This window comes from Panthera tigris, chromosome B1 (genome assembly GCF_018350195.1).
Source record: "Panthera tigris isolate Pti1 chromosome B1, P.tigris_Pti1_mat1.1, whole genome shotgun sequence".
In the NCBI taxonomy this organism is placed as follows: domain Eukaryota; kingdom Metazoa; phylum Chordata; class Mammalia; order Carnivora; family Felidae; genus Panthera; species Panthera tigris.
In genome coordinates this window covers 184,065,790-184,137,132 of record NC_056663.1, presented here as the reverse complement: position 1 = coordinate 184,137,132, position 71,343 = coordinate 184,065,790, and the positions used below count along the sequence as shown (strand labels likewise).

The 71,343-nt window shown below is 48.8% G+C and overlaps 1 protein-coding gene and 2 long non-coding RNA genes across 4 annotated transcripts in view; 2 read left to right on the top strand and 1 right to left on the bottom strand.

Annotated features, from left to right (window-relative positions):
* The window catches only part of LOC122237762, a 10,661-nt gene extending 10,452 nt beyond the window's left edge, over window positions 1-209 (top strand). The window contains exon 3 of the long non-coding RNA XR_006216396.1: window positions 1-209. This exon is cut by the window's left edge and continues 24 nt beyond it. This is a non-coding gene — a long non-coding RNA (uncharacterized LOC122237762).
* A 26,699-nt stretch (window positions 210-26,908) lies between these two features.
* LOC122238106 lies at window positions 26,909-43,851 on the top strand. 2 transcript variants are annotated; one of them, XR_006217064.1, is made up of 3 exons: window positions 26,909-27,006; window positions 28,474-29,028; window positions 43,796-43,851. It is a non-coding gene; the product is annotated as an uncharacterized LOC122238106 (long non-coding RNA). The 2 variants fall into 2 exon arrangements; XR_006217065.1 differs by lacking the exon at window positions 43,796-43,851 and adding an exon at window positions 30,395-30,712.
* LGI2 (leucine rich repeat LGI family member 2) lies at window positions 34,875-64,620 on the bottom strand. Its single transcript, XM_042984841.1, has 8 exons — window positions 64,415-64,620; window positions 62,454-62,525; window positions 60,821-60,892; window positions 58,381-58,452; window positions 53,412-53,483; window positions 52,287-52,456; window positions 45,710-45,874; window positions 34,875-38,835 (listed from the first exon to the last, which is right to left on the bottom strand). The coding sequence occupies exons 1-8, from the start codon at window positions 64,618-64,620 to the stop codon at window positions 38,018-38,020; spliced, it is 1,647 nt and encodes a 548-aa protein (XP_042840775.1). The 3' UTR covers window positions 34,875-38,017.
* Window positions 64,621-71,343: the final 6,723 nt, after the last annotated feature.

Here is a 71,343-nt window from a genome sequence, read left to right as displayed (position 1 = left end):
CTTTGGGAGGTGAGAACGTCGTGAGGGTTGAACCCGCAGGAATGGGGTCAGCATCCTGATAAAGAAACCCTTGTTCCTCTCCTACGACGTGAGGACACAGTGAGAAGATGGCCATCTGAGAGCCAAGAATCGAGCTGTCACCAGATACCGAATCTGCCAGCCCCCCTGATCTTGGACTCACCAGCCTCCCGAACTACGAACAATAAATATTTGCCGTTTAAGCCACCTGTCTGTAGATATTTTTGTTTAGCAGCCTGTATGGATTACAACGCCAGCCTTCCTCACCCTGCCCTGAGCTCCAGGAGGCTGAGGAGACCCGCTTGCTTCCACTGGGGTTCAGCCAGTAGGAGGAGCCACCCCCGGGGCTGCTGGTAGGGAAAAGGAATCCAAGTGTTTATTTCCCCGGATTATTTCCCTCACTGCTGGGCTGCAGGACAGCGGTGGCTGTACTCTTGCCTGGTGTCCCTCCCTTTTAACTGCCTCTCCCTTCCTCTCCCTCTGGGTTCCAGAAACATCCTCTGACCTTACGCTTTCCGATGTGGGTCGCAACCGCTGTTGTTCAAGTCAAGTCCTTAATCATCCCTCACGGGCGGGCTTCCTTTAACCCCCACCCACACTTTTGTAAATCATCTCTTGATTAAATTCTCCTCAATTGTCCGTGGGAACGTGGCATCTCTGTCCTGCCGGGGCGATGCTGGCATGGCCCTGACACTCCTCAGACCCACCAGGCGTCAGAGGGAAAAGACAAGAATATTCAGGAACACGTGCCCCTCTATCGCAATCAACAGCACAAAGCTCGTGAGCATGAACTCAGGAACCAAAGTGTCCAGCCTGGAATCTAGTCTTTCCCACTTGCAGGCATGGATATATCTGTCTTCGTTGTCCTTGCGTGTAAAGGCAGGTTCTCACCTTACTTCATAGGAGGGTTGTGAAGATTTAATTAATTAATACACACAAAGCGCTTAGAACGGTGCCTGGCGGGGAGTAAGTGCTATGTAAGCGTTAAGTTATTATTATCTACGTCATTTGACTATTTTCATACACTGGCGGCCAAGCCGTAAAAAACCTTCAAGATGGTCCCCAAACCAAGTGGACTTAGAGGCGGGAATTCGGCTGACGGGCATGAGCACAAAGTCAGAGGGGGAGAAGAATCTCAGGCTCTGGAATAAGACAACGATTCGAATCTTAGCTCTGTCACGAGCCAGCTCCGCGATCTTGGCAAGGGCTTACCTTCTCTGATCCTTAGTTTTCTCATCTACAGGATGGGGATAATGATAGTGTCTACCTCTTAGGGTTGTGCTGGGGCTTAACACGAATCATCTCTCTATCCTTCATTTACTCGTTCATTCATTTACTCAGTAAACAGCTTTTGTTCCACCAAGCAAGCTGAGTGCATTAAGGTAGCAAACTTGTTTCCTGGCTTGGAGCGGGGGGGGGGGGGGGGGGGGGTGCTCTAAGTCACACGCACTGGTCCTTCAAGGCCTCTGAAGACAGGACCAGGCCCAACAGAGGTGAGCTGACGTAAGTCTCACTTCTAAGTTGGATGCTGACCAGGCTCGTCAAATTCAGCCTTCAGATTCCCTCGACACCCCGGCTCAGCATCTGTGTACCCTTGGGGAACCGCTTCTGGAGGAAAAGCGGCTGTTCCCCTGCTGGGGAGGTGGGAGGGGGCCGAGGGTAGGAGTGTGCGGGAAAACGGCTGCCCTCGGTGGGTGCCCCCGCACGTGTGGGGACCGCTTGCACCTGGGCTGTTCCCAGGACTGTGGACAGCAAGTGGCAGAAGAGACACAGGCCTGCTCATTTCGATGCGCCCCATGCTCCAGATGTGCCTGTTCCCACAGAGGTTTCGGGGCAAGCTGTCCCGGACGTTTCCATTCAGAAGGACGCAGCCCCACTCATTTTTGGAAGCTTTTAAACTTCAGGGTAGACAGCGTGGCCCTTGGGGATGTGCTTTCATGCATTAGGAGTTGATTTTAAACAGCAAATATGCCACCGTCAGTCATAGAGGGAAATAATAATACCACTTCAAAAGAGCAGAGCCCAAAAGAAAGGGTATTATTAATGGGAAAAAATTTTAAAGTCATATTAAAGAGCCTCAAGTCTAGTGGAAAAAGCCAGGAAATGGGAACAAAATTAGCATTATTATAGCTTTTCATGGTAACTTACTCTGGGTTTTTATGGTGGCTTAAAAAGGGAGAAAACTAGGGAAAGCCTAGCTGATAACAATTTATCCGACCAAATACATTTCCCATCCAAAATGCACCTGCGATAGTGACTGTAGTTAAAATGTTTTCTTTTTATATCGGTTTTGTGGCCATTTATCCCTCACAGTGTTACTGGAGAAAGCAGCATTTTGTGTGGAACAGTAAATAGTAAAGCTCTTTGAGACCTTTCAGGAAGAGGTGCCGTTAAAGGGCCCAGGAATTATGATTATTAATTTGCATCTTAATAATCCACATCTTCACAAAAGCCCACACTGCAGATGCGTCCTCCAAAACTGCACAGAGGGTCAGCGCTATACGTGAATGTGGCTCCTCTGCTCCTAGAGGACAAGAAGCTTCCATGAAGGGCAAGGCCTCTCCTCTGTCCCTTTGCAGTCGGCTTCTGGTGGGTTCTCATTTCCCTCTGTTCCAGTCGCCCCAGCTCAACTAGAGCTCACCCTCCCCTCTCTCAGGGCCTCCGCCTTCCTTTTTGTTTTTAAATGTTTATTTTTGAGAGACAGAGAGAGAGAGAGAGAGAGCAGGGGAGGTACAGAGGATCTGAAGCCGGCCCTGTGCTGACAGCGGAGAGCTGTGGGGCTCGAACTCACCAACCGTGAGATCATGACCTGAGCCGAAGTCGGACATTCAACCGACTGAGCCACTTAGGAGCTCCAGGGCCTCCTTCTTCTCTCTTGGACATAGGAGCACAGATTTCCGGTGCCCCAAACAATTTTTCTCCATTTGGCTTTGGGACGCTCAGAACACCCCTCTCCTGAAAGTATTACGCAGCCTGAGTATACACATTCATGTGTGGAGCGTGTAAACGGACATGCCTTGAACACCCGGCCTTGTTTATACCTATGCGTGTTCTATTGTTAACCCTTTGGGGCCACCTGGGTTTGCAGTAGGTGAGGATTCAATGACTTCTAAAGATATCTTTTATTCTGTAGAAAACCATATTCACTGACACCTGTCAGTCCACATCTGTCCAGAAGCACAGAGTGCACACCACCAATTGTGAACGTGATGTGATCCGTGCCCTTGGGGCGATCATGATGTGTCCGGGGAAGTTCATCGGTCGTAACCAAGGTACCACTCTGCTGGGGGTGGGGACAGTGCGGGGAGGCTGTGCGTGGAAAAACACATAACTTAAAAGTTACCGTCCTGGGGCACCCGGGGGGCTCAGTTGGTTAAGCATCTGACTCTTAGGTTTCAGCTCGGGTCATAATCTCACGGTCACGAGATCGAGCCCACCAGGAGGCTCTGGGCTGACAGCATGGAACCTGCTTGGGATCCCCTCTCTCCCTCTCTCTCTGCCCCTCTCCCACGTGTGCTCCCTCTTTCTCAAAATAAATAAATAAACTGAAAAGAAACCTTTCACTGTGACCATTCAAACTTAAAACTTTTACCATCTTAACGAGAGGGAGACACAGAATCTGAAACAGGCTCCAGGCTCTGAGCTGTCAGCACGGAGCCCGACGCGGGGCTCGAACCCACGGACCGCGAGATCATGACCTGAGCCGAAGTCAGCCGCTTAACCGACTCAGCCACCCAGGCGCCCCAAGACTTTATTTTTTAAAGCACTTTCAGGTTCACAATAAAAGTCAGGGGATGACACAGAGATTTCCACGTACCCCCGCCCTTGCACACGCACACCTCCCCCGCTCATCCACACCCCCCAGCAGAGTGGTACCTTGGTTACAACTGACCAACCTCCCCTGACACATCATAATGGCCCCCAAAGGCACAGATCACACCGTGTTCACAATTGGTGGTGCGCACTCCGTGGGTCTGGACAGACGTAGAATGACGTGTATCCATTAAGGTGGTTTTCTGCAGAATGTTCTCACTGCCCCCCAATCCCTGTTTGTTTCACCTCTTCATTCCCCACCCCCCCCCCCGACCCCACCCCCTCCAGCGCTGTTCATCTTGTAAAACTGAAACTCTACATCCCTCCCCACCTCCCCTCCCCCCAACCCCAGCAACCACCGTTGTTCTTTCTTTCTATGAATCTGACTTTTTTGGATCCCTCCTATAAGTGGAATCATGGAGTGTTTGTCTTTCTGGAAATGACTTTTTATCAGAAGTTTGGATTTGAGAATTTCTGCTGTGCTGCTCTGTGAGAACCACCTGCCCCTCCGGGAAAAGGCTCAGTGACAGAAGTCATGCCCTTTCCCATCGTCGCCCACTGTCCACCGTCTGTTTGGTCTGGAGGGGACTGGCCAGTGGGCGATGGCTGGGGAAGGGACAAAGAGCCCTTCATAGGGTCTGGTGGGGAGCACAGCGGGTGCCGTGGGGCACAGCTCACTCCAGCGTCCTCTCCCGCTGTCTGGATTCCTAAAGGCGGACCCAGTTATCAGCAGCCCTGGAAGGCCCCAGGGCTCCGCGGTGGCCAGGGCAACTCCCTCCAGGCCCGAGAGGCCATGAGACCGACTTCCTCGGGTGGGAAAAGGAGTGGCATACCTAGGTTTCATTTGAAAGCAACTTTTTGAAGAAACAAAGATAAAATTATTCTTGAACTTCAAACACCCCCCCGCCACACACACACACAGCTTCCCTCCACCCTCCCCACAAAACAGAGGAAAACAATCTTTGCTTTAATCTTCCCCCAAGAAGGTGGCAGGAAGCTTAATATACACTCCAGAGGTGGTTCTGAAAAGATTTTAGCACAACTGTCAGACTATTAAGAGGCAAAAACACAAACCTCAGGGTTTTCATGTAGCTCCCAGCAAATTAATTGGATGTACGCTGAGTCATTTCTCCCTTTGCTGAGGTAGAAGCTGAAATAGTTCTGGGGAGATGACGGAAAACCTAGTTAACCCAACTCGACCCCATAACAAGGATTTCTCTGAACTTGCCCCAGGCCTGATGGTCCCAACGCACCCTCTTGGTGACCCTCTATTAACATATGTAAAGACTTTCAAAGTGACTTCTAAAGCTGTCCTGTTTTGTTTAAAGTCTGCAGACAGCCTCCTGACTCCATTCTCCAGCCCGAACTTGCGGATTTACAAGCACTGCCAGCCTGTGAGGACTGAGTCAGATCTAGGCAATCGCAGGCTATTAGTGTGAATTATTTGAGCGACCCGTTACCTCAGTTACGCCAGGCCTTCACCTCCACTGTTTGGCCCACAGAACATCGTGTTTCTAGGGGCGAGATGGATGGACAGCCAAGAAGGGGGTTGTTTAGTATGTGTGATCAAGAGATCCAGGATGGATACAGAAAAGACCAAGGTCAGCTGCCTTGGTGGAAAGTCATGATCCTTTGCCCAGTTTCCGGACCAGAGCCGCATCTCAGACCCAGAACCTCACTGACTGAACGAGCAGCCAAGTCCTCGTGAAGACAGAGCTTACAATCACAGAATAGATGCCAGTCCTTCCTGAAAGCATCTACGTCCGTTAATGCAGGTAACTTGGGGAAAGGAGAACCCAGAGATTTCAAGGGCTTTTGGGCACAAGGTCTAAATTGACCCTGATACCCAGAGTCATAAATCAACACTATTAGAGAAGACATATGACGTCGGTAATAAACGGAATCTTGGGGTAGGTCTGTTCCACAGTGGGTCCACTGGGCAATTTCTCTGGTCAAATGTATATAATGTGAATGGATGTATTTAGCAATTGTCAGAGACTTCACATTGGCTTCTTGATCTATAAACACCAAGTGGAAGCTCCTGAAATTTCAGCAACCCCTCACCCCTGCCACGACATGATGGTAAAGAATATATACATATTTGACATAAATTTTTATAAACATAAATATCAACCTATTTGCCTGTCTGTCTGTCTAATCCTGTGAGAGGGGAATGGCTAAGATTAGTGCCATCTTCAAAGGCCTAGGTGTAGGTGATGTAGGTGATGGTCCCTATCATCCCTCGGTTCACTTCCCCAGTCTAGCCCCTGCAACAGACGGATCTAGGTGGATGAAAAGGGACCATCACAAACTTGACAAGGCAATAGCCTCAATTTCAGCTAATATACCATATATGATATATTTACTAGAGCAAACTTACATGACCTTGGGAATATGGTAGGTGGCTGTTATTACGGTGGATGTGGTTTTTTCCACACCCATCAAGATGGACGGTCAGAAGCAGTGTGCTTTTGCACAAGATGGACGATGGCATAATCACAATTTTGCTCTGGAATTATACTCACGGTTTGCCCCCAGACTATCCTGCTTTCTGTCCTCATATAGTCCGAAGGGACCTGGGCTATGTGGACGACCTCAAGAACAACCCATTGGTTTGTTGCCTCAGTGATATCATACAAATTGGGCCCAATGAACAAGAAGAATGCTACCGGAAATGGGAGATAAGACCCATAAAGGATCTGGGGTCTGTCACATTGGCGAACTTTACAGATGTTCAGTGGTTCGAGGCAGGATGGGACCTCCCACCGCTAAGAAGGAAACGCAAACTTGTTAGGTGTTTGGGTCCCGGAGGCAGCGCGTTTCACACTTGAGAAAAGTGATGCGATCCAATTCATCAGGTGCGCTGGAAAGCTTCTAGCTTTGAGCGGGGCCCAGAGCACAGAAGGGTTCTGAAGAAGGACTACGCCGTAGCCTGAGCATCCTTGTTGTTCATGCTATGTGACCAAGAAGTCCCATGTCACTAGAGGTATTTGTGCAAGAGAAAGATCTTTGTGGAATCGCTCGTCCTGATGGTAGGGACACGACACAAACCCCTAGAGTTTAGGAAGGAGGCCATGAAGGCAACCACAGAGAACTATAGGCCATTCAAAACACAGCCGCTGGCATATAACTGGGCTTTGGTGGAAACTGAGTTGTGACCACGGGACATCAAGGGACTATATGACTGGAACTGCCTGTCCTAACTGGGAGGTGTCAACCAAGCAATAAAATGAGCAGACCTAGTGACCATCCACGGCAAGACAGCAACGGACCTTGGGGATCAGACACAAGTGAGGTCAGAGGGTACACGCTTCACAAACGAGTAGCCCAGATCTCATCTCACCTACCAGTGTTTCACCGATTCTTCTCCCGCAGCGCCCAGCTCGAACCTCGTGGGAAGTTACCTACAACTCTCTGAAAGAGGAGGAATTAGCCCAAGCCCAGGCCACTGCTTCTCTGACTTGATATGTACACGTGGGCCTAAAACGGACCCCTGCTGCAAGACAGCTCCACTTGGCAGTGGCCCTGAAAATGGCGAGAGGAAATCTTCCTTTGGGCAACGTAGCCACTCATCCATTTTTGCACGGAACAGTTAAGAGAGGGAGTCCAGGGAATGCATCTTTTCTTTCCTTTTTTTTTTTTTTTAATTTTTTTTAATGTGTATTTCTGAGACAGAAAGAGACAGAGCATGAGCGGGGGAGGGGCAGAGAGAGAGGGAGACACAGAATCTGGAGGGGCTCCAGGCTCCGAGCTGTCAGCACAGAGACCGACGTGGGGCTCGAACTCACGAACCACAAGATCATGACCCGAGCCGAAGTCAGTCGCTCAACCGACTGAGCCACTCAGGCGCCCCAAAGAGGGAGTCAAGGGAATGCATCCTTTCATGGGCAATGGTGAGTGCTTTAGATCACGGCTGGCCAACTCTGGCACGGGTTGGGGCGGGGGGGGACCAAACCCAGCCCCGTGCCTGTTTTATAACAAAGTTTTATTGGAACACGGCCACACCCATTCATTTTCATGTTGTTTGTTAGCACCTCTGTACTACAAGGGTAGAGTTGAGTGCAACAGAGACCATATGTATGGTCTGCAAAGTCTAAAATACATACTATCTGGCCCTTTAGAGAAAAGGTCGGCTGACTCCCGACTTAGGCAGTTGAGAAGAGGATTGGAAGGAGCAGGATTGGAAGGCAGGGAACAGGAGGGTCTGGGGAGGAAGCATGTGAATGGAGCCCGGAGAGCGGACATAAAGTGCAGTATCTTCGAACAGTTCCTTAAATGTACGGTGGACATTAAACAACCCCGGGGACCAATGGCTCAGCCATCAGACTGCCAAACTCTGTCCTTGGTCAGACATCTAGGGATATTGTAATACCTTCAACAGCCCCTTAAAAAAATCCTATAAGAAGATTCAAGTCGAATCAACTACGTGCTCTGACCACAGTGGAGACAATTTGAAATCAATAGCAGAAATATCTCTGGAAAATTCCCAAACGTTTGAAACTAAATTACACACTTCTAAATAGCATGGGTCAGAGAAGAAATTAACAATTACGTCAGAGAAGATTCTGAAGGGAAGGGAACTGAAAACACAACATAGGATTTGTGACACGTGACTAAAGCAGCTCTCGGGAAGAGACTTCTAGCACTAAGCACAGACGTCAGACAGAAGACAGGTCTCAGATCAACGGTATCAGCTTCTATCTTAGGGAACTTGAGAAACAAGAGCCGATTAAACTCAGAGTAACCCAGGACTCCTCCTTCCCCGAAGGGATACATACTGTGTGATTCCATTTACAGAAAACTCTAGAATAGGCAAACTCATCTGAAGTGACAAAAAGCAGATCAGTAGTGACTTGGGGGTGGGGAAAAAGGAAGACTAAGGGGAAATCGTGAAGGGACACAAGGAAACTTTTGGGGGCCGTAGATCTGCTTGCTACCTTGATTGTGGTGCTTGGTTTCATGGGTGTGCATACCTGTGAAAATTTATCAAATTGTGCACTGTACATACACACAGTTTATGCATATGAACTATGCCTCAACAAAACTGTTGAAAAAATTATCAGAGAAAAAAAGCCCTCTTTTGGTTGAGCTTGGAGCTGTGAATATGTAAGCCTGAGGCTCCTGGCAGCCAGAGGAGAAATCTTGCTTGAGAGTGAAGCCAACCCCAAAGAGAGTAGAACCGAAAGAAGGCCAGAGAAAGATGGATTCTGGCGATCTGTTGAGCACCTGGATCCAGCTGCACCTGAAGCTACCCCTGGAATCTTTGTTCATTGAGACAGTACGTGTGTGTGTGTGCATGTGTGTGTGTGTGTGAGACTAACTCAGTCTGAGCTGAATTTACTCTGTTGCAACTGACAAGTCCACACAAAACCGTCCACGGTCAGCCAGAGAGGCCCTTCCTAATGGACTCACATCTTAGGAGGGATTTGTCTGGGGTTTGGGAGTGACTAGTGCTGCCTGTCTTAAGGCTGGAAGGCCTCACCCGTCCTCCTGCGGTCCCTGAACCCAGAGGCCCCGGGAGAGGCTTCCGTGCCTGTTCGCTGGGCTGTTTCACGGAGAGTCACGGTCAGTTGTGCCTCTGCTTCGGAGGAGTATTTTTAGCGACAAATAGAGTGGTTTGCAAATAAACAAACGCCTGGAACAAATCCTGAAGAGGACAGCGACTGCGTGCAGCCCACTGCCAAACTAGGTCAGCCTCAGGCACAACTACTTCTGACAGTCTGTTCCCGAAGGTGACCCCCAGGTGCCGGCTCTTTGGCCCGCCAGTCAGCCATCTGTGGTTTGCGACTCGGACCTGGGAGACGCCTGGGACGCCGTCCACGGCGGGGGGTGTACTCCCAGCCACCCCAGAACCCAGGGGGATGAAAATCCCTTGAATTCCACCAAGGGTCCCCACGCTGCTTTGCTCTGTCAACAATTCCAGCAGGTGTCATGTGTTTTTAAGTGGCAGATGTGTGGGGTCCAGAGGGCCGAGCGACCACTTTGGAGCCAGGCAGACCCGAGAAGACCTCCCCGCTCCTCGGCTACACCGGGAGATGAGTGGCGTCTCTACCTCTTCCTGGCTGACTCATCCTAAGGACTCAGTGCCGTAATTCCCCAGGACTTAGGACGCGCTTGAGCACTGTGACTTTCCCTTTCCTCCTCACTAGATTCTGAGCGTCTCTTGTGTGTGTGTGAGGGGGGATCATGTCCAGCTCGTTGTAGGCCACCACACCGATGCCTGCACACAGCAAGTGCTCAATAAATGCGTGCTGAATGAGTGTATGACTGAATCACATCTCGTATCGGCCGCATGGCCTCCAGCGGTGCAGTTCTGTGGGGCTCAGGGCCTCCCTGATCCTGAGGGTGTCTACGTCAGCGGTTCCACCCAAAGCTGCCGTGAAGCTTCTCTGAGTCTATGGGGACCTCCATTTGTGCTCCCCCCACCAAGGCCTCCTTGGGGTCAGAGCTGATACCTCAAAACAGAGACATCGGGGAGTACCTCGGGAGGTAGGTGTACTCTGATCACAGCACTCCCCTGCTTGGAACCTTCCAGTAGCTTTCCCTGGCACTTAGAAGAAACTTCAGACTCCTCAGCAGGATCTTCAGAGCCCTCGTGATCGGACCTCATCTTGCAAATGCCGTCGCCTTCAGCTCTGCCTGCTTCAGCGTTTCTCAGATGCAGTTCTGTCTCCTGCTCTTTCCTCAGTCTAGAATGTTCTGCCGCTGGCTTTGTGTGAAGCTGGCTCCTGCTCTCACTCAGGGCTCAGCTCAGCTACCGCCTCCTCAGAGAGGCCTCCCTGGTGCCCACTGCCCAAGGGGGACCCTCCCTCCATCTCTGACCTCATTAAATATGCCACCCTCTGAAATTATCTGGTTCCCTTTTGTGCACTTCTTCTTTTTTTAATGTTTATTTATTTTTGAGAGAGAGAGAGACAGAGAGAGACAGAGCGTGAGTGGGGGAGGGTCAGAGAGAGAGGGAGACACAGAATCCGAGGCAGGCTCCAGGCTCTGAGCCATCAGCACAGAGCCCGATGCGGGGCTCCAACACAGGAACCGTGAGATCATGACCTGAGCCAAAGTCGCACCCTTAACCGTGGGCCACCCGGGCGCCCCTCCTTTTGTGCCCTTCTTTCCTGTCCCTCTCTCCCAAACACAAATGCTTGTCCATTTTACGAGGGGAGGGAAGAGATCCAGTGACAATCCCCCAAGCCCTCTCTGTTCAGCCTGGGCTTCCCTTGGGCTTTTCGTATAACGCTTGGGTTATACGAGCAATAAATTACCTTTTCCCTAAAGTCATTTTAGGGTTTTGCAACAGTACCTGGTACGCGAAGGGATCCTGACGGACATGTCTGGGCCCCTCGGGGTCATGCCAGGGCTCACTGAGCCATCAAAGCAACAGGGGGAGTGGGGTGCAGCCGCCTGGCTGGGGCGGTCTGCTGGGCCTGTGTGGAGAGACCTGCGTGTGGAAGGTGTGAGTCTAAGAAGGGGGGGGGGGGAAGGCTGGGGGAGGGGTGTCATCAGGACACAGTTACCCAAACTGTGCCATCATCTGGCCCACACTGGTCCTGTGTCCCGCCCAAAAGGATGTCACCGGAAGCATCGCCAACCGTGTTACGCGATTCCCATGGGCGCTGGGCCGTGGGGGGATTGGGAAGTGATGCCTCATTGTGGGGACATCTGGCCTCCGAAGAAATATCCTCGGATCACCCCCGAGCAGAGGCCCTGTGCTTCCCGTGACTCCTCTGCAGGCTTCAGTTGACTGAGGACCTTGACCAGAAAAATCTCATTCTTGATCATAGAAACCTCAAGACAGGCACGCAAGATCCACGGGACAGATATCTGTGCCTTCTGCCTGCAGAGCATTCATTATTTCCTTGGTCTTTGGGGGAACTCTTGTGCTCCTGTCTTGCTCTCATGACGCCAGGGGGTAGACACGTGACTTAGTGCCTGTACGTAGATACCGGGTCAACGATGTGCATCGGCCCACACCAGACTGAGGCGATCCCTCTGCACAAGACTTTTGCCATAACTACCAGGGAAGAGGTAGACCTTCTTCTTCCACCGAGAAGGTCCAGCTGGCAGGACAGTGATCCTCTTTGCCATCTTGTGGGGAGATCCTGCCTGCGAATGATACCGAGGGTAGTCAAAAGCAGAGTGATGAGACGGAAAACATCAGTTTTTACACTCTGATCCAACCATTCCTGAAACCACACGCGTTCATTTCGTAAACCAAAACTCTCTCCCCTCCCCCACTCACTCTCTCTCTCTCTCTCTCTCTCTCTCTCTGCATTTAAGCCCATTTGCATTGAGTTTCTGCCATTTGTGGCCAAATAAATTCTGAACGATATCATCTATTAATCAAAAAACATCTAGGGGCGCTTGGGTGGCTCAGTCGGTTGAGCGTCCGACTTCAGCTCAGGTCACTATCTCGCGGTCCGTGAGTTCAAGCCCCGCGTCGGGCTCTGGGCTGATGGCTCAGAGCCTGGAGCCTGCTTCCGATTCTGTGTCTCCCTCTCTCTCTGCCCCTCCCCCATTCATGCTCTGTCTCTGTCTCAAAAATAAACATTAAAAAAAAAAATTTTTTTTAAATAAAAAAAAACCATCTGTAGCAACTACTTGATATTGAAGAAGATAAAAAAAGATGATATGAACCCAGATGAAATACTTGTGTGTGTTGAAAGGGCACACAACACTGGAGTGTGGCTCATGTGCCAGTCTCATCATCCCCAAGGGGTAGAAAATAGCTGAACCACTCCTGATAATACCTGTCCTTAAGGTATCATCGACCTGGGGATGACTCTTAGGGAGGGTCTGCCTCTCAGCAATATTGACCAAGTGGTAATATGCATACGAAAGCCTTTTGGAATGCTAAAGCCCAATGCAAACACAGCAACAAATTATGTTCTAAATCGGTTCTGTCCAACACAGTAGCCACTAGCCACATGAAGCTATCACGCGCTCAAAAGAGGGCGAGTTTAGATTGAAATGTGGCGGAAGTGTAAAATGCACACCAGCTTTCAAAGGCTCAGTATTTTTTTAAATAACGTGGCTCTCACATCAGCAATTTCTGTAATGATTTCCTGCTGAAAGGATGATATTTGTGATATATTGGGTTAAATATAATACATTACCAAAATTAATTTTACCTATTATTTTCCCCTTATTTCAAGTCGATACTAGAAAAATTTGAATCGCACATACGACTCGAATTTGGGCTCATGCCATACATTCATTGGACACCACTAGTCTGCATGGTGAGGGATGGCGTGTTGGTGTGGGAGGTCAGTGAGGTCGAGAGCAGTCAGGAAAATCAGACAAACCTCACATCAGGCAATTGGGTTGGGGGTGGGATGCCATTTCGAAATGACCTCTTTTGGTTGCTTCGAATTTGCCCTGTGAATAAAATGGACTGTCTCCTCGTTTCCCATCACACATGCCCCCCACTCTCCACCCACTGCCCTCCACTGGCTTAAATGGGTTCAGCCTTCTATGCGCTGTTCACCATGGAAATACCGGCAATCTTTCTGTAAGGTTCTGTTCTCACTGGTTTCCTTCCCTGAAATGCCCCACATCCTGAAGGGAGGTCCCCTGGTTTCTCCGATGTAGGCCTGTCTTCAGGATTTCTCGATAGGGTGACTTTTGTGGTCTCCTGGCCCAACATCCATGCTCGTCCTTCCGAAAATCATGAGTTTTGTCCTTAGCCTGGGTTACCCCCCCAGAAAATATCCTGAGACAAGGATTTGGGTGCAGGTGATTTGGGGGAAAAGGGATGCCAAAAAGCACCGTGTGGAAGTAGGGGAGGAGACAAGGAAAAGATGGGTGCCCCTAAAGGATAGATTGATAAGACCACTTTAGGCAACAGGGCTCAGTCCCTTGGGGGACACTTAGAGAAAGGGTGTGGAGCACATCTCAATAGTCCCACTGGGGGTGAGTGAGCTGGGATATTTGGTCATTAACTTTTATTTCTTGAAGATGAGCATCAGTCTTGAGAAACTAACTCTCTGGTATGTCCAGCTTGTTGATTACACTACTGAGGACGGAGAATACCCTCAGGCAGAAAGCTACAAGGCAGCTTAAGGAGAGTATACAGGAAACGTCTGCCAGTGACCTTCAGGAAAGGCTGAAACGAGCAAAATGGGCAGAGCACAGAAGATGGGTGCTACAAAGAAGACAGAGATGAGAGATGGAGGGAAGGGAGGTCTTAGGTGATATTTCTGATCTGCTGGATCAAGACTTACCTGAAGCCTATCTCTAGACTTCTTATTTACCTGTACCTAGAAATTTCACATACCGTTTAATCTGGTTTGAGTTTTCTGTTATTTATAACATAATTACTCCTAACTCATTTCTTTCCTAGCTTTGTTCCTATAACTGGGAATGCTGCCTGTGGCTTCAAAACCAGGAAACAGTGCTGACGGGTAAGTCACGCTATCTCGTCCTTCCTGACACAAGAATGCAATGGTAAGAGAATGGGAGCTACGTGAGTTGGTGGCCAAGTTCTTTTTGTGATCCAGTGGCCGTTCCAGTGAAGGGGATCTTACAAGGGAACACGTTCAGCTCTCTCTAAACACAGCCCCTGTTCCAAACCAAGTTCTATGTCCAATGCACTGATGTTTATTCCAGAAAACTAAATTCGTACCGAAAATCTTCCCGTGGAAACACAAAGGTTTACATTTTTCTTTGACACGCCACAGATGCCTACAGAGCAATAAATAAAAAATAAGGACGTTATTTTTCTATGCAATATAAGATAATTATTTCCACAAATAATTTATGAAAAACAACCAAGGAGGAACGCAAGCGGGAAAGGAAAGGAAGACATTTCTCCTGACATTCACATCATTTCACAAAGCTTCATGGATTCGGGAGGACACCCAGGCTCCAGGTAGATTCAGTGTAATATCTGACACTCCCCCAAAGCCTGCCTCTCTAGTATCCACTTCCAGACCCACCAGCTTGGGTCATTTGGGACGGCTCTGTTTTGCATTTGGCGGTGAGAGGGGAGGCGGGCAGAGATACGTACACTTCCGTACCTGACATGGCCACAAGAGGGAGCTCCCAATGGTTGGCTGTACCTGAAAAGGAATTGTAGTCCAGGCCGCGGAAACGGACCAAGAAAACTTGATTTAAAAGGTGTCTTGTGATAAGCCTCAGCATTTTCTTGCTAACATGCCAAGAACAATCACTGAACACTTTCAGTCTGTTCTATGCATCCTCCCGGGATCTGAGCGGCACTGTCCTATTAAATCTAGGTCATTTGATTTCGGGCATCCTTTTTATCTTGGGAGCTGCTCCTACATTTTACAAGGTGAATTTTGGAGCAACAATATTAAAGATTCAGAAAGTGGGTAAGGTTAACACGGAGCCCTTGGGCCCGGTAAATTGACAATCGAGCCAGAATAACTGTTTACCATTCTAAAGCTCTGATCTTCACTTCACAATTGTTTCTGAAGAATGACACTATCACCTCCCTTCCCCACGCTCGTCTGCGTCTTTTCAACTCCTATCTGAATTGATTCTCTCGCTTTCTCTCGTTCTCTCTCTCTTTTTTATTATTACCATTTTGCCAGGGACTTTGGATCATTACAAGATTGCGGGTAATGACAGAGTATAATTAAGCTTAAAACAGATTTTTCTTTTAGGAGGAGAGAAGAATCCGCTCGAGCTGAGACTCCAGATTGCCTCGGCTGTAATTTGCGTTGCTGTCACAAAGGGGTCCTTTTTCCGCGTGGTGCGCCAGCCGTGATGATGAGCGAGGAGCCCAAGTTGAGGGGTGGGTGCCTCTCCCGGCACTCTCTCTGGAGCCGGCAGAATGGACGCCTAAATAGCTGAGTATAGCTCCGGGCTGATTACAGGCCACATCCTGCTATTGTGCCTCATCAGTTGTCATTGTGGAGGCTGCACTTGCGCTGGGATGTTTCTCTTTGTCGCCTGCTCCACGCGCATTTCTAGGACAGGAGTGAGCCCGAGGCCCAAGGTGGGGAGAATGGGGAGAATTGTTCTTCCCCGGGTGTCAGTGCCTTGCCCCGGGTAGGGCCGGGCAGATCCTTGGAAATGGAAAACGCACTGGCCCTGGCCACATGCCTGGAGTCTTGGCATCGGTACGACTCCCAGGCTAACGGATAACCTTGAATGAAGAAGGCTGAAGTCACACTCACTGGCTGTGCAAACTTAAGCAACCAGCTTAACTTCTCTGACCTCAGTTTTCTCATCTGTACAATGGGACTAATAACGCTTACCTATTCCCAAGGCCGAGTTGAGGACCAATGAAATGAAATACGAAGAGCCTGGAGATAGTTACACATATACACATACATGTATATTGACACACATATGTATACACACATCTATATATACATACACATGTGTAATACAGTAGCTTATGTGTGTGTATAGTTTCTCATAAGCCAGGAGATAACATCTGGACTTGACCGTTACTAAATAACAATAAACTTGCATCCAGTGCTCACTATGGGCCAGGCACTGTTCTGAGCACGTTGTGGGTGTTAAAGCAGTGACGGTCCATAGTGGCCCTACCAGCATTCGGCAGAACAGCTCTTCACCCTCTTTGGGACTGTCCCGACCTCGAATGATCGTCAAGGGACTTGCAGGGCCCCCAGCATCTCTACTCACGGAGCACAGCCAGTGCACCCTCACTTAGGACTTTGGACTCTCCTGCACTTTTAAAAACGCCCAGCTGGGAACCAGGTGGGTGGTGTGGACAGAAGCTGGCCACATTGTGGCCGTGGAGTGCTTGGAACGAAGCTCGTCCAAACTGAGACGTGCCTCTCTGGACGGTGCTGGTGGACAGTGGGGTATTGTCGGAGAGTTTGAAGCCTACTGGTGTTGGAGCTGCTGTGGCCAACACAGCTAGACCCGCCCCGCTGATACCTACGTCTGTTCCTTCCGTACTAACAAAACCCTGACTTGTGTTTTGGACGGCCTTGTGTCAGAACGCCTTTTCCTTGGCTTCCCACGGAAGCCAGTTCTTGCCAAAAGGGTACACGTGGGAGTCTACTCGATGGGCCCTCTGGGAAAGCCATCGTTAATGTGAGAAAAAATGGGGACTTGGCTGGCATGCGCCTATTGGCCGTGGCTCTTCCCCCGCTTTTCCTACCTGGAATGCAGACGCAATGTCTGGAGATAGAGCAACCTCCTTGGGACCAGAAGGGTTTACAGCCACACTCTCCAGATGGCTGGGTGGAGGAAAGAGACTGTTGCTTGAGCAGTGTCACCAGCCCACCCTGCCCACCCGCCGACTCCCCATGAGTGAGCAGAAGGAACACCCCTTTGGGCTCAGGCCCCCGCGGTTGGGTTTCTGTTTCGCGAGTTGAATATGGGCCCGACTGGTCATCATCATTACATTTTGGAGTCAGTGCAGTGGATATTTAGTGCCCTTTCAGTCTGTCCCAGACACGGGAGCATCCTTGCTGTGTTGGGGGAAATGCCAACAGTGAGAGTTGGGCCTCCCCAGTGCAGAACTCAGAAAACACCAATGCCGGGGCCCTCCCAGCACGAGGCTCTGCCGATCCGACTGACGGAAGGGAGAGTTCACTTCGGAGAAACCCGAGAAGGGGATCATGTGGGGCACCCAACAGCCTTTTAATGCGCACCTCGTCTCTTTGGCCAGCCCACGTCGGCGGTGTCCACGGCCTTTGACCCAGAGGACTGAAGCGTGAGCCTGCGACTTGGTGACCGTCCCGTGACTCCACCGTCTCCTGTTAAATTCCAGTCCCCAAGGAAAGACCCTGGGCCCGTAGCTCCTCAGCAGGAGGGGCCCATCTGAGATTAGGCACATCCTTACATTAAGCCCCCGTGACCCGGGCAAAATGCAAGAGAGCCCCTGTGCTCTCCACCCATCTCATTTTCAGAGGCCACCCCGGGGCTGGGCTTTGGGGGTTGAAATTACCGATGAGGAAAGTAGACAGAGACCAGACCTCTGCAGGGAAACATAACGAGTGAGGGGTTGCTCAAATAGGAGTTTCCCGACTCAGACGAAGTATGCTTTCCAGCTCAGGCGTCGGCCTCAGCCTGAGGCCATGTACATAGAGTCAGAGAGCCCGGATTCAAATCACTGTACCAACACTTCCTCGCTTAGGCAGGTCACCTAACCTCTGAGACCTTTTGGTTTCCTCCTCAGGGCTGGCTTCGTGCTCATGAGACCGGTGTGGTCACACTCTGACTTAGAGGGTCCTGGGACTTAGTTTCATGCTTTGCTCTTGCCATTTTGAAATTCTCAACTTCTGACCAAGGGGCCCTGCACGTGCCCCTTGAAAACTCATTCTGCCCCCGGGCCTCGCACTTTATGTAGCCAGTCCCGCTCCTCTATAAAATGGGAATAATATTTACCCCAGGGGTTTGTGGCGAGAATTAACTGAGAAAACAGCTCTTACGAGCTCAGCCCAGTGTCTGGAAATAGTATGTTCCCAGCAAATGACAGCTGTTATCTGTCAGTGCAGGTGCATTTTCTGGCGCATCTTCCCCGGCAGGCTAAGCTCCCTCTGCCTCACTCACCTCCACATATTCGGAGCCCGTGTGGGGGCAAATCTGACACCCACTGCGGCATCGAGGTGGTTGGAAATCTTAGGCACCAAGAACTCCCAGAAGTGGGATTTTGTTTCCACTCTTTCCAAATATAAAGGCACACTGAACTTCTCTATGACTTTGACGCTGCAGACGGAATTTCCTAGAGGACTTGATGGTGACGAATCCAGGCCATGTGATCAGCCAGAAATACCACAGGCTCACAGAAGCCCTGGGCTGCCTGCCCCTGCTGAGTGACTGACACCTGTCTGCACCGGACAGCACTGAGGTTTGGAGATCAGACAGAGCTCTCCTGAACGCCCCTTAAAGGCCCCAGGGCCTCACCTCTTAGCCCAGCTGCTTCCTTGCAGACCCTGAACAGCTTTACACGTGTGCGACCGGGCATGTTGTATGGGATCCGCCCCGCACCTCCGTCCTCCTGTGTTGGGGGGGGGGGGCCAGACATCCTGATGCCATCCTACAGGATGCCCCCCAGAGGCTATGCAACCCAGACGTGGGCAGCAGTGAATGCCTGCAAGGCCACCCTTGGCTAATGAGGCATGAGAGTCAAAGCATAAATGCTTGCCTTTCATCCCCTTGACGGGCGGCTCTGAAATACACTTCATGGGGCCACTTGGAAGGACCTAGTGGGACGGGGCACAGCCCCCTGCACATCAGCAAACTTGTTTCTTCCCCCTGTTCCTCACTCCTGCCCCCCCCCCCGCCCCGATAGCAACCCCATGCAAGGAAGGTTTTGTCTGAGGCCCTGGGAAGCCAGGGGAGCCCAGACTGAGACAGTATCCCCCTGACCCTCCTGAAATTCATTTATTCATAACAACCTACCTCTACATGTAGTTAGAGCAATCTAATGCTCTAACTGTATTAAAAAAATTTTTTTTTAATGTTTATTCATTTTGAGAGAGAGAGAGAGACAGAGAGAGAGCATGAGCAGGGGAGGAGCAGAGAGAGAGAGGGAGACACAGAATCCAAAGCAGGCTCCAGGCTCTGAGCTGTCAGCACAGAGCCCGATGTGGGGCTCGAACCCACCAACCATGAGATCATAACCTGAGACAAAGTCGGACGCTTAACCAGCCGTGCCACCCAGGCGCCCCTGCCCTAATTGTATTTTAACGGCGAAATTAAAGGAAGTGATCTATATAAAAAATTAAGTATCTTTCACTTTGTATACGTTCAGGCAAAGTCTTACCAGAAGACCCAAGGGGCAGTGTAGATACGGCACCTTTATGTAGATTTACCATGACTGAAAACCCGTAGAAGCAGGGTCAGGGGACTCGGCTGAGTCAGCCCTGCCATTAACCTCCCGTGTCACTCAGGTCCTTTTCTCTGGGCGGCTGTTGTCTCAAGGATAAAATGTGTCATTGAACTGTAGGCTCACTAAGGACCCGTCCTGCTCTATTTCTCTACGGTTTTCTGATCTGACCTTTTCTGGACACTTGTCTTCTTGTTCTGGCCGCTCCCCCCCACCCCCTTCCCAGCTGTTAGACCGGCCATCGGCAGCTGAAATGGTAAACTTGGCATTGAGCATCCGTTCCTGCCAGGCACTGACGGAAAGGACAAGGTCTTGTCATCATGGAGTGGGTATCCGGGGAGGAGGTGGGGGAGGGGAAGAGACAGCAAGGAGACAACTGAACGTAGCGTGTGCCAGACCAGTAAGAGCAACGGAGAGGTGTGGGACAGGCACGGGGTTGAGAAATATGGGTGGTAGGAAGCTGGGGAGGGTTGCAAAATAAACACATCCCTTCTGACCTGCATCGGGTAGCGTCATCTATAAAGGGCAGCGGTTTCTGAACTGGCTCCCGCTTTGAATGCCTGCTGCTTCCGTTACTCAACCGCTCGTGGCCGGAAACAATTAGTTATTTTATCATCCTGCATTGTTTCTGCCGGCCAGGAGTTCGGGGAAGGGCTCCGCCAGGTGGTTTTGAACCGCAGGAGTTGGAGGCTGGGGGCCGCGGGGCATCTCTCTCGACTGTAGGCTCAGGGCTTCTCCGGGGAGTTTCTGTCCATGGGAGACTCTGAGATCCCTCACGGCACAGAGGCCTCAGTGCGGTCAGACCGCTAACACAATGACACCGAGCTGCAGGTGAGTGTCCCCAAGCAAACCAGACCGAAGTGGAGACACCTTTTGTTTTGTTTTTAATCTTTATTTATTTTTGAGACAGAGACAGAGACAGAGAGCGAGTGGGGGAGGAACAGAGAGAGAGGGAGACCCAGAATCCGAAGCAGGCTCCAGGCTCCGAGCTGTCAGCACAGAGCAGGACGTGGGGCCCGAACTCAGGAACCGTGAGATCACGACCTGAGCCAAAGTCGGAAGTTCAACTGACTGAGCCGCCCAGGCTCCCCATGGAGACACCTTTTGTGATGCTCATTCCCTAGGGAGGCCCCACAATTCTTGTCTCCTAACGTTTACACCCTGAGGAATCCCCCCCCCAACCCCCCACTCGAGGTTGGCAAAAGCTGTGATCAGATTCCAACCAACAGAATATGACAAGGCAAGGGGCTGTCATTCCCATGATTATGTTAACACTGTATGGTAGAGTGTAGGACATTTTCAGATGCAGTGAAGGTCCTTAATCAGTTGCCTTTGAGTTAATCCAAAGGGAGGTGATCCTGAACGGCCCTGACCAAACCATGTGAATCACTTAAGAGAAGGCCTAGACCTTCCCTGATGTGAGAGGCCCTGAGACACAGAGACGCTCTGTCCATTGCTTGCCGTTACGGGCTGAGCTGTGTCCCCTACTCATACAAATTCATGTGTTGGAGTCCTAACCCCTAATACCTCAGAATGTCACTGTTTGGACACAGGGCCTTTAAAGAGGCGACTTATGATAAAAGGAGACCATCAGAGTGGTCCCTAAATCGATTTAACCGTTGGTCTTATAAAAAGAGGAAATAAGGACACCCAGCGAGACGCCAGGAGCACCTGTGCAGCGAGAGGACTGTGGGGGGACACAAGGCAAGGGAAAGAGAATGGCCAAACCTCAGAAGAAACCAAAGCTATCAACACCTCGATCTCAGCTTCCCAGCTTTTAAAACTGTGAGAAAATGCATTTCTGTCAGATACGCTACCTGGTGTGTGGTGTTCTGTTACGGCAGCCTTAGCAGATGCAAATACTTGCCTTGGAGAAGCCGGCTGCCGTAAACGCTACCGGCACAAGGAGATGAATTCTGCCAAGAACCTGAGGAGGCGTGGAAGTGCCTCCTTCCCTAGCTGAGCCTCCGGATGAGACCGCCACCCAGCCGTCACCCTGATTCCATTCCGGAGAGACCCTGAGCCGAGAATTCTGCCGGGCCGTGCGCCCGGACTTCTGATCCACAAAACCTGTGAGGTAGTAATAAGTGTTGTGGGAAGCCACTAAGTTTGTGGTCATCCATTACGCAACATGGAATCCAAACCCACCTTTTATGATCCAGCCTTGAAAGTCACAGCACACTTTCTGTTGTCTTTTATTTGGGTGCCAGGGAGCCATAAGCCCACCCGGGTTCAAATACTGGGACTGGAGGTATGGCTTGCTGTGGCCAAGTTTGGAAAATACACCCTGTGGCACCTGCGTAATTGAATTTTAGTTCGTGGCTCATGCGTTGAAACCGTGGCTTGCTTTCCGCACCTCTGCCATCTTACTTTACACTACACGTCTTCTCCAGAGGGTCCTCACAGGGGCTTCTACTGAGGCTGCTTGAGCCCCGCTGAATGATGTCTGTCTGTCCCTTCAAGGAGACACGACACCAACTGGTATCGGAATTCCTGTGTATATCGTACAACAGGCTTTTCCAAACACGCTGCCCGCGCTTGATGACTTGATGACATTTTCTCGTGATGCTTGATAGATAGAAACAGTTTCTCATCGGTGTAGATTTTCCTTCACTCCACCTTGGCTGCTCCTAGCGGCTGGATCCATTGGCACAGCCCGGGAAAGCTCGAGCAGAGCGAGCTGACTGGAAGGGGGCGCCCTGGCACCGAGTGCGGTGGTCTCCAGAGTAGGCTTTCCATGAGCTAGCCCCCCCCGTCTCAGGTGCTCCCGGTGAGAAAGGGCCTTGGAGGACATTCAGGCCAACCAGACATCTGGGGCTCAGTTCCCTTCTACAACATCCCCACCTAGTGGACCTGCCAGGGTGCTTCTCCAGTGGGGATAATAATAACTTCCAGTTGCCCCAGGGAAGGAAAGGGCAGGTTCTAGCCCCAAGAAAGAGGCCATTCATCAGCTTGAGTCTCTAAGCTGCTTTCCTTGACCTCTTTAGCAAGACAATAGCCTGGACAACCAGACACGGTCAGAAGAAAAGGATTTTCTAAATTCCTCCGGTGTCATTATGATGTTAGAGTTTGGCTGACTAGATCCTAGAGTGTCATCTAGAGACAGAGGAGAAAGAAGCCATGGTCTGAGTCCCGGGCAATGAGAAATCCATTCCTTGTACTTTGGGAGATTATGGGAGGAAGAGGAGAGAGGCAGGGGAAGTGGAGGAGCTGGCCAAGGTCCTGGGGGCTGGGGTGTGCTGCGGAGGTCAAAGGGAGGGCCAGGGACTCCGCAGAGCCATGACACATTGCCCCATGCATCCAAGCAGAGGCTGACAGGATCTAGGAGAAGCCCACCCACTGGCCTCTTCCAAAATGGCGCCAGGTGCCAGACAGTGAGTCTGACAGAGCAGTACTTCCAGCCCCAGGAGATCTCAGTGTTTATGTGCCCTAGTGAGGAGACCAGGGAACACTGAGAGGGCTGGCAGAGTGGCCTGCGGGGGGTGGGGTGGGGGGAAGAGGCCACTGCAGGTAGGCACCCGGGACTGGGGCAAATGGCCAAGACCCAGTGACGGGCCTGGCAACACCATCTGATGTATACCGACCACTCAGTGAATGTGAGGCTTTACTCTGAGCCCTGTTTGTTATCTCATTTAATCTTTGAATTCGTCTTGTGAGGTAGGTACTCTTGTGATCTGAATTTTGCTGATGAGGAAACCACTCAGTAAGATTAGATAGACTCGGTCAGAACTTAGTAGTCCCAAGGCCAGGGAGCAAACCAGGGCAGGGCAGAAGCTGGGGAGTATCTAGAAAATTCTGCATGCATGTGAGGACCCTTCCTGAACCCAACTCCCACTGTCACAAAGACCCTGAAAGTTTTCCTGAAGGGGAAGCCAAGAGGGAAGAAATCTGGAACACTGCATTTTACTTGCCACAGCCTGAGTGATCTAACGAGACTATTTGAATTGTTGGATTACATCGAAGTTACGGGATTGGCCTACATTTAGTTTACTCATTACCCACCCAGTGGGGTGCGGTCCATAAAAAAATATTAGGTCAATTAGAGACAAACTGCAGAAGCTGAATGTTTTGCATGTTTGAGTGGAATGCAAGTGAATGTATGACTTGAATTCATTTCTTAGCCTGGATTATATCTAAGGACCTATTTAGTCCGAACTTAAGGGTCAGAAAGTCCTGGGTTTAAATTCCAGCTGAGCTACTCACTTGCCGTTCGACTCTGAACAACCTAACCCTCTAGGGCTTCATCTTCACAGGTAAAATGATGACCACAAACATATATGGTTTAAAGCAAAGACCAGGAAACATTTTCTATTAAGAGGCCAGAGGATGACTTTGCAGGTCATAGAATGTCTATGGCAACTATTCACTTCTGCTCCTAATGCACAAAAGCAGCCACAGACAACACATAACATGGCTGTGTTCTAATAAAACTGTATTTACAAAAACAGAGTGCCAGATTTGATCCAAGAGGCTTAGTGCACTGACCCCTGGGTTAGAGTATAGGCTGCACGATAGCAAGCAGATCCCCAAATACAGTGTCTTCGTTGAGACAAAAGCTTTTTTCTCACCTCCGTTAGCCGTCTGGAGGTGAGCCACCTTCGGGATCCGGGTGCTTTCCATCCTTTGCTCCTCCCATACCTAAGTGTGGCAAGGACCAGGAGTGGCAAGGACAAGGCTGGAGGGGCTGGAGCTGAGCAAGCAAGGGGAATAGGGTAGGCGACGAAGTCGGTGAGGTTGTGTGTGTAGGTGTGTGAGAGAGAGACACAGACAGACAGGGGCAGCGAGAGTAGCTTAGGGTCTTGTTGGCTGCTATTGGGGCGTGATGATGGCATCCCGGACTTTTCTTGGAGCCACCTGATCTGAACTACATTTTAACAGGATCCCTTCAGCACTTTGTGGAGAACAGACTGGGGGTAGTCAAGGAGGCAGTAGGAGACCAGTGAGGTCGTTGAATTATTGAGGCAAGAGACCATGGTGACAACGAATGGTTACATTCTGAACATATTTTTTTTTCATGTTTATTTTATTTTTAAGAGAGAGAGAGAGAGAGTGTGCAAGCAGGGGAGGGGCAGAGAGAGGGGGAGACACAGAATTGAAGCAGGCTCCAGCCTCTGAGCTGTCAGCACAGAGTCCAACGTGGGGCTCGAACTCACGAAGGGTGAGATCATGACCTGAGCCGAAGTCGGACGCTTAACCGACTGAGCCACCTGGGCGCCCTCTGAACATATTTTTTAAATGGAAATGTGCTTCTTTTTTCCCTCTGGGAAGATTCATGAGTTTATTCAGCTTATCCAAAAGTGACCCTCCCAAAACTTACAAATCACTGGGTAGACCTGACACGTTTGGGATCTGGCCACAGGCCTCAGGGGACCATTTAGTTTCCTCGCCTCCTGTAGCACACGGGTCCACGTGAGCAAGCACTGCATCTGTTTTGTTAGACTCCGAGTCCCTAGTGCTTACTTAGCACAATGCCTGACACATAGTGGGCTCTTAACAAATATCTGTCGAATGAATGAATGAATGAGTGAATGAATGAATTTCCCCTAACAAAATGCACACAAATGCAAGAAAGCACATTGTGTGCCAACGAAGCAAGTATTTGTGTCACCTTCCGTGCTGATGCGCGGCTTTGCTTCGGGAGCCACCTCCGTGGGGGACAGAGGGAGCAACAGGGCCAAGATGGCAGTGTTCGCACAGCTGGCTCAGGCCGAGTTCAAGGGGCCACAGCTTCACAGGCCTTCCGGTTGTGCTTTAATAAATCACAAAGCCATAGGCTTTTACAGTCCTTCGGTACTTGGGACCAAGATGGTCAACGCTGCAAATTCCAAGGGGCTACCAGGTTCAAAATCTTCTACTTCAAAGACCCAGCGGAAGCAGGACATTGCCAGGTCTACAACTCTTGGGCAAGACATGCTGCGACGGTTAATTTTATGTGTCACAGGGAACCCAGATGTATGGTTAGACATTATTTCTGGGTGGGTCTGCGAGGGTGCTTCTGAATGACATTTGCATGTGAATCAGTAGACTGAGCAAGGCACTTGCCCTCCCCCATGTTGAGGGGCGCTCATCGCATTCATTAAGGGCCTAAATAGAACAAAAGAGAGAGCAAGGGAGAAGTCACTCTCTCTGCCTGATGGTCTTGGAGCTGGGACTCTCATCTTCCGTAGCCTTCAGACTCAGACTAGAATTTGGACCACTGGCTTTCCTGATTCTCCCCAGATCTTTGCATTACGGACCTGGGGAGTCCTCAGCCTCCAGAATTGCATGAACCAATTTCCTATAATAAATCTATCATCTCTCTCTCTCTTTTGCCAATTGCTTCCGTTTCTCTGGAGAACCATGGCTAATACATATGCCATTTCTGGAATGTGGCTTCCCACCTAAAACACAGTGATGTTAGAAGAGGCCTCTAAAGGACTTCGGGCCCACAGGCACCATGTGTCTGGACCCGGGCCTGGTCTCGTGTGTCCTGGACAGAAAGTGAGTAGCTGGCTGGTGGGGGGGGACAAGGGGTCCCGATCGGCGGCTACTGATGGATAAGCAACATAGAGAACATGGAGGCCAAGAAACCCACCAGGTCTGGGGAGCCCTCACTGCAGTGAATCACGGAGGACCTGTCCAGCCTCTCATAGTACCCGCCCAGCAAAACAGACGGCCTCGCCCCTCTTGTGTTTGCACCCCTCTACTACATACATATGCTTCACCTTGAATGGTCTTACGGAAAAAACATGGGCTTGGGAGTCAAACGCGTCTGGATCAGCACCTGGCACCCACAAAGCTGTGTTGTGCTGTGTTGTTTTGTTTTGTTTTTGCGTTTGTGAATTAGAGAGGGAGGGCAGCGCAGCGGGTGAGCATACACTCTCCAGTGCCGGATTGTCCCAGGTTTGAAGCCAGGCTCTTCCACCTACTGGCTGTGTGACTCCCGACGAGTTCCTTAACCTCTCTGTGCCTCTGTTGCTTCATCTGTGAAAGAGGGATAACGATCGGACCTACCCTGCAGAATCGGAGAGGATAAGATGAAAACAAACCAAATAGGCATAAAGCCCTCAGAAAGTACCTGGCACTCAGCATAGTGCCGCCTGAAGGTTAGATATGATTAGTATTTTCGGTGTAACCTTGGCCAAGTCACATGAGCTGAGTCCCAGCTTCTTCATCTGTAAGAGGATGATAACATTGGCCCTGCCCATTGGTCATGAGGGTTAGATGTAACAATGCATAAGTGATGTAACCTATGCAGGCATAGAAACTAAAGTGACAATGGGGGTCATTCTCCCCAACCGCACTTTGTGCGGACAGTACAGTTCAGTGGTTAAAAGTGTGGGTTCCGGGTTGGGGTGGCCAGATTTGGCCAATAACAATACAGGATGCTCTGTTAAATTTGAATTTCAGGAAAACAAAGGGTAAGTTTTTTTAGCATATGTTCCAAGCAATATTTGAAACATTCTTCTTTTTTAATTTTTTTTTAACTTTTATTTATTTTTGAGATAGAGAGAGACAGAGCATGAACAGGGGAGGAGCAGAGAGAGAGGGAGACACAGAATCTGAAACAGACTCCAGGCTCTGAGCTGTCAGCACAGAGCCTGACGCGGGGCTCGAACTCACGGACCGTGAGATCATGACCTGAGCTGAAGTCGGACGCTTAACCGACCGAGCCACCCAGGCGCCCCAATATTTGAAACATTCTTATACTTAAAAAAAATGCTTGTTGTTTATCTGAAATTCTAATTTAACTGGGCAGCCTGCATTTGGAACCCCATTCTGAAGGCAAACTTCATTGTGTTCCTATCCCAAGTCTTATTTGCTGTGTAAAGTTGAGCAAGTGCCCTACCCGCTCTCGACCATAGTTTCCTGACTTTGCCGGACTTTAGCTGTGCATCCCAGAGAAGCCCTCAGCCTCTCTGTGCCTCCATTTTTTCATCTGTAAAATGGGGAGATGAATGTGCCTGCCTCATAGAAGAATAACGAGAGGAGGGAGTTAAGCCACATGACACTGCCCAGCATGCAACAGATGCTGGCCATCACGCCATCAGTATTATTTCAGTGAAAACGAATTGAGAACTCTTTTAGGGTAGGCGACACGCTGGGTGTTGGGGAAATAGTGGTGACCCACACAGACCCAGTCTCTAAATTGAAGCCTTTCTCCTGCCATGGCCTCCACGACTTTAACGGTTATAGAAATTTCCTATTTTGGGGTGCCTGGGTGGCTCAGTCGGTTAAGCCGCTGACTTCGGCTCATGTCGTGATCTCGCACTCCGTGAGTTCGAGCCCTACATCGGGCTCTGTGCTGACAGCTTGGAGCCTGAAGCCTGCTTCGGATTCTGTGTCTCCTTCTCTCTCTGCCCCTCTGCCTCTCATGCTCTCTCTCTGTCTCTCTCAAAAATAAATAAACATTCAAAAAAATCTAAAAAATAATTTCCTATCTTTAATTTCCTAATAGCCACCAAGCGTTGGTTTGAATTCACTTATGATTCCCTTGCAAATGTCCACTTTTCCGTTCCCCTGGGCCATCATGACTATAAATCATTGTCTTGTGATTCCATGCTTAGAAAGAGCCAGGGCTAGAACCTGCTCATTGGAGGGTTTTACTGGGTTATTTATTGTGACAGAAAATGCAAATGGGTTGGCAGTAAACATAAGGGGAAAAAAGCCACCTCAGCAGTACAGGCAGAACGTAAATGCAGATGGAAACGGTGGGGAGACAGTGGCATTTTTAGTAAGTAGAGCAGATACTCCACTTTGCTGAAGATATGAAATGCCAGAAAATTCTCCTGACTGCCTACGTTACTGAAAGACACTTCAAGTTGACCTGCTTCTTCTTTCGGGACCCCAGAATGACATTACGTTTCGCTGTATTTGGTGCAAAACAGGCTGATGGCAAAAAGGCCGATGGAGTGGCAAATCACACTAGAAGGGGATCGTAGGGGAGAATAGAGCTTTGTTGAACTCCATCAACTTCCAGCACCCGCAGTCAGGATCCTCTCTTGGGGCTGACAAGTTTCCCTTCTCTACTGGTCTATCTCCTACCAGAAAGATCTTTTCCAAGTGGCTGAAAATACATTCCCCTGGTCTCTATGGACGACTTACAAAGAGAGTAAGAAAACAGGGAGCCCTTGTCACCCAGCTCTGCTCATGAATACAGACACATCGCCACGTCCCGAGTTGTCGATGTTAGCAGGGAGAAGACTTCTTTCCTACTCCGGATGTTTCCTGCCACGGAGAGGGAGCCCCAGGAACACAATCATTCTGGCACCAACTCGCACGTTTCCTTCTCTCCGCCTGAGACCAGGCGGGATGTCCTAATGGGACTGGTGAGCCAGAAGGAGAGACCAGCGTGCTGAAGTGACCCTCATCCTCTCCCTCCTGCTCAGCCTGCAAGGAGCAGACGTGTCCCTTGCTCCTCCATTCCACGCACCTGTGGCCAGGTATGTGTGTCTGTTTCAGGGTTCAGTGTTAGCAAATCCACCTGCCTGCGCAGAACGAGCCCCAGTCTCCGATGTAAACCTCATCGACAGTAAAGGCGCTATTCTGGCATTTTACGATTTTTCAATGGGGACAGTTTCCAGACAGAGAAGAGGTCTATTCGAGCTGATGTAACAGAATACCAGAGACTGGGTGGCTTAACAATATTTATTGCTCATGGTTCTGGAGGCTGGGAGTCCAAGATCAAGGTGTTGGCAGGTTCGGTGTCTGGTGGGACCCTCGTCCTAGCTCGCAGGTGGCCAACCTTCTCCTACATCCTCACATGGCTGAGAACCAAGGAGGAGGCCCTATGTCTCCCCCTCTTTTACAGGGGCTCCTAATCTCATTCACGAGGGCTTCGGCCTCATAACCTAATCACCTCCCAAAGGCTCCACCTCCAGATACCCTCACGCTGGGGATTAGGCTGCAACATAGGAATTCTGGGAGAAACAAACATTCAGCCCACAGCAGCTAGGGACAGAGTCATGTCCGGTCCTGGGAGTTCACAAAGCTATCTCTGAGGTATCGTGAATGGTCTTCAGTCATCAACATCCTCCTCTAGGTCGGCCACGACCCACAAAACACAGGCCAAAGCCTCACTGTCACTAAGAAAACTTCCTGGGAGTGGTTAAGGAGGTGAAGGCAATTACATTCTTCTTCCGTATTCCATTCCTAGTCAAGACTCTGCTCAGATGCCTTCCACCTAGAAGGCCGTAGAAATGGCACCTGCCCCTTAAACAGTGTGTGAAGGGGGAGAAAGGGTGTTGTGTGTGTGTGGTAGGGGGGTACGGTGGGGATGTGTGTGGGAGGTGTGGGGGGGAAGAGAGTGCACTGGGGTACGGTGTAGTGTGGGGTATGTGTTTATAGCAAGGGGTGCACTGGGGGGTGCGTTGTGTGGGGGGTACGGGGGGAGTGTGTGGTGTGTGTATACGTGTATGTGTAGCTTGTGCTTATGATGTGAGTCATGGGGGGCGGTGGTATATATGTATGTTGGTTCCTAAACTTTCTCAGATCAAGGGTTCATCAGCACTCGCGTTGCTACAAGCCATTAAAAATGGGGTACGGGTCATCAACCACCCAACAAATGATTCCCAAACTAAGCAGCTTAAAGCAACAAACACTCGTGATCTCAGCCTCCAAGGGTCGGGAATCCATGAGGGCCTTCACGGCACAGGGTTTCTCATGAAGATGTAGTCAGGACGGTGGCCGGGTCTGTAGTCATCTGAAGGCCTGACTGGGGTTGACGTATCTACCTCCACGGTGGTTCGCTCACGTGGTGCTGGCTGTTGGCAAGGGGCCTCAGGTCCTTCCGTGTGGGCCTCTTAACAGGCTTCTTGAACGTCCTCACAACATGATGCTGGCCTCCCACGGGGAGCTAAGAGAGAGCGAGAAGGAAGCTTCACTGCCTTCTAAGACCTATTCTTGGAAGTTACACACTGACACTTCTGCCACATTCTATTCCTTGGAAATAAGTCCGTAAGTACGGCGTGCATTCACGGGAGGGAAGTCAGTCTCCACCTCCCAAAGGGGGGTGCACCAAAGAATTTGTGAACCTGGGTAACACGGTGCAGAAAAAGAGAAGCAAAGGCAGAAGAATCTTAAAATCTATTGGATGCACTATGGCCAGAATAAAATATATTAATGTTTGAGCATTTAGACCTTTTTTCCCTCCACCCTCTTCCCGGGAAAACCCATGTGGAGAGATGGGACGGAGGCCAGGCAGCGGATGGAGTGGTGGCATATGGGAGGGGTTTTGGAAGACTGGAGAATCAGGGGGGGGGCGCCATGGAATGTGAGCTGCTAGAAAACATCTCCACTGGGGGGAGACCGGCCTGAAGCAGCAGCATGGGGAGGGTGATGACCAGGCTTTCCTCTTCGTTCAGGGAAACGAGGAGAGACCAGAACTACTTGTAATTACTCCCTGGTTTGGGGGTTGCTTCATTAAATTCTACATTGCGGTGAGACTGGACCACCTGGGTCTTCTTACTTTCTCAAGCTACATTCACATTCCCCGAGCATTTCCACCGCTACTGTAAAAGGGTGAGGAAGCACGATGTTTAAAGCTGCTTAAGTGCTTCTGCATCTTTCTTAAGACGTTTGTATTCTCGGGACCTAGCACAGCACTGTTCACATAGTGTCACGACTCCAATTTTCTCCTGAGGCCCCAACCTTCCTTTCACATGCCCTTCAGCACACAGCACCCTTGAAAGCAAACAGGGAGATGACAGAACTAACTGGGTTGGCGACACAAACTGGGATCTGTCACCCCTACCATTGGCGATGCCAATCGGGGCTCTGGGTCACTTCTGGGGATGACGCACGGGCTGGGGTGGGGCATGGAGAACTGGGCCGGCTTCTTGCAAGATGAAAGAACTTGGCTGTATTTTTTCTCTTGGTTTCTAGTAGACATCTGGGGACATACGCAGGAGAATGCTCTCCAGGGCTCGCCTATAGATTTCCGAAAGTGCTGGGAATTTCGGGGTAGCACTTAAATTACTGTACGCCTCTTCCTGTGTTGCCTTGGCTTGTCGTCTGGCTGGAGGCAGAAGCTGAGATTTAGCAAGAGGCCGCCTGGAGCAGAGGCCAAGAGGTGGGGCTCACCTAAGGCCCTTAGTCTCAGCTCTGCTACCCAATTTGCTGGAAAAAGTCATTTGTGCCAATTAGGCCCTGGTTAGTAAGGGGTTGTCCTGTCTGGGAGGCAGGTAGAGAAGCCAATTGTAAGAACAGGTGATCAATGAAAGTGACACATTGCTCACGCCTCCAATTCTTCTTAGACAGTTAGTCCTCAATTAGCTCTCTGAGAAACAGAGAAAGTGAGTGTACTTGCCTTGCTAATGACCACATGGTCAGGACTGAGCAATTTACACAGCATTTTCGTTCCAAGATTAAATGCACCGAAATATTGGGATTAATGAGCTTCTGACTTGCAGGTTTGGAAAAGTTCAGTTCTTTTCTGTACTTCTCCACAAACACAAAACAATGATTCAGTGGTCAAGCAATAGTGAAAAGGCCATTCTCCTCTCTATCCTGGTCAGGGGTACTTGCTCCGGCCTGAAGCAGCCCTTCCTCCTATGAATTTATTATCTGTATTCACAGTACACATTTCACTGGAATGCACTGGGCCTAGGTCAATGGCTTTTTATGGTTAGATACCTATCAGGTAGATATCTGATCACCTGGGTATCCATTTTCTTTGGTTGGTGCTTGTGATGGACACACTCTAAGGTGACCCCCAACCCCATGAGTCCTTTACAATCTCCTTCCTTTGAGGAGTGACTGCAGGACCTATGAACTGCTTCCACCTAATAGAATAGGGCAAAGGTGATGGGATCTCACACCTATTGCTCCTGATGACCTTACAGAAGCTCACAGTTATGTCATGAGAGGATCTATGGGGAAGACCACTGGCATGGAGCTGCGTGTGACTCCCTAGGAGTTGAAAGAGGTCCCCAAGTCGAGAGCCTGAAAAAATATGGGGTCCAGAGACCCGAATGAGCCTGAAAGGAGATGCTTCCCCGGTTGAGCCTCCAGATGAGAACACAGTCTGGCTGACACCTTGAGGGCAGCCTCCTGAGACCTGAGCAGGGGATCGAGTTCAGCTGTGCCAGGACTCCTGACCCATGGGGACTGTAAGCTAATGACCATGTTCTGTTTTCAGCCACTATATTTGTGGTCATTTGTTGCATAGCAATAGAAAATTAATGCAACCCACATGCCATACCAGTAGTTAAATAATTGGTAATCACTACTGTTTCTTTCATTGCACAATTAGCCACACACTGCTTTGTGATGCAGAAACACTAGCCCCGGTGTTGTCACTATAGCTTCCCGTGATGAAGCTATAACTAGCTTTCCTCTTAACTAGCTTTAAGTTCCCTAAGGGCAAGAACTCTGCCCTTGTACTTTTTAAAAAGCCCCACAGTGTATCAAAGTAATTGACCCACAATAAGTACACAGTCATATGTGATTTGAGGTTTTGACCCTTCATTTGTCCAATGAAACCAAATGGGACTAAAGACATAGACACATGGGGCAAACTTTCACTGCTCACTTGCTGTGTACTGGGTTAGAGCCCAGACATGCAGAGAACAAGACAAAAGTCTTGCCCCCAATTTGTTCATGGTTCCACCCAATCAATGGGATCCCATCTTGTCACCATGCAGAATCAGAGGATGCCCAAAGATCCCCAGAGTTCTTTGTCAATCCGTCAAGATTATGATCGTGCAGATCAGGTAGAGGTGTAGCTGTGAAGTCCTTCAGTGACTTTTTAGTGACTTTTTAGTTTGCAAGTAGAAGCAAAAGTCCCCCTGCAGTACCCATCTTCCATTTAAACGGGGAGTAAGCCACAAAGATAAATGGGCATACTCCACCCTTCCACAATAGCCCATCATGCCCTCAAATCTGTGACTCAAGTGGGCATATCCATATTCAAGCAGACCAGAGATCAAAGCCATATTAGGCATGAGCTACTTTTTATTCATAGACTTACAGAATATATCGACTTAGGAGGCATGTTGTTTGTTAACTGTATTTACCAAAAAGAGTTAAATATATATTTAGCCTTAAAATGCATCCATTGTAGCTTGCATACTGCAAAATATGCTTTCATATACATATAAACTATTCTTATTTTACCTAAGTTATGCATCTAAGATACATAAAAATGGTACCGAATGGCATATTGGCTTATTTTATCACAGTTCTTATACATTCCTGATAGTCAAAGGGATTGATTGGGAATGCATAGTCTCCTACCGGAAAAAAAAAGGTAGATTCTGAAACAAGTAATGGAATAATGTAAGGATAAGAGTGCCTCGCTAGGTTTAGATCTCAGTAGCTTTACAATTCAATTCTTATTTCGATTAGCATTACAACTGGCTCTCTTCATTAAAAATTGGCTGTTAATTTGCCTGGTAGTCCCACCCTCTACTTGCCTGGCTGAGGCAAAGAAAATCGTGATGACCTTTTTCCTTCCATCTTATTTCTACTTTCCCCAAAGAGTTTCCTCCACAGCCATCTGCCCTGCTTTTCTGCCCATTCCCTTTGGATTGTCCCAAGTCGGGACCACCTTACTCACTGTGTCAACAATTAGACTTCTGCACTCCACTCCAGGGCTCTCTCTTTAACAGAATCTTTGGCCAGTGCCTAATGAAAGAACTCTCTTCCAAAACTACGAGTGAGAGGCTGATACCTCTGTAGAAGAATCAGGAAGCCTGCTAAAGGCATATGCAAATAGACTCCCCTCCTGCAGACCTTCATCTCTCTTTCATTCTACCCCCGGTCAGAGAAATTTCCATCGTGAGTGTTCCTGGCAACCAAACCTCCAGCATCCCACGCTGATTTCTTTCCTAAAAATACACAGCCTCTCACTCCACGGGGAAGAAAAATGCAACACCGGCATTTCCAGCATGCTCCCCGAAGGCTGATTATGACCCGGAGCAATTCATCATCACTTGTGCCTTTGAGTTTTTAGTTTTTCCCTCATAGAATTCTTCTTGTGTATCTTGTGGACATTGTGACAAGAACCAAATGCGTCTCGACCTCAACATCCCCACCGGAGCTGTGGAGGGAGGGGAAGAGAGGGTAGAGAAGCAGCCGTGCCAGCTAGAAACCCTCTTTAGAAGGGACAATTATCGGAAACTTCTGGAAGACTTTCAAGAGTGGGGCCTTGCATGTAATAGCAGTTCCGTAGCGTTGAATTGTTAAATGGACCAGTTGATTAAATGGTGTCTATTCAGCATTATTCTCCTTCTGGCTATGCATATTTTGCTATATTTTTAAAATGTTATCTCAAGGTGCTGCTATATTCTGAATCACGATAAAAAGTCTTTATTTGGAAGGCATTGACAGACTATCACAAAGAAAACACAAAGCCTGCTGTTGAGGGGGAAATCTCCGCCTCGGCCACTCACTACTGGATAACCTTGAGCAGGCAACGGACTTCGATTTTTGCACCTACTTCCTTCCCTCTGAAATGAGCATCCTGCCCGCCAATGAGCTGAAGAACTGTTTATTAAACAAATGAGCTGGACACAGATGTACACTGAAAACATATAAAGCTTTGCTGAAATGCAGGGTGGTCTTATTATCCGCTGCCCGAGGACACAGAGCCATTCGCACCTAAGGCTTGGTTTTAGTCTTCATGAGAGATCTGTTCCTGATCCCAGGCTTTAAGGCTGTGTGGCGTGGCCACTTGGCCACCTGGAGGGACTCAGCCTAGCCACAGAGACTGTAAAGAAGAAACAAGCTGACAAGATGGGAACCAATGGGGGATGGGAAGGCATGGACAAGAACAGCCCCGCCTAGAACGATCTTCACAGGGGATGGTCCCACGTATCTCTCTGCTTTGGGTTTCTGGTGTTGTTGGTTTGTTTTTCTCGTCTTACGTTATTACTGGGGGGAAAAAAAAGCTTCTTGCAGAAATTGTTTAAAACTCAAGGGATGCCTGGGAGGGAGCAGTGGGATTAATGAAGCAAAGCTTCCACCGACTTGCGCCAAGAACATCTATGCTCCTTCAGCAAGTCGGCCAGAACAAATAGCTACTCCCTCAGCACGGAGACTCTTGTAGGCTGCAGACTCTGATCTGGTCTCATTTTGTCAGAAGGAAAAGAAAAGAGAAGCTGGTTGTGGCTGCGGGGATTGCCCACCCTCTCGCCTTCACCCAGGCCCCACTTCCCTCAACCTGCCTTCCACCCGCCAGCGTCTCACCTGGACTCAGCAAGAGCCCCTCTCCCCGGCCCCGTGGCTGGGAAGCTGGTGCCCTGCTCGGGAGAGGCAGCCCTGGGAAGAGGTGTCCCGACTGCCTTCTCCACAAGCGGCGGCAATCGGGAGCGTCATCTCGACCTGGCACAAACGCGGGGACTGTCTGAATGTCCCCTACGTTGTTTGCCAAGTGCCTGTGTTTCCGCCCGGGCTTGTCGGAAGGTTCCATGTGCCAGAAAGAATTGTTTGCCCCTCCTCACCGCCGGAGAAATGCCAGAGCTGCCCCACTTTCGGCCTCCGATGTGGGGATGGGGGCATCTGTAGTCAATTCGAGTAAACCAGGAAGGCAAAAGAACGCATGCGGAAGAGTGACTTCGCACTTAAAAAGAAATGAAAACAAACCACTTTTCTCCTGTGGGGTTGGTGCTTAGTAGGAAAGTTTCAAGCAGCAATCTACCGTGTGCGGCTGACCTCCTTCGTTAAAACCCCCGGTGTCCTAGGCTGAAAGCCCTCAGCCTGCAGTCCCAGAATGGACCCAGGAGTGCTGTTGCAACACCGATGCTATTTACTGCCTTCATCTGCATTGCTTAAACACCAGAAACAACAACGCATTCGCATTTGTGGCAAAACATCTACCTACTCGTGACTTGGCAAACGATCGTGAAAAAATAACACTGCAGTACAGTATGATTGTGCTGATTTCAGGGCGACAAGAGACGTGGTCGAGTTGCTCTTTCAGAGCCACTCCCCAAATCCACTTCACATCCTCTGAAGAGAACCAAGCTAATCGGGCAGCGCATGCTCTGGGAACCTTCCACAAAACCAGAGCCCATGGGCTTCCCAGTAATCCACACCAGAGAAGCCCATTTTGACATAGGTGCTCTGGCCCCCTGGGCGCAGACCTGGTGTGTGGGGCTCCGTGTGTCTGGCTGCAAAGCCGGTCCCTGCTGATCGGCCTGAGACCCTCAGCCTACTGGGGATGAGCCCCTGCCAGTACATGGCCCCACGTCAACGTCTGAGCCCCAGGGGGCTTTCCTGTGCTACGCTCCCGGGACAGGAAGGGGCATTAGCGTCATGAGCACCCTGGGTGCTGCCATCTGGTGCCTCAGCCCCTCTGGGAGGGCTGTACTTGCAGCAGCAACATTAGCAAATCAACAAAGCGGGACATCGTATGAGTAGGGAGGTAGGCAGGTGGGCAGCTGGTAGGTTGGTACTCAATGACTTCTAAGAGTAAGTTGCCCAGAGGGCAAAGCCATGCACAGATCAAAGGGCCACCTCTAGGTTTTCAAAGTCCATCGAGACTTGCGAAAAGTCCTCTTTTGATTCCATAAAATCTTGCTTCAGAAATTCTACCAAATGCTCATCAGGCGGAAATACCTGTTCTATTGCTTTGAAGGATGGGATGAAAAGCACCATTCAGTCTTTGGCCTGTCTGCTGGTTACCCACAAACTCAAAAGAATGGGTTCAGGGAAGCAGCTGGGTCAGGGAGAGCATCTAACAAGCGGTATTGCTCTGGCCGCCCCGGGGGCTGGCTTTGAACCACAAGGAAGAGGGGAAATGCCTTTGTCTCACTCATGGGCCTACAGCCCGCGCTGGGCCTAGATATGCATCAGCAGAGTATTCTCTTTGTGGTAAAGGAAGCAACGTCCAACATTATTTTGTTAACACACCCATGATGTGCGTCTACGTGAGCCAATGAAATAGCCAACGTTCTGCTATTAAGGGGGATTCAGGAAACTGAAATGGCTCAAAATAGCATTGCTGAGTGTTACCAGATTTTTAAAGGAATCATCAGCAAATCTTTTCAGCTGACTTTGGCTTTAAGAGTTCTTACCAAAAGGTTTGCTAAAATGGAATGAGAAGGGCCCATAGTTTGGTCTTTGTTTGTTTGTTTATTTCATTATAAGAGCTATCCCATCTTATCCAACTTTCTCCTTCCTCATTAAAAAAAAAAAAAAAAAAGCACATTACTGTCCTAGATGGTTAAGAGCTAATGCTGTACTCTTTTCTCAGTGACAACAGGCTTTAAGATGTCTTTTTAAATGGGAGAACGGACACGTCATGCAATTAGCCAATAAATGCAATCCCTGATTAAAATGTGAGTTCTAAAATTTTGAAAACTTCTAACTATTCCCCCAGTGCGGTTTTAACTTCAGAGCTCTGAACTTGGCTTCTTTTTGTATTTGCTTCTTGGTCGCTCTCCTGTGAGAGCCAGGGCTACATGTCTTTTAAATTCACCAATCACACCTTCACAAACTTAAGTCAACGACTATATGTTCAAAAATCTTTGTTTTCCCTTTGAAACTGGATGCAAAAAAGAAATCTCTCCTGTCGGTGGAGACAGCCGTGAAGGAACGAGGCGCTTGCACATAAATCTCCTTAAATTTTGTGAACAGCTGCTTTTCCTTATCCCACTGGTATATCTGGGAGAACGTATAGTCACTCCCCAGGGCCAGGTAGTGGTTATCTTTAAAAGAAAAGGGCTGCAGGGTCATGGCCCCCCGGGATGGAAGAGCCTGGATCTCCACGAACCGCTTACTATTCCACTTCATGACCCTGGAGTCCCCGATGAAGCGGGTGAGGGAAAGGTAGAGGGCATTCTGCATTCTAAAGCTTTTCACGGCCAGTACGTCCTCCATGTTGGGGATATCACTGTGGGGGACAAACTTCTTAGAGCTTTTATTCCACTGGAGGATGATGGGGACCTGGGAGCGGCTGGACAGAATCAGATGCGATTTCCCGTCTATGTCCACAAACTCCGCATCCGTGTCCCTGAACCACTCGTGCAGAGACTGGTAGGAGTAGAATCCTTTGCTGTTCCATTTATACACTGTGGACAGCCCAGCTTTCGAGCTGTCTGCGATGACGAAGAACGTCTCGTCCTCGATCTGAAACAACTCGATGTCGTTGGGCTTGGAAATGCGGGAGACTTCGATGTCTTGGAATTTGACAAACTTGGTCCAGCTCTCGTCGTATTTGTAAATGTGGGAGCCGCCGAAGAGCTGGGCCACCACCACGAAAACCTGGTCGTCAATGAGGATGGCCTTGCAGCCCACAATGGACTGACCTGTGCCCCGAGAGAAACGAGAGGGGATTAGGGCACCGCGGTTAAAAACGCTCCTCCACAGCGAAAATGGGACCCTTGTGAACTGTAAAATGGGGAGAGATGTAAAGAAATGGCAGGAATGGAAAACCGGACAGCCGATGTGGAGAACGGTGTGGCGGTTTCTCAAAAAACTGAACACAGAATTACCATGTGACCCAGCAATTTCGCTTCCGGGTCCAGAGCGAGGTCTCTAAGAGATTTGCACAACCGTGTTCATAGCCGCGTTATTCACAACAGCCAAAAGCCAGAAGCAACCCAAGCATCCACTGATGGATGAATGGATAACCAAATTGTAATACATACACACAATAGAACATTGTTCCACCTTAAAAAGGAAGGAAATTCTGACACATGACACATGACAATATGGATGAACGTTGAGGGCATTATCCTAAGTGAAATAAAGACAGGCACAAAAAGATAAATAACCTATGATTCTACTTATATGAGATCCCTAAAGTAGTCAGACTCATAGAGACAGAAAATAGGACGGTGGTGGCCAGGGGCTGAGAAAGAGGGGAGAGAGGGGAGTTAGTGTTTAATGGACACAGAGTTTTAGTTTTTTCAAGATGGAAAGAGTTCCAGAGATTGTCTAACCAGCATGGTGAACGGCACTTAATGCTACTGAACGGTACACATAAAAGTGGTTAAGACGATAAGTTTTATGTTAATGCATATTTTCCCACAGTTAAAAATGTTTTTAAATTTTTTTTAACGTTTATTAATTTTTGAGACAGAGAGAGACAGAGCATGAACGGGGGAGGGTCACAGAGAGAGGGAGACACAGAATCTGAAACAGACTCCAGGCTCTGAGCTGGCAGCACAGAGCCTGACGCGGGGCTCGAACTCACGACCGCAAAATCATGACCTGAGCCGAAGTCACCGACTGAGCCACCCAGGCGCTTCCAGGTAAAAAAATTTTTTAAACTTAAAAAAATATATATGTGTCTCCACAGAAATAAGTGCTGATCACCTGGTGTCTTTCGAGGCAAGAGCACAATTCAGGAAAACCACAAACACCAAATGAACTGTCTTCGTGCTATTCAAAAACGTATTCCCCAACTCCACAGAGCAGGATGAAACAAATGGGGAGTTGGGGAGGGAGGATAAAAAGGTAGGAGTCAGGTCTCAGAGACACGAGGAAAGGACTGTCACGAGGGCTCTTTGAAGACACTTGGCCTCTTCTGATTTCTAGAGCCAAAGGAAGCTGAATGCTGGCGGAACAGTGTTAAACCCTGCGGCTCTAAGCAGGTGGCCCAGGATGTGAAATGCAGCACGTGTAAGCTTTCTGACCTTGTGCCCGTTGACTCTCTGTGCTCAGGCTCCTCGTCTGTAAAATGAGGATGCTATTACCCCTGACCTGACGGGGTTAGTAAAGACTAAATGAGAAATTCATGGTTGGTGTTGTTAGAACAGAGCACCCATAAACAGGAAGTGGTCAATGATTAGTAGCTATCGTTACTGGGTTATTGAATCAATGGTCTTGATAATCCAAAGATGTGACCCCTTTAAAGTCGCCCATAGCAGGCACTGCAAAAACACCTGTAGAATGATCACTGGCCTGTAGAATGATCTAGCTCAGGCAGCACAAAGCCAGAACTTTGCTGCAAAAGGGGACCTCTCCTGTCCGGACCACCTCCTACCACCTTCTCCTCCCCCCAGACCCCTGAGCCTTCTCCCAAGCTCCTCCCTCCAGCCAGCAAGCAATAGGACCACTCACACCCATCTAGGTCATCTGATTAAAAGTCATTTCTTTCCCCTAATTTTCTAGGCAATTTGGGCCAAAGTGAATTTGGTCTGTAAATTACAAGGATAGTTATCCAATTTCTGTCCTTAGTATCAACTTTGGGGGCAGACGGTGGGTGGGTTTTTGAGTGATATTTACTTTTCCTGGTCCCTTTCCTTCGTTTCAAACTAATTATTCCTTTTTCCCCCTGAGTATAAAAGTTTTCAATGTTCATCAAAGCAAATCTTGAAAATAACAGGTAACCATTAAAAAGTGTGTACTATTGAGCAGGCACTATACTAAGTATTTTACATGTATTTATTCATCTCATGCTTACAACAACCTTAAGAGATCAGTATTATCATCATCATCATCCCCATTTTATAAGGGGAAAAGTGAGGCACAGAGAACTTAAGTAACTTATACCAGGCCACACAGCGAGTATGTGACAGAGCCGGGGACCTAAATCCAGGTGGTCTGGCTCGAGTCTACACTCAACTACCAACATACCAAAAAGCACAAAGAGGAAAACCAACATTACTCGTACCGCAAATGCTGAAATAACACTTCGTATCTTGATAAATTTCTTTAATCGTTAATCTATGCACACACCCAAATTCAAAATTTAAAAATAAATTTCGGCTCCGGGGCACCTCGGTGGCTGAGTCGGTTGAGCAATTGACTCTTGATTTCAGCTCAGGTCATGACCTCACAGTTGATGGGTTTGAGTCCCGCGTCAGGCTCTGCACTTGCAGGGCAGAACCTGCTTGGATTCTCTCTCTCCCTCTCTCTCTGCCCCTCCCCAACTCGCACTCCCTCTCTCTCTCACTCAAAATACATAAATAAACTTAAAAACATAAATGTGGGTTCAAACATTTTTTTTAATTAAAACTAAAGATAAATTTGGGCTTATAGGATACGTGGGCTTTTTATAGTCAACTTTTTTTTCACTCGACCGCTATGATGTAAACGTTCTCCCCTGTTATTGTTATTGCACCTTCTAGAACTTGAAGCTTTAGTATTATACGGTATTCCATCGCATGGGTGTATCCTATTTTTAACAAATCCCCTATTGTTGGACATTGCAGTTATTTCTAGTTTTTCATCATTGTACGTAACATGCTTCCTTGTAGTCTTTTTTGAAAACCATCTGGCGGTATTCTTAAACGCAGGCATTGCCGTGCTAAATGTTGGGCACACTTTTAAGGCTTCTGGATTTAAACTACTGAACTGCTCTCCGGAAGCCGCCTGACTCCACCCTGACAACACCAACAGAGTGCATACTCCTGCTCTCCTTCCTGAGTGGCCTTCCTATGGAGGTCCCTGCGACCCAGAAGTGTCCCACAGGCCTGCCAGTCTGTCTCAGCTGAGGGGCGCTGTGAGAGAGACAGAAAGAATTCCTTTCTTGGAGATGTTCCGGAACACCTCTGTCCAGGCGAACACTTTTAGCCTATAGTACTGTGAGTAGAGGCAGAAATCACCGTGCGTGCATGTGTGTGTGTGTGTGTGTGTGTGCGTGTGTTAGCGTAGGGGAGAGAGTACAGCCTAGAAATCAAAAGGCGAACAAAATAAACCAAAGACAGGAGAGCTGAGAAGAGATGTAGAGAGAAAAAGGAGACGTAAAGTGTGAAATCTTGGGGTGAGCGTCACAGTGGGTTTCCTTCTCCTCCCAGCAGCAGCAGATCCGTGGCTGGAGCCGTCCCTCCCGTGCATGCTCATCACGGCTGGAAAGGGGGACGCAGGTGCCCCTCCCAGTCCTCAGGGCCCCCATCTGGCCAGGCATGGATTGAGGAGACCGTGCCCAGCCCTCGCAGACTCTGGGATCACTCCGTGATCAAACAAGATGACAAATGACACGCATGGCCCGTGAGGGGAAAATGGGCCCGTGTTTCCCTTGGTCTTGTTCAAGGCAAGCGGCTGCAGGGTGGTGGGGAGGAAGCATTCCAGAGGCCACAGCAAGTATATTTGTGATGTGCCCGGCGCATGAGCACTTAGGGCTCTCCTTCACGCCAGGCCGCGCTTAGGGAACCACACTCCTTCCTGCACCGAGGGATCCAGGCTGTTTCTGGAATCACCCTCTTCCCCTGCTCCCTCGGTCATTCTACGCTGGCCCCTCCTTCCCTATGCTGATGAAAGTTATGGAGAAGTTTTAGCTGAAGTGAAAGAATTAGGCTCTGGAAGGGGGGAGGAGGGCTGCCCCTTTTTTTATCCCCAGGTGACAAAACTAATATTCGCTGAGGACCTACTACGTGCCCGTCTCCCCGGGGCCCCAGTCAATTCTCATAGGTCCAATCCGACGATGATCCCATTTTACAGATGAAAGGGGCTCTTGGAACGAAACTAACTTTGCCAAGGTCACTAGCTGGAAAGATCTGGAGCCAGTTTCATCGAAAACCTGCCTGATGTTGGAGCTCACAAGTTTAACTACCTCACTGTTATAACCCGTTTCTCAGGCTTGGCTGTGAAGAGGATGTAGGTGGGCTTTGTGGGGCTGCCCACCGCTCAGAAGATTGAGAACGAGGGGTTGAGGAGTCCCCAGAAACCAAAAAGGCCCCACCTTGGCTCTCACCCTGGCCACACTCACTCCGACCTCACTGAATGCTTCCCACCCGCCGCTGCCCCAACCCACGCCTCGGCCCAGGCCATCAGCACCTGCTCGGATTCTGCAACAGCTTCTCAACCAGTCCCTCTGCTTCTACCTTCGTCCCCTGTCCCTGCCACAGGCTACTCACAGCCCAGCCCCCTGTGCCGGGCACCTGCCTCATCCTGGGCAGCCCTGCCGACCTCTGCACAAAGCTGTCCACTCAGATTAAAAACCCAAGTCCTTCCTCTAACCTGTTAGGTTCCTCTAACCTCTCCTTGTCTGCGGCAGCTTTCCCTCTGGATCATTTTGTCCAGGCCAGAATGGCCCCCTGGATGACCCCAACAGGAAAGGTACCCTCCTGCCTCTGGACCTTTGCACTTGCTGTGGCCTCTGGAATGCTTCCTCCCCACACTGTCCACATGGACCGACCCCTCATGTCCCACCCATCTTCTCCACGAGGCTTTTACCAGTCTAAAACGTCAACCCTCCCATGGCCGGTTCTTCAAAACTTCCATCACCACCTTCCTTTCCCTTCTCAGTGTGTTGCCATCTGCTGTGTTATCTGCATCATAATTATTTGTCTTTCTTTTTGTCTCTCGCTCCCATTACAGTACAAATCCGTTGGGGGTGGAGGTATTCATCTGGCCTGTTCACTGCTGTGGCCCCAGCACCTACATCATGCCTAGCTTAGAGTAAGCGCTCAAGAAATCATTGTGGACAAAGGAATGAATGAATGAATGAACGGATAACTTGACGATTGTCGGGATGCAACCAGCTGCAGACTGTCAGAAGGGCAAGTGGAGGGCCATGCCGTCCCTTCCTACCCAGGTCAACCTGAGAGAGGAAAGGGGTCAGACGCATCAGTGACAGGCCCTGAGCTCTGCCCCCAAAGTGATTCAACATGCCTGAGCCCTGCTCTCTTTGTCTGCAAAGGTGTGAGAAGGAAGCCGGCACTGAGAGCTGCTTGCTCTGTCCTGGCACTCTTTGTATCCGCACAAACATCCATATAAAGTACATGTGTTGCCCATTTTACAGATGAGGAAACTGAGCCTCAGAAGCCACAGCCACTTCTTAGTACCTGGCGGGGTCAGGAGTACAAGCCACGTGCATCTGTTTTCAAAACCTGAGCTCCTTATCATCTGTCCGCTGCCTCTCTATTGAAAGGGGCTTTCTCTATTGAAAGGGGCTTTCCAATGAGATACACCAGCGCCTGGCACCTCACGGGCCCGCGATCAGCCTTGGCAACAAGCCCTGGTGTGGAACCCCCTGCACAAAGCACAGGGGCCAGCTCTCATCCCTCACGTATCCTCCAAGTCTGCAAAAAGAGGGAAGCAAAAAGCATGTGGATAGCAGCCCCCACCCCTCCACCGCCTTTTTGCCTCGAACATGGACTCTGGGTTCCTCGGTTCACCTGCAGCGCTCTGTGCTGAGTGTGCACTTGAAGCCAGAGGGGCTGTTCTCGGGATTGTGAACTCAGCACTAGGAAGCCAGGTGGCCCAACAGCAGAGGCTCATCTGACGTGGCATCTTCTGAGCTTACGGAGGTGCTCGCGTGTCTCACAGACCTCTCAGTGCTGCAGAAATTAGGCTCATTAGCGTCTCTGTTCTTGGAGGGGGGAAACGGCACTCTCTCCGCCTCCCTACACCCCCTGCACCTGCTGCAAAACCGCGCTGCACCCGAGAGATTCCTAGGAGTCTCCTAATCTGGAATTTCTACCTGATACGCTTCTCTGGCTGCAGCAGCAAAACACTGCTCTAACTCCAAATCGGGAACCACTAAGGGCAAGCCTCTCACAGGGTAACAGGCCACCGTGGTGCTGTTTATAAAGTCAGTGTTATTATCAGATTGCACCTGATAAACAAGACATCTCGAAAAGATGATTTTGACTTTACTCACTATTTACAAAGCAAGTAGCCCGTTTTTAGCAGCGCTAAGACAATGGGTTCCTGACAGCGTTGAAAGAGGCATCAACTAGGTCTCAACCCAAAGGCATGAATTTAGACAGCCATTTATTCTTACTGTGTTTGTATTTGTGAGAAGGAAGCAGTGGCCACCAGGATCTGGCAAGTGTGGGCATGCGTGTGCATGCACGCATGTGCACGTGTACGCGTGAGAACGTGCGTGTTAGCATATTCGTTAACAATCAGCTTAACCAAAGTCGAAGGTATCACTGGGCTGCTGAAAAGCCGTTGAAGTCTTAGGCTGCCACAAGTGATCAGGATTAAGGGATTGTCTGGTGACTTCTCACCACGACCGGAAAATGCCTCCCGCAACACGCGACCCATCACCTCTCCCTTTGGAAAGAATCAGCAACAATGAAGAAGACCACCACCCTAAGTTTCTCTTCTCACCAATAACTGACCAAGTCGAGAAAGAATCAGAGAGACGAGGGGGGGCTGGAATGTGTCCCCCGACTCTCACCAAGTCAGAGAGCCCAGCTTTTCCTTCCTGGGGAGGACAGAATGCTTCTTCGCCCACCAGCCACAACGAAACGAGGGCGATAACTGACCAAAGCCACAACATACCTGTGATATTGTCATAGCTCCGGAAGTTCATTTCGATATGGTCCCACTCCAGCACCATGCAGTTCTCCATGCTGGGCTGAGCGATGGCCACGTACACGTCGTTCTTGGAGTTGAATGTATCCACTGAAACCGACTGGTAGGGCAAAGTCTGATGAACGACAAAATCTGGGAATGGGTAGTTAAAAAAAAAAGTCTCTATGAGATCCCTTGTGGGAATTATCATCCACCATCACCCTTCTACCCTTTCCCATCATTGGACGTGAAGAGGACCAGGAAGGAGGGAGGACCGGAGAGAAGCAACACACACATCACAGCGTGCTTCATTCTGGGAGATTCCAGAAGGCTTCTCTGCCTTGTACAGGATGATGAATGCACAGTTTCTACATTCTCTTCTCTGAGACAAATAGCTCACCGTTTGGCTACAGGATCTCAAAGTTTTACACAAATTTCGGTGAGACCTGGCTTTCAAAACCACAAAAGACACCCCCCCCCCCCATAGCAACATTCCAGAAATGACCATGCAAATTACTCCGGGAAGAGAGCTGCAGTGGTCACACCGGTTTGGGAAATGCTGTCTTTCTAAGCCTTCTTGGACCGGCCTGGTAGCAAAAAACCTGTTTCATTTTGTTTGTGTGGAGTTTTTCAAGCTTACCTGCCAAGGCGATTGTGTATAACCCTGTTATATTCCCACGCTCTGCCTTACTCCTGGGGGGAAACACCCCCACTCCAGGTTCAAAACCAAAAGTAAACTCCCCAGGGCCTCCTGGGTGGCTCAGTCCGTTAAGTGTCTGACTTCTGCTCAGTCATGATCTCATGGTTCATGAGTTCGAGCCCCGCAGTGGGTTGTGCTGACAGCTCAGAGCCTGGAGCCTGCTTCAGATTCTGTGTCTCCCTCTCTCTATGCCCCTCCCCTGCTCATGCTCTGTTGCTCTCTCTCAAAAATAAAACAAACATTAAAAAAAAAATTTTAAAGTAAACTGCCCGAAGGGCACACTGCAGTTTCGGAAACCACACCAAAGGCTCTGATACAGTGTCAGAAATTTACAAAGCCCACAGTGCAGGGAAGTTAACCAGTGTGTTCACCAGTTACTAGACTCGGTGCCATAAGAAGTGGCCGTGCCTGAGATCTGGACAGTGTTCTGCAGCTCAACGAGCAAGTATTACAGATCTGTTAGATTTTGAGGCCACACGGAACTGTCCTATTTGACCACGTGTTCTATTCTTACGTTTCGCGCTAACACTCCTCATCCCTTTTGCTCCCCTGAGCTACCACTGACTCATTGTGTTATCTTGGTAAGGATGTACACGTTTCCCAAGGAACGGGGTGAGTTTGCCCCAGGACACAAGGACAGTGAGTGTGTGGGGAAGCCAGAGAAGAAACGAAGAAGAAATTTAAAAGCAAACAAACAAACACCAAAACACTAATAAAGTTTAAGGTAAGTGATTTCTTCTGCTAGAGATGTGAGATGTTTCAATGTGAGCTGCTTCTTGGCAGGCTAAACGCACCCTGGTAAAAAGATGGTGGGCGTCTGGCTAAGGGAAGTCTTTCCTGTGAGAAAACCCTGGTGTTGACCATCTCCCCACCCATCCTTAGCCCCGCCTGCTCAAGCCCCAACTCTGCTGCAAAGCCTTCCCGGTGCCAATATCCAGGAGTCTTTCCTAACTCACTGGATTCATAATCAGGCACTGCCGTAAAATCTTATTCTTCACGATGACTGAATCTCCAGCATAGCGACTTCGGCGTTGGATTTGGAGAAATGGGGAAGATCTTACAGCCCCGGGCCATTTTACAAGGCCAGCCGCTGAAGCTCAGAGAGGGCATGCGCCTGGCCGTGGCCACACGGCCAGTGTCCTGTGCCTCCTGAGCCAAGGGCTTTGTGAGGTCAGGCCTGGGTCCGACCCTCCCGGGAACCTCCCACGGCACAAGCCTACGGCAGCCACTTCAGAAATAACTCTGACTCGGAAGCCTCTTGAAAGAGGTCAAGTGAGAAAGGCTGTAAGGGGGTAGGCCACTCAACAGTGAGCAAAGGCAGGAAGTGCAGACGGGGCAGAGGCAGGAGAGGAAGGGAGAGACGCTGAGCTGAGCGAGTGCTGAGGTGGGAAGACGGGAGCAGGGCTGAGAAGAGCAGGTAACAGGGGCGGGGGAGACGGGGGCAGGGCTGAGGGAGTGAGGGCAGCAGGAGGCACAGGGATGAGTGATTGGAGTCAGACCCCCTGAATGCACTTCCCGCATTTGAGACTCTGGGCTGTGCGCTTGCCCCTACAAGGCCTCAGTTTCCTTATGTGCAATATGGGGGCAGAGATTCTTACCTGCCAAGCTTGATGGCAGGGACACACTGATAGTGTCGGTAGAAAGGCCCATCTCAGGGCTCGGCACATAGTAGGCGCTTCATCAACACGGAATCGAGGTCTGAGAGAGGGCAGTCTACCTCCTCTGTCCTAGCCCCCACTGGGCTGTAGCTTGAGGAAGTGTCCATTTTAATGGTGTCTCAGATAACACGGCAGAGCTGTGACTCCACGGCCTTGCTGAGTGACCTTGGGGAAGTTATTTAACCTCCTCATTGTACGTTATCATTCATACTCACTTAGAGTTGTGCGTACCACAAAGTGAGTGCGCAACACCTATTAACTTTTGGAGGTGTCCCCATCCCCATTCTGAGTGTACGGGAGGTGCATAATCAATGCTTCCCTGGCTTAGAAGTGTGGGAGGGCTGGCCTTGCCCGCCCCATGGCCTGCTCTGAAAGCTGTGTGGGGAAGAAGTCGGGGGTCATCGTGTGATGCACACAGGTGCAGGGAGAAGGGGGAGAATCGGAAAGGAGGCCGCCTTTGCACCCTGGCGGCAAGAAGCGGCTGACGGAGAGTGGGGGGGACAAGTGTCGGCCGTGGACGCCCTCATCCGGAGTGGAGCATCCGGACGAACTGAGGCTTTAGGTTCTTGCCTGACTTTGCAGCTCTGTGACCTGGAGCAAGAAACCTGAGCCTCAGGGTCCGCATCAGTAAAAGGAGGGTAACGCCTATTTCGTGAAGTTGCTGTAGAGACTAAGAGAGCCTAAGTGTGAGCACAGAGCCTCCTACAGAGTGAGCCCTGGGGAGTTTTACATAGTAGCTCCGTGTGCGAGCCTCATAGTCTGTGTAACAGTGACCCTGGAACCCGTAGGCAGAATGACAATGGCTGCTAGCCCCACCCCTTTGTCAACCCCCCACCCCCCAGACAGCAGCGTCGCTGCAGCAAACAGTAAAGGCACACAAAACTCAACCTGTAGATGACTGGAAAAAGGGAAGTGGCAGCAGTTACCATCTGCTCCAGAAAAGGGCTCCAAGAATACCGCGCCATTCTCTCCATTACGAGGCAGACACATCCAGCTTCTCGGCCGCCTTCTGCTAACGTAAGCCCCGAAGGCTCCAAACACTCCTGCCCTGCCCGTAACCCGCGTCCCCCTCCTGCACCCCCGAGTCTCAGAAACACCAGCATTCGCTGGAAAACGCAGGCTGTTTAAAGGGCAGACCCCAAAGTTTCCGTTTTTCATTAAAAAAATCCCAGAGAGAAAGAGAGCTGCCAAAATTAGACAGCATTTTACAAATCTAGCTTTTTAACGGTTCTATTTTCATTTGTTTTCCCAAAACATTGGTTTCATAATATTTTCTATATGCTGACTATCTGGCACCACACAGACTGTTAAATCATTGCAATTACAAATCTAATTCTTAATAGGAGAGTCCTTCTCCCCCTTACCTACGCGACACCCCCCCCCTCAAAAAAGGAGGAGGAGGCAGAAGAGAAGGAGGAAGGAAAAGGAAGAAATGTCTGAAAGAAAATGATTGATGACTATGTGTAGGGGTGGAGGGCGGGCTCGAGGAATTTAAAGATCTTCTCCCATCCCCATTTTAATTCGTCTTTCATGAACGGCAAAAGCACATTCTTTATGCAAAGCTCTCCAACAATACACATACTGATATGACATCAATTTGCTGGTGTTAAAGTCTTAATGGCATTCTCTGCAAAAAGTGCTGCCACTCCCATTCACATTGGATTGAGTTCATGATGTCAGTGGGATTCTCACAATTTAGGCCTTGCTCCCACTGGAATCAACAGATTTTTACATAGCTATTTATAGCCCTTGCAGAAAATAAATTATACATGATGCTGATCCTATTGGGAGAGAAACTGCACATTAATGCATTATTTCTCTTTGCTTTTCATCAGCCCAGAAATAGGGAAGCTAACAGGACAATTAGGATGCAAAATTCACTCCAAGGAATTTAGTGAATTATCCTCCTAACATGGGGAATCATGAATAGGTAACAGGGATTTTTGAGGCGGTTAAAAATAGACTTGAAGCAGAGGGTTATGGAAAGAGTGTGATTAATCTAGAAGCTGAAACAGTCCGGCGGTGGTTCTGCCATGTTCATTACACCCGGGTGCCAGAACACAATGGTAACAGTATCTTCCTCTCCCTCCTCCACCTGAAGAATTTACTCCTTTCCTGAAAATCTGAGCTAAGAGAAAAAGCAACGCCCTCGGACAATGTGCTTCTTCCCTAAAATGCAGTGAGGACGCCGTAATAGTACCAGGACTCTCAGATTTGGCTTTCCATCTGCCATCATCCTTGCACATTTCCCTTCCAGCCTTGAATAAAGCACCAAAGAATGAGCCTTGATATGAGCAGGAGATAGGAACCAAAAAAACCAAAACAAAACAAAACAAAACACCTCAGAATGTATTGACTTAGTTCTTACAAGGCACAAGGCAGGGACTACACCTGGGGGTGGACACAACTTGGTTCCGCCATTTTTTCTTGATGGAGAAAACTATGAGCAAAAGCTAATTTGTTCATGAGTCTCAAAGGGATAAGACAGCAGCAAAGACAGAATCATCACTTCCCTGTTACCAGGGAGGACTGCCGACTATCTAAATCTTAGTAGGAAGCTTTTTAGCAAAGGCAAATATATATATGAGAGAGGATGCCCTAAAATGTGTTAGGGGGCTCATGCTGCATCATGGGTTCTGGGTTTAGGACCAAGGCTGGTTCCAAGCCCCGTCTATTCCTATGACAATTCTCAGAGCCCAGATCATTTCCATAACCGTCCCCAAGGCTCTAAGGTCAGAAATGATGTTTTCTCATATAAATTATTCCCTGTCCCCAGATCCTCGATACCCATGTCATTCCTCCCAGAGACTGGCAGAGTTTTCAGGCAGGTGTGAAGAGAACAATGGGAAAGCTGCTCACTTCACCTGGGGGTTCAGAGAACTCGCCAGAAAAACTGGAGAAGAGGCGAAAAGGAGCCCCGGCGAGCTGTAGTTTGGCATTTCACACCAAATGGCCTTGAATGCCACCTTTTGGTGCAAATGTCATTGACTATGACCTCTGATTTATTGCATTGCTCTGCAATATAATAAATAACCTGCTAGTGGCCTCAGCTGGCAAAGGGCACCTGCCAATTACACAGCTGAATAGGCTCCTGTTCAACGACGGAAGACAAGGGCATCCCACAAGACTTGCGGTTTCCTTTCAAAAACACGTGAACTTGTAAAGTTCCTTATTTACAGAGATATCTGGGAACAGTTTTTACTTTATGAGTTCTTGTTTGTTTATTTGTTTGGAGGGCAGCAGTAGGGCTGGCCTAAATGTCACATTTTGTTCTTGGAGGGTTTTTTTGCCTCTGAGTTTCCGTAACTATTTTCTGAGTTCTCATTCCTGCTGTTCCCACTGACATGCCTCGAGGCTTTGTAGATATCAACTCTCAGCCTAAATGTTTATTTTTGTAAGTTTGGTAAGCAGGTTTCATACTGTGGATTGATCTGTTTTCCTTTAAAATCTGGCTTCAGAAGCTGGAGAAAACTCCACCTAAGCCTTTCATACGGAGGCACTCACCTGCTCTCTACAAGGTGTGACACTGGAGGCAATTTAGTATTTTAATTTTATCTCATAACCTGTAAAATGTATAAATGGAAACCCCGAGGCAGGTCCTGGAAAAATGCAAAATCAAACTTCCTTTACATTTTTCCTCAGTGTGAGTTTTTTCTTCAGATAACTACTTGTTCACTTTTATTTCCATTTTGCCATTGGTTATAACTCAGCCAGTTACCTCTTTTTTACAGGGAACTACGAAAGCAATGTATGGACTTTAAAGTCTCCTATTTATTAGCTGCACGTTCAGTAAACTTCCTATTATTCAATCAAGGGAACAGTGAAAACAGTCAATCAAGACAGCAGGAATGTGGCCCTCTCTGCACGGACTTTCCGTGAAACCTCATTTGCAAATGTTCTTATGCCCAACTTGCCAGTTCATACTTTGGCCCTTAAAAAAAAAAAAAAAAAAAAACCTTCAGAGAAATTCGAATTTTGTAAAGAATCACAATTCAAGCCAGGGCACTTAACAAAAAATCCTCCTGAACTGTTGAGATGTCTTCCTGACCACATCAGTTCATTTCCTTTAGAACGCTTAAATGTCACCTAAAATAATTTGGATAGAAAACGTTTACACCCACTTTTCTCTGGTTCCTGCGGATGATAGAAACGAAACGCAAAGGGATTCCTCTCAGTAAGAGTCTTTCACGAGAGCGGTTCTGAATACCTGTGGTTGTGCATTCGTAGTCGAAGCTCGGCACGTCATTTAGCGTTTTTTCCTGATATTCGGGGGGACCGATGCACAGGACGTCAGACACCGTGGAATTCGTCATCTTCAACCACAGATACAACCACTTGGCTTTGCAGTCACATTCAAATTTATTGCCCCTTAAATCTCTAAAAACCAAAACAAAACACAAACACACACCTGGAGAAATGGACATGCCTGAAATGTTTCAGCAGGAATACGATGATGTAACATCCTGATCTATTTCATACCCCCCCCCAAAAAAAGAGAAATTAAAAGAATGTTGTATTTAATGCACCCTATTTCTTGTGTGCATCACTGACTTTACTTAATGATCTTCAGTGCCCATGATTTTAACTGTAGCTTACAGCGAGCTCTCAGAGCTGACATACCACTATTTCTCCAAACTCTCCTGAAACGGTCACCATGCCAGGCTGGAAATGGGGGAGGGTAGACAGAAGAACGTTCCCCCCTCACCCCCACAGATGCAGACTCTCACAAAGGCAGGACATTATAGGAAGATAGCGTTCACGAACACAATCGAAACATTAAGATCTGGTGGAACAATGTCCGGTAAGAAGTGCCAAACACTAGAAGATACAGCAGAGGGATACGCTACCTTGAAAAAGGAAACCTCACACCCGGCGAGCTTAATTTGCCATTGACCTAACGCTACTGAGTGTATTCCAACATGGTAAGACCTAACACAATACCAACTATATATTGTTTCCCACCATGCACTCTTTGTCACTGGTTTCTTTTTTTTAAATGTTTATTTATTTATTTTGAGAGAGAGAGAGAGACGGAGACAGAGACAGAGGGAAAATGCATGGGGGAGGGACAGAGAGACAGAGGAAGAGAGAATCCCAAGCGGACTCCACGCTCCTTTCAGGGGCTTGAGCTCATGACCACATGCAGGACGTGAGCCTCTATGAAGAGTCAAATGCTCAACTGACGGAGCCACCTGGGTGCCCCTGTCACGAATTTCTGACTGCAACATAAAAGAAATGCAGTGAGGGGGAGGGAGAGGGGGCATTAAAGACCTGATTAACTTGGACACAATGACACATGATTAACTTGGACACAAGCATTTTCCTTACTTACAGTTCAATCAGAGAGTCTAAATCACTGAAGACATCCCTTGGGAGTGCTTTTATGTGGTTATTGGCCAGAGAACTAGAAGAAGAAAATCATATGTTAATGTGGTTATTATCCTCAGGCCCTGTCACTCCAAAGCCCCTTAAACAAAGCTAATGCTTTAAAACAGAGCTCTCTCTACACCTCTTCAGCACAACATGGCTCAACTTCTGGCTTTGCTCATTGATACTGAGATAAAGAAATAAGTTTTGTGACACAAAGACAGCATGATAGATGCTGGAGTACAATGTACTTTTTGCTTTGTTTTTAAAAGAAGCTCTTTATATACACTTGTTAAACGCTGGATGGCATCTTATATTTCTCAGAATAAAAGCCAAAGTCCCTTTGATGTCATGCAAGACTATTGTCTAGTTACCCCCACTCCCACTTAACTATGAGACTGGATCTCTGACTACTCAGAACACCCACGCTGGCCCCTTTGCTATTCAAATGGATAAGGCACTCTCCCACCCCGAGGCCCCTGAACTTGTGATTCATCTGCCTGAACGATCTTCCTGTGGGTACCCACACAGATCACGCCATCATCTCTTTTAGGTCTGTCCTCACTGATCACCACTTCCCTGACCTCTACCAGCTCCCTTCCCTGCTCGGTTGACCTTCACCGCACGACTGTCGCTTCGCATACCACCTATTTTAATTCTCTGTTTATTGGCTGTGTATTCTCCCCAGACATAAGCAACACGAGGGCAGAGATTGTGTTTGTCCACATCTGTATCACTGGCATCCAAGCAGTGCCTGGCACATAGTAGGTACTCAGGAAGCCTTTACTGAGTGAGTGAATGAATGAATGAAGCACTGAGGTGAGAATGATCAAAGAAAAGATGTACAGTCCTGTCCAAGGAGTTTCCTTGCAGTCCATCTACGCAAATTCTATTACTTGTGAGTCTAAGAAAGGATTCAGTAAATACTCTTTTGCACAAAGACTCTCAGCTCTAACCCCATGAAAATATAAAATTTCAATGGACTACAGTGTTTAGGGAGCAACCGATTGTGATCGGTTTCTTTTCTCATTAGCGAAGGTTGACCAGAAAGCATTTTGCATTGCTCTTAGTTTTGAAGATCTAAAATGTCCTAGTCTGTTCCTCATCTCCAGGAAGAACGACTACCATCAACGCTTTTTCTGATGATTCAGGATCATGCAGTGCCCTGTCATCATCCTGCCGAAGATGAATGTCCGTGGTGCTGGGCTGTTGACGTAGAAAGATGCTGGGTGTTGAAAAGATGTACATCGAGCCTGCGCTTCTCCCCAGGGCATCATGCTCTAACGTGAGTCAGCCAAGAGACTGATGCCTACTTTTGTTTTCTTTTATTCACGTGAGTGCAAACAGCAAGACATATAAATGATAAACACGTACGCGAGTCAGCACCGACCTCTTTGAAACATATATATGAAATTAGCCTTGTGTGCATCACAGTGACCCAGCGGCTCGCAGAGAAAGCTTCGAGCCCATGTGTAACCCAAACATTCTCGCTGCAATATACCAAGAGAATATGGGGAAACCTGAACATTTCACAATTATGTCCCTTCCTGCCTACGCAACCACAAATGGATTAGAATGCAATTTCATGTATTATTTTACCTTTCTTTCCTACATGATTTAGGGGTACATTTCTAAAGATGTTGGAAAATAGGCTGAATAGGTAATCAGGCTGAACATTGTCGGGCAGTAGCTTTCTGAAATTAAAAGAAAAAAAAAAGGTGCTTGTTTTGCTTTTTTACTGGCTGATGGTCACTTTTTCTGGAAAGCCCCAAAAATTCTTTTAGCTAATTAAAGGTGAATTATTTAGCTAGACATTTTTAGCTAATTGAAATGTACTGTACCCAAGTGATAAGAATATATGGAAAGTTCGAAGCCCAAAAATGTAGAATGTTTAGCAACCTTTCCAAGCATTCAATTTCAGAAAGCCAAATTATTTAGATGGACTATCCACTCCACTCACACTAAGTGCATACCATCTCCCTTTCCATTTCATTTTGCCTACAAATTTATGGCACTTACTTCATTTCTGAAACTACTTAACAGCAACCTGTCCCCTGGGCTTTGCAGGGCTGCTGGAAAATAAATGTCCTAGATCTTAGTTACAGATTGGTACTGCTTCTTCAATACTTTGAAACCTGATCTATGTTTCTTGAGAACAAGAATGTGAGTCTGTAGGTGCTGGAAAAACTCATAAAAAGATACAAACCAGATACTTAAGCAAATTCCACCTAGTGACTTCCTTGAGCATAGGAGTGAGCTTTGGAGAAGCGGTGTGCAAACCTCCTTGCTTAGAAGTTGACAAAAACTGGGGGCAGGTGGGAGGACTGGTCCGTTCTTTCAACAATGCATTAAATGCTTTAACTCCTACCTACGTCTCCCACCTACGGAGTCAGCTTTAGAAGTCACCTGACTTGCCCAGAAGCAGAGTATATGTGGAAAATCCAGCTCAGTAAGGAACCCATTGATCGACCGGGGAATCACACATGGGATGTGCTGCTAGCTTTCAGCCCTGTGCTAGACGCTGGGGGAAGAGCAGGGCTAATGAAAGTTCTGCGTGGGCCCTGTCCTCAGGGAGCTTTCGATGCAGCTGGGGAGATAAAACTGACATCACGAAACAGTACCAACCAGTACGGCCAGGGCTACTTACAGGGTTGGGTGTGTGCAACCAAGAGGGAGGTTACAGAGGGGAGATCAAGAACGGCTCCATGGGGGAGAGAGAACTTAATCTGGACTTTGATGGCAGAGCAGATTACAGGAGGTCTAAGGTAGAAAATACAACATCCTAGGCAATGGACAGGATGTGAGCAAAAGCCCAGGAATGGGATGGGTTGGGTGCACACCGGGGTCCACGGAGAGATCAGTGTTCTGAGGACATTTAAGGACATGAGGTTGGAGAGCAGGGGAGTGCCAGGCTCCATAGGCTTGACTGTAGAATGGCAGCATGCACTGGGACGGGCACCTGAATGCATCAGAAGTACGCCGGACCCAAGCAAAGGGCTCTTCGTCACACAGAATAGAAGGTGCCTCTCAACACACATGCACACATTATATACGCATGTGGTCGCGTGCACAAATAACCAGTGCGTGCGCACAGTTACGTGCACACGCAGCATGTACACCCATCTACCCGCATAGAAGTCCGTGCATCTCTGAGCAAACCTGTGCCAAGATCTGCAAATACACGTGCACAATTGCTGCATGGTCACGCCTGTTTTTAGACCAAGGACCCGTAGTCAGTCAATGGGTCAAAGGAAAGCTGACACCTGGGCTAACTCAGTCACGTGGCTTTTTGCTTACGTTCATGGTCTGGCCAGAGCTTCTGCTCGAAAGCAAAGCCTCTCATTCCTGACTTCTGGGAACCAGATCCATCTGGTCACAGCTGTTCCTCTCCAGACACCCACAGCTGTCTTCTTAGCAGACCCTGTCTGGCCACTCAAACTGCCAAGGGTACTCAGCAGTCCATGGAGAAAATGGAGACTTCTTAATGAGTGGAGGGGGGCTGTGCTGTTGCTGTTGACCATGATAATGACGGCAGCTCCAAGCATACCTTGCGCATTTACTACGGCTAATGGGCTGGATGCTTTGCAAGCGAGCATTAACCCACTCTATGCAGCAATCCCGTGGGGTCAGTATAATCACCCCCACCTCCGGGATGAAGAAACTGTGGTCCACAAAGGCTAGGCAACGTTAATAAATGGTGGCCTTGAGATTTGGACCCAAGTCTATGTGACTCCAAATCCATGACCTTAACCTCTACAGGAATGTGGGGATTTGGCGTCTGGGTTCCATCTGAAAACAAAACAAAACAACAGCAACAACAACAACAACAAAATGAGGGTTTTACAGAAAGAAGGAAAACCTGGGGCAATAATGACACCATGAGACTGACACTCTCCAGGATCGGTGGTGCCGATCCAGACGTTTGGACCTCCCGTACTCCTCCCTTATCTGCTTACTTTAGGAGCTTTATTTAACTCAGACAGGGCTTCTGCTTGGTAGGATTCCAGAATCAAGTGCTCGTCGAGCCTGCTGACTGACACCTTTGCCTGTATCAGGGCTTGATGTAAATGATTATCTCTTTCGATGTGTGTCAGTCAGGGTTGCACCTGCTGAAGGCACTATCACCCCTGCCCAACACCCCTCTTCAGAATCTTCCTATTCTCCCAATTTTCTTTTTATCACAGAGATGAGACATGTTATCTTACTCAATCACAAAGTATCTATCATGCACACAGGACCTGATTCCTGGCTAATAAATGGTTCTTACCAAGAAAATGACTATTTTTACATTTTCATGAACACAGCTGCAATTTTTTTCCAGTTTTCTAAATATGCCAAGTATGTGTACTTGCCTCATTCTGATATGGCAATTCAAATCAATTTGTGTTTAACTTTTTTTCCTCCAGAAAGCTATTAAAGAAGCCAGAGAGCTTAGCTTAAGCTGCAGATTAATCCAACATAAAAGAAAAAGCTATTTGCATTCAAATTAGAGGAACCACAAAAACGTCTCTATTCCATTTCATCCAAATTTTGATCCTGCATTCAACATTCTTCAATGAGTTAACTGAAGCCTCAGTTCCCAAATCTGTAAAATGGAGATTCACAAAGATAACGAAGAGAAGGCTCACTAGGCACACAGGCACACAGCAGGTGTGTTATACGTGATAGTGTCCTTCCTACCTTCTTCATCACTGGACAGAGGGCCCTCGCGGCTCCTCGTTTCACATGCTGTCATGTGGCCCATAACGGCAATTCAGGGTAACGGAAAAGATAATTAAGCTGAGTGCATGAGTAATCACACTGGACTGCTGTCTGATCAACAATACAAAACACTTCGGGCAACCTGGAACTTAGTTTCCTTGAGAGAATGTTACAATATGGACAAAACAGTCAAGAAAGAGCAAGCATCTCGCAACACGTTTCATAGGACTTACAGGTGAGTCAGGTCACGAAGGCCACGAAAGGCATTTCTTGAAATGGTTTCTATCTTGTTCCCTTCAATGAACCTAAAGAGAACGGCAGTATCATTCCACCGAATTTTCTCCACTTAATCTCTCTAAACGATATTCAAAATGAATTCTTTTTTAAGTGGAGTACGTTCACTTTTATTATTTTTTTAATGTTTATTTATTCTAGAGTGAGAAAGAATGTGTGAGTGGGGAAGGGGCAGGGGCAGAGAGAGAGAGGGAGACACAGAATCTGAAGCAGGCTCCAGGCTAGCAGCACAGAGCTGGACGTGGGGCTCGAACTCGTGAACCAAGAGAGCGTGACCTGAGCCGAAGTGGGATGCGTAACTGACTGCGCCACCCAGCTGCCCCCAAAACAAATTCTAAAAGCACTCATGAATTTAAAACATTCATCTCTGAAAAACACAAATAAATAAATAAAAGTAAATAAAACATTCATGTTTTATAAATAAATAAATAAGTAAATAAATAAATAAATACATAAATACATAAAACAATCCTTCTCTGAAGGATTAGGTCAGCTACACCAGATTTCAAGTGGGAGCCAGGTTTGTGTGCAAGAATGCGTCCACACAAGTGTGTGTCCTACACTCATTTCAGAAGCAGCATGGAAGTCCTCACATTCAGAGCTGGCAACACGGCTGGGGGGTGGGGGGAGACATCTTGGGGGGAAAGACGAGAAAAAAGCCCAATACAAAGGCAAGAAATTCTTAAATCTCTGCAAGGCTGGAAAGCTTCCAGACATTCTCCCCACTCAAACCGTCTTAGCGTTTACAGCGCCTGGCTATTAACACTCTTGTTAATATCGCTGTCTCTTGAGGGGAGCCCATTGTTTTACGTCTCTGCTTTAAAATTTTTGCTGGGGGAGAATTCCAGTAAGCTCGGCTTCGGGCAAACTCGAGTTCAGCATATCCCATACAGCCTAATCTCTGAACAAATGGGTAACAAGACAGGAATTCTCTGAAGATCTCTAAGCCACTGGGAAATAGGAAATATAATGAAGTTGAGGATGGGCCAAACTTCTTGCTCTGTGCTAAAATGGCTTAGGGCTTGCACACAGGCCCTTGCAATAAATAATAACCCTGACTGTGCTTTGAAGTCTTCATGGGAAATACATAAAGTGAATGCACTGTGACTATTCCCTAGGACCACAGAGAACTAAATTTCAGTTTATGGCATCCCATTACATCAAATGTAAGAGGGTCTTTGATGAGATGGTCCAAGGGAGAGGCTTTGCAACACGATGCCATTAGTTGGTAAAATAGTTCTTGATTCTTATACTGACCTTTATTTGATGTCTTATTTGTTTTAAATAGGGGTCTCTTCAGTACGAGAATTCGGTATAGGCTGATAAGCGGACTTCCCCCTCAGTAACCTTGGCAGTAAGATGAACTGCTCACAAGAGAAAACTGATAGCTTTACATGTGCTACCCCCATCAGCTGTTCAAGTGCTTTGACAGAACGTAGTTAGGCTTAGCACTTCAGTCATAACCTGCTTTCCATATTCTGTATACTATTAGGCTGCTATGAAAGTTTACATATCATGTGTATTCTGGAGAAAGAATTCCTTGAGAGACACCTTTCCTAAGGACATAAAATCAGCAGAGTTTTCTTAGACCCACGATGCGCTTAGAATTCAAACATCTACCTGTTAACCTCAGATAAGAAAGGGAGACCAGCCTTTAAAAACCCCTCTGAATGCTAAATAAGGAAATCCCATCTGATAGCTGGACTAATATTATTACAAAGTTACAAAAGGCAAGGATGAAAGCATTTAAAAGGTGAAAAGACATGAAAGGGGGGAAAGGCAAATCAGAAAAGAAACCGGGAAACAAAATCGCAACAAGGGCAAAGCTCTCTGCTAGGGGGAACAGCCTGCACGTCCAAAAAGAAAACAAAACCTCTTCTTTTAAAGAAGAAAAAAATACAATTAGACTCTCATCAGCAGCTCATGGGAGATACTGCGAAAGGGAAATAGGATAGCCAAATTCAAAACGTGAAGTTACATCCCCACATAGGGAGACTTTATTTAAAAATAAGTAACCCTCAGAAGCCTTCAGCTTTATTTCTGGCCGATCAGCAAATCCATGCCTAGTTATGAGAGGTAAAAATATCCAACGCAATTTCCAATTGTGCTTACTCCATGCCAAATTAAATGTCAGCAGAGAATGAGTGAATATCTTTCCTCCTTTGTTTGCTTTCACCCGCTTTGTCTCCAACCTCCTCCTGTCCCAGCATGTTTATACACAAGTAAACTATAAAAGGTCAGGGCTGAAAAGAGAATGGGGTGTCCTCCATTTTGTCCGCCCCTAAGCTCTCTAAGAGATGCTGTTCCTGCTCGGACAGCAATAGAACGATTCGATGGACATACCCAACGCTCAGCAAACAGACAAAGCCCAAAACTTACAGGTATTCGAGATGAAACAGTCCAGCAAAAGCATCATCCCGGATGGCTGTAAATGAGTTAGAATTCAGCAATCTGAAAACACAGGACAGATTTCAATGCAGAGATATACACCTGGAACCACACAGTGAAGCCCCTTTCTGTTTTCTTTCGCTACATTCTGATCCACGGCAAAAACGGGCTCTTTGCAGCCCAAGCCTGGCTCCGTAGGTGCACAGCCCGACTCGCAGATGCTGGTAGGCAATTGCAGCAAGTGGAGTCCTTTTGGCTAGATTTTTGGGTCACCCCACTGCTCCACCCCCACCCCCCGTGGGTCTCAGTAAATTCTCTCAAAACATGCCAACGCTCAGCACAACTAAACGGCCAGCCAATGCTTTGCCATGCCCGAGCCACCATGGAATCAGAGATCTAAAAGGACCTAACCCAACTCTGTTTTCAGAGAAATGTGTGCCCAGAGAAGTGACTTGACCAAAGTCACACAGCTGAGACCACAAAAATTAAAACTGAAAAAACTAAAACTCCTTTCTACTATATTATACATTCCCATGAGAAATGATAAAAAAAAAAAAAAAAGTTTAAGAAATCTTCAGAAGTCTCTTTATCAGCACATAGTTTCCTATTAGTCACCATGTAAGCTTCTTTGGTAAAAGTTCACAGAATCTATATTGTCACCACTTGAGTCTATTTGGTGAAATGCCCGAAATTGTGTCTCCCGCATATGGAAAGTATATTTTAATAGAACCACAATTTCCAAGAAGTGACAGCTTTTAAAATGTTAAGTACGAGGTCAGACGCAGGTCCATAATATTTCAAGAACAGAACTATCCACGCTAAGTTTATTTAGGATGAGAAGTGATCCATCCCTCACATGTTTTCTGGAATACGTTGCATGATTTTAACATCCTCTCAAATTTAAGAAACAGAATAAACAGAATGAGCTATGTGCTCATGACTTTGCCTATCACTGACTTGCTTTTGAAAACTGCTTTTTGGACATTTCTTTTCATCAGCAAACAATAACGGGACTGGGATGCCAGGCATGACATGAGCTCTCGCCAAGAGTGGCTGGATACAGAGCAGTTACGAGTGTGGGTTAGAAAGTGCCTGGGATTTTGGACAAGTTACTTAACTCCTCTGAGCCTTAATTTTCTCGTCTGTCAAATGGGGAGCTAAAAATACTCTCTTTGTAGGGCTGATCAGATGATCAGATAACATTTTCCATATAAATGGACAGTATGCTGCCTGATAGTTTATATCCTCAGTCAATGAAAAATACTTCTATGTCCAGAGCCAACAGCGAGAGTGTAAAAAGCAGGTTTTCTTTTAAAGTGAGATGTTTGGAAAACGCTTCATTTAGGTGAAATTTGGGTCATCATTCAATGTCATCACGTCTCCTGTTGCCAAACACGGGCGTTGGGATCTATGATAAAGTCCTAAAGGAAAACATGGGCCAAAAGAAGGAGACACTGAGCAAAGAGCCTGAGATTCAGTCAGGTGGGGACACCACAGGGGAAGCTAACACTGAGAGTTTATTGGGGGTATTTAAGGAAGGACTGACACCAAACGGGCAGGGATGGTTCCTCCCAGGTCTATACCTCTGGGGGCCCCACTTTCAGAGAGAACATCCCATACTCACAGCAGCTGCAGGGAAGGCAGGTGGGAAAACATTCGGTCCTTGATTTCGGAAAACGTTCCATTTACCAGGCTCCTGCGGGCAAAAGAGAAGCAAAACAAGGCCTAGGTCTCTTTCAGAAGTGATCGCAGGATGGGCAACCGGCCATATTCTCCACCTGTATTTCAAACTCCTCCACTCAAAAATGAGGCTTAAAATCGTCAACGAGGGGGGGCTTCTCAGGGGTAGAAACGAGAAGAGTCAAGCCATTTTCCAACGAACTGGATCAATATGAAAACTAGTCTGAATAATAGAAGCCTTTACCATCAGTCTAGCTCCTTCCACAGACATTATCTCAGCAAGTTTAAATCAATCCCCTCCCTTCCTTCTCTTAACTACAGGAGGCCCTGGCTGAAAATGGATAATTACTTCACCTCTGCCCAGGATTCTGTTTGTGTAGACACAGCATTAACGTTGGCCGGGGAAACTCCGGGGAAGGTTTAAGCATTCCCCTTGGGAACACATCTCTGAGAGACACTCAGAGCACCTCTGGTTAAATGCACTGTGAAAGCCTTGGGGAAAAACCCAAGAGACACCTGAACTGGAATGTGCGGTAGGAGGCAATGCCATCTGCCAGATATAATGGTCAAGGCGGGGGCAAGCGGCTTGACTGTGCCACGAGGTCCCCTATCCTTTCTGGCCACAGCAGGACCTCAATACATTATTTCAACATTACTTCAGTTAACATGCAGAGCAATTAAGCAGCTGCCGTTCTAAAGGATTTAACAAGGGGAATTCTAATTTCTGGAATCCTCCCTGTCACTCGACTTAGCAACATTAGGAATCAAAAAGGCTCTCGGTTCCTGCTGGCCAGACCCTCCCGAGTTTCTGTAAATGCAAATGGGAATCCCTTCAGCCCTGCACCTTGCCTGCGGTGGGAGGCAGGGGAGTGTAGTAAGAAGGACATGAAGAACTTCACCCCTGGGACTCCCTGCCTCTGTGTTTGGGTGGGCATCACCCCAGCACCTTGGCCTGGAAGGAGGAAGTTCTTTCCGCAGGAAGCCTTTCTCAGCAGTAAAGATATAGCCCAACAGCCCCTTCCACTGTCAATGGGACCTGGCTGTGGGGCTTGCGGGGCTGTGTGAGGGCAGGTTGGAGGCATCACTTAGCAGGTGAAGAAATAAGGTGGGGCCCTTCCCGTTAATTCCTCCAGCGCTGAAAAAGCGGCCAACTTAATGTGTGCTAGGGAGAGGGGGCAAGAAGCCCTTGTGAACTCAGGGCAAGAAATCTTCCGGCACTTGGCCACTGGCCTGGGTGCCCTAGGCTCTGCCCAGCGCAGTGCTCCCCTCTACCAGGCCTCATGAGGTGGCCCCCACTTCCTGAGGCTGCATGCCTTTGCTCGGGTCCCTCCGGACCTGCGGTGTGGACTGGTCGGGAGGAGGCCACGGTGTAAACCACCGCCCCAGGCGCGAGGTGGGACAGTGAGGCCTCATCGCTGCCCTGTTTACACTCACTCCAGTCAGGCTCGGGGGCACATTCCTGCCCCTACACAACCACCCCTCCCCCCTCCACATGCTCTCAAACTTTAACGCACCCCAGAATCACCCGGGACGCCACATGCAGACTCCAAGTGGAGCCAAGACTCCACTCCTGAGACCCTGCTTCATTGAACGCGGGCCCGGAAATCTGCATTGGCACGAGCTGCCCCAGGTGGGTCTGATGCAGCTGGCCCGCGGGCCACACTTTAAGAAACACTGCCACAGGGGGCTGGGCTGGGCTGGGCTCCCAGGCTCTGGGTCTCGGGCTCCCTCCACCCTCCCCTGGGCCCGAGACTCCACCCACGTCCCACAGCGCGCCCCCACCCAAGCGCGGAGAAAGAGACCGGGAAGCGGGGTCGGGGTCGCGCTGTCCCAGCGCCGGAGGCAACTCCCCGGCGGCGGCGGGCGCAGGGTGGGGCGGGGACTGGAGGGGTCCCACTCACTCACAGGGAGCTGATGTCGCCCGGCACGATCCTGGGCACCCAGGAAGAGCCCACGCAGATGATGGACTCCTTGGTACAGCTGCAAGTGGCGGGGCAGCGCGCCAGCCGCCTCACCTGCGCGCCCGGCGGGATCAGGCACGCGGCGCTCAGCAGCAGCAGCAGCCCCGGCGCCCCGCCGCCGCCGCCGCCGCCGCCCCGCCGCAGCGCCATGCCGGGTCCCCGCCGCCCGCTCCCCGCCCCGGCGCCCACCGCCGCCGCCGCCGCGCCGCGCGCTCGGACCCTGCGCCGCTGCAGACGCGGGCGCCGCTCGCTGCTCCGCCGCCGCCGCTGCTGGCGAGGACGAGGGCGCCGCGGGTGTGGGAGGCCGAGCCGCAGCCGAGCAGCATGCTGGCCGCCACCCCCACTCGCGCCCCCCCACCCGAGCCCGGGCTCGCTGGGCGGCCGCCGCCGCTGCGCCCGCCGCACTCGCGCCCGCCTGACATCAGCACTCGCGCCCGCAGCCCGCTCTGGCCAATGAATAATGCGGGGCGGGTGCCCGCCCCCGCCGCGCCCCGCCCGGACCCTCCCGACCCTCCCCGGGAGCCGCGGGCCCGGGGAAAAGTTGGGTGACCTTGGGGGAGGGGCCGCCCTGGCCGGAGACGGCCCCCCCCCTCCTCCCCCGGGGGCCCGACTGAGCGGCGGGGGCTCATATCCCCCACCCCCACCCCCCGCTGCTGTCCCTCCTAGGGCTCCAAATGTTTTGGGGGAGGCACTGGGCTTCTTTCAGCTGGGACAAAGTGTGAGGCCAAAAAAAAAAAAAAAAAAAACAAAAAAACTAGGACCTGGGGAACTGGCTTCATTGCTGGGTGCTTTGAAGAGCACAGAATTTTGAGCAGCCTTTATTAATTTTTAAGAGAAGAAATGAAGTGAATGCTACCATGGAGTTCGGCAGGGATGATTTTGCTCGTCTTTCGCGGCGGGGCACTGGGGTCGAGCGCGCGTTCCCGCAGCATCGGGGGGGGGGGGGGGGGGGGACTGAAGCCCGCCACCTTTCCCTGGGGAAGGCACGTAGAGCAGAAAAGCTGCTACAGCAGTGCACGCCCCTTGCTGCTCGGCGGCCTGCCTCCTGCTTGCTACACAGATACATGCCTCCCAAAGTTTTCCCTCGCTCAGCGTGCTCACTGGCACCGCACCCACCCCAATTAAAGGACGGAGATGAGTAGAGATTGGGGGCCTGACACATCCTAGGCACTGTGCATTTCATCCCCTAACTGTTTGAGGCTGGTCCCATTCATATCCCCAATTCACTGATGAGGAAACTGAGACCCGGGAAACATCAGTAAATGGCTGGTGGTGGAGTAAATGACTGGGCAGGGATGGGATTCAGAGCCAGGATGGGGACTGGAACCCAGGCTCTACTGAGCCCCTCTTCTACTCAGCACGTTTGATACGCTGAGCTTGAATCTTACCACAAGGTGATGTGACCTGGGGAGATAAAATGGCTAAAGCAGAACCAAAATAATGGTGAATCGCCCAAACTGCTCAGGGTAGGGAATCAAGGGCACCATCACCAGGCTACTAACCAAGGAACATAGTTTCGTATGTTCAGATATATCCAGAAAAGGCAGCACCCAATGCAAAAGGTTATTACTGTTGGAATCGTCAGTTATTGATTCCTCAGCAAACATTTTGAGCACAAACTGGGCTGGCCACTGTGGAAGGGGACAAGAGGACAGGCCGTAGGGATCCTCAGGGAGCTTGAAGTCACGCTGGGTGGATAGCCCTAAAGAAGTAACTCCACATGGAACACGGGGGTTACAGACTCACCAAAAGAGGTTCAGGAATTGAAAGCAAGTCCATGGAAGGAGCTGGACATTCCAGTGAAGGGCACTGTCCAGCACCAGCATCCATGTCAATCAGTCTACATTCATCATCACTGAATTCCCACATCTACTCTGAGAAGTGGGTCTTTCCCACTTACAGATGGGAAAACCGAGTTCAGAGATGTTCTTCTCTTGTTCAAGGTCACACAGGACCCAGCCAGGAGGATCCTCCTCCAGAAAGGGCTGCTGCGTCAGGCCCTCATTGCCATATTGGAAGGCATTAAAGATGCTTTGCTCAGCAAGGCCCAGTGCTAGGGGCCGAGGACACAGACCTCTAGGGAAGGCAACAGGCACATGGACCCACAACCATGGACGTGTGTCCTGCATACCTGAAAGATGTCAGCCCTGGGAGGCACGGACTACTGCTTTATGGAGAGGAGTGGGGAGGCTTTTGTAGTGCAGTGTCTTCCTGCTGCCCCAGGAAAAGAAACTTTGTTTCTCAGCTGTGTGGAGGGGAGTGAGGAGGAAGGGTAGAGAAGGTCAACCCTCTGTTCCCAGAACTAGACCGGTTTGGGTTAGCATCCCAGCCTGCCACTCTCCAACTGTAACCGTGGGCAACTTACACTTTCTCTAAGCCTCGATTTCTTCACCTGTAAATTGGGAGCTGGTTGTATCCACTTGGGGGAGTTAATTGTGATCAAGAATGTGAAGCACCCTATGCCACACAGAAGGTCCTGGGTGTTTGTTCAGAGGTCAATGTGATACTGTGGGCAGGGCAAATCTCGGCGAAACCCTGGGACTGGAGGGGAGAGATGGGAGCAAAGAGGGCCGGTAAAAGGAGGTGAATTTTCCTAACTTTCGTGCCTCTGTTTTAATGAACACAGTCTAGCACAGGGGTTCTCAACCAGCGGTGACACTTGGCAATGTCTGGAGACATTTTGGGTTGTCACAGTGGGGTGGGTATGTAATGAGCAGAGGTCAGAGATACTACTAAACATCCTGCAGTGCACAACAAAGAATGATTCAGACCAAAATGCTGCTGGTGCCAAGGTGGAGACACCCTTCCCTAATGTCCTGGAAAGACTCTGGGCATGAGCAAGTCCCGAAATACAGATTCCAGGCCTGCTTCGCCACTCGTAAGCGAGCCTTTTGGTCATGTCGCTCCCGTCTCCAGCCTCTATTTCCTCATCTATAAAATGGGGGCAATGAGACCTTCCCCTCTCCTTCCTAAGTGAATGTGACATATCATCATTATTACTGTCCTTCCTCTCCCCTCACCTGGAAAACTAGAAAGTTCCTGATAGGAAGAGTGCAGAGAGAAGATTCGGGTAGCATAGCTGGCAGGATTGGAATTTGTTTCAGCTCTGTTAGAGACACCAAGTGAGAGCCTGTATATTATAAGGTGCAGTTTATAAATTAAGATATAAAAAAGGAAATGCAGATGACTTTGGTTTCGTTCCAAGATCTTCAGCAGTTAAATAAAAATCTTAATAGACAATCAGGGAGACACAATCTGCTTCCAGGAAATAGCAAGAGTTTTTCAAACTGTAAAAATCTTTGTTCAGGTGGACACTCACTCCATCCGTGTCTCCACGACGCGAGCAGGCATTCCTACAGCGGCTGAAATGGTGCCGGCTGGAATGTCAGGTGTAGGCCGCTCAGAGCATTGTTCATTCATTCCCCTTCTCATTTGACCACCTGTCAGTTCATTTGGTCAATATTGATTGAGAGCCCACTGGGTGCTGGGTTGGAGTGAGGCATGAAGTGGGAGAAAGGCCAAGAACGCTTCGTAGGTTTTAGCCTAAGCCAGTAGTGGATGGAGGCGCCATTTCTTGAGGGGAGAAAGCCGAGAAGAGAGTTTGGCCAGGAGAGTGATGTCAGCGGTTTGGTATTGGAGATGTTGACCCCGAAATGTCCAGGAGGCACTCACACGTGGCTGAGCTGGCAGCTCAGTGACCAGTGGGGATGGCAAGGAAATGATGGGGGGCGCGGGGGGGGGGGTGGCGGTGGATGGGATGGAACGTCGATTCTACCTCAGTAAGCCCTCAGTGTAATGTCAGCTGATTGAATGAATGAATGAGTGAATGAGTGACATTTTGGACATACAGACATTAAAGAGGAAATATCCCTCAGGTACGATCAGCAAGGACCACCGGAAAGCCTACAGGAGAGCGTGAATCTAAGAATATTGCAGTTTGGGGATCTATTTTTAGACCCCAGATAATCTTCAAATCCTAAACCAAACTGTAAATCTTGCAGGAATCTCAGAGACCTCTCCACGCTTCTAATCCCTCTCCCCTATTTCCGACCGAACTTCACCCCCACCCCAGCTGGTCTTCTTACCAGACCTGTAAGCTTTAGAAAGGCTTCGCTGATGTCAAACACTTCTGGCTCTGAGGCTTGCTGTGACAACTGAAGGAAAATCATTCATCCAAACCTCAAAAGCACTTGGTTTGAGTGGTTACACATTAGATTCCCTGGAGTAAAAACATTTTTTTAAAGGCTTGTCTATTTTTTTTTTAATCAAAGAGTCTGCCAATCCCTCCTTCACCACATCACCCCAATATGCCAATCTTGTGGTTGGCTGCTGGTCAAAACGCACATGCCATTTCTGCCTTCCGTCATTTCCCTTCTTCATAAACTCATTGGGTGTTACAAGTCCGGAATTCATTCCAAATTTACGCCCAGATTGGCCTCTTGAATTCAGTCAGGTTCTCGAAGGGCTACCTGTGGGTATCTCATGCTGTTTCCTAAGCCAGCTGAAAGGGCCTCAAGACCCTGGCTGTGGTTTCCGGTGACCCTTGCCACCTCCTCTCCACCACCTGGGTACTGACACGTCTGGGATATTGCTCACCCAGCATCAGCTTGCCCTTCTCATGACAACAGGTCACAATTTTGCATTGAAGGGAATGACTCCTCACCGTTCAACCCATGTGGCTTCCTTGATGAATGCTTTCATTTCCCTTTGCACATCTCAAGACTAGAGCTTTCCCTAGCATTCCATTCTCCCAACCTCAGTGACTGGCTTGGCGATAAACACGTCCCCCAGCTGGAGCAGTCAGGGCTTTTGCTCGAAATACTGAGAAGTAGTCTTGCTTTCCCACTGGCCTAGGAGTTGTGGTCATGTGAGCCTGAGAACCTGCATATCCTGAGAAAGGCGTCCACCTGGGAGAGAGATCGCGAGGGCATCATTTGGGCCTTGGATCAAGCCATCCCATTCAGCTCTTCAGTGACGTGGGACCATAAATCCCCTATCTGCCTAACTAGTCAAGGTATGGGTTTTGCTCTATTGCAATCAAATGAGTCTTAACTACTCCATTCAGATGTAGGGCAACACGCACCCACTCTTAGATGAAACTGTGAAGCAGGTAAAACTCAGGGTCCCCAGGTGTGGCCCTCAAGGCCCTTTTCCCTCACTCCCAAACTTTGCGGTGTCCCTTTTCTTTCCCTTTTCGAGGAAAATGTTTAATTTTTGCACTTTGGGGGTCATTTTTTCTTCTTGATCGATACTGCCAGAATTTTGTCTATTTTATTAGTTTTCTCAAGGAACCAAATTACGCCTTTGTCAATTTTCACTACTCCATCTTTGTTTTCTTCATCATTACTATATGCTTTTATCTTCATCATCTGTTTTCTTTTTCTCATTGCGAAATGTGCTTTTTTAAAAAAGGTGATCAGTTGAAGTAACTTTATTTTACAAGTCATTCTATTCTACAAGAGTCACTCGTGATGGCTAACTTTACGTGCTAACGTGAATGGGCCATGAGATGCTCAAATAATTGGTGAACTATTATTTCTGGGTATGTCTCTGTGAAGGTGTTTCAGGAAGAAATTAGCATGAGGACTGGTTGACTGAGTAAAGATCACCCTCTCCAAGGCAGGTGGGCATTGTCTAATCAGTTGGGGGCCTGAATGAAACAAAAAGGGGGAGGAAGGGTGAATTCAGACATTGTCTCTTCTGTTTCTCAGGCTTGTGGACTCAAACTGAGATTCATACCAGTGTGCCCATGCCCCCCTCCCCACTCCCCTGTTCCCCACCCCCAAGTCTCCGGCCTTCAGACTATGCTGAATTAAACTAACAGTTTTCCTAGGTCTCCAGCTTCTAGACAGCAGATCATGGGACTCTCCAGCCTCCAACCCTGTGTCAGCCCTTTCCTATAATAAATCTTCTCACATGTATCTTATTGGTTCTGTTTCTCTGGAGAATGCTTACTAATACATCTCTTTATTTATATTTACAAGACAAACTGCCTTAAGCTATGTTCCCAGTTCCAGGAGCCTGTGCCCATCTTTCAGTTGGATTGAGCTGATTAGAAGTACCTCTGTGAGTCACAGACAGTGGGTCCGTGAATGAAGTCAATCCCCTAAGACAAGGACAGTTTTCTGTATAACAAACTTTTGCAATCTCAAATTTATAAGTCAATATGATAATTTTATGGGAAATCTCTTTGCTCTTCTTACCAAACAGACTTAGAAATTCTACTTTAAGAGAACAAGCTACCAAATGAGTACAGACTTAACCAAAATGTATAATAATGGGTCTGTAAATATCCTCTAAGCTCTACTGTTATCTATAAACAATAGTTAACTCAATGTTTTGTATTCTCAGAAGATACATCGTTTCAAGACTCCTGCTGTTGAAGCCTGTGGCCTCTGATCTCAACTTAATTTTAATCAAGGCAAAATTAAAGATATTTGGGGCTTATAATTTTTCCACTCTATAGCATCTCAGTTATTCTGTGGTCTTATGCCTCTCTGCTCAACCAACCCTGGCCCACATCAAAATGGGTTCTGAAGGAAGTATCTGAAATGCATCCACAGTCAATCCCAGTGGCCGTTTATTCATTGGACTGCCAATCCCAGGGACCTTTGTGTTTGAACACAGCTCTTGGGCATAAGCTAAACATCAAAGGGGGAAATTCGAGACAGGAGAAATCAGAAAATGGAGGGGTGCCTGGGTGGCTCAGTCGGTTGAGCATCCGACTTCGGCTTAGGTCATGATCTCGCCCTTCGTGAGTTCGAGCCCCGCATCAGGCTTTGTGCTGATGCCTCAGAGCCTGGAGCCTGCTTCGGATTCTGTGTCTGCCTCTCTCTCTGCCCCTCCCCTGCTCATGCTCTGTCTCTCTCTGTC

Excerpts from the sequence above, each read along its gene's own strand:
- LGI2 (XM_042984841.1), bottom strand. The coding sequence starts at position 64,620 with ATGGCGCTGCGGCGGGGCGGCGGCGGCGGCGGCGGCGGGGCGCCGGGG. Across the intron at positions 62,526-64,414 it reads CCGGGCGACATCAGCTCCCT|GAGCCTGGTAAATGGAACGT; the intron begins GTGAGTGAGTGG and ends TTTTGCCCGCAG. Across the intron at positions 38,836-45,709 it reads GAGCTATGACAATATCACAG|GTCAGTCCATTGTGGGCTGC; the intron begins GTATGTTGTGGC and ends CTCGGGGCACAG.